We start from the raw sequence: 72,089 nt of genomic DNA, 5'->3' as shown, positions 1-72,089 counted from the left end.
CTATGTGGGACACTGCCTCAGCATGGCTTGATGAGCAGTGCTAGGTCTGTGCCCAAGATCTGAACTGGCAAAACTCTGGGCCATAGAAGTGTAGCATCTGAACTTAACTACTCGGTCATGGGGCTGGCCCTTAAATTTTCTGATAACCATAATCCAATACAATTGTTTACCTTGCAGAAGTTTAGCCCTCAGGTTGAAAAGCATGCTGTGCTTTCAAGACTTCAAATTATGGACACCCCAGTGGTTGGTACCTGCTCAACACAAGGCTGACATAAGGGAAGCCATATTGTAGAAAAGAAACCATCTTGTAACTTTGAGTGACCTCTGATTAACTAACCCAGACATGCTCTGTAGATTCTGTGGCCCCTTTAAGCTGTTATAAGTTGATAACTTTGTTATTAGGAATGTGATGATCCCCAGGCAGAGAGTCTATGCTGATAGCCATCATCAACAACAACTGAAAGATCAGGGTATGGGGTGTTGCTCCAGTCTCTGATGTATATCCAGTAAAACAAAAGACTATTAGGAACTAAGACCAGATATCTATCCCCACCCAGAGATCAGATTGAGGCCCCTGCCCAGAGATCAGTCCCCTATATAAGTGTAGTCTTTATTCTGTAAGATGATTCTTTTAGACATTAGTTAGCCATCCCCTCGCCCCCCCGCCCCTTGCTGGCAAGCTGCAATAAAAATACCCTTTCTCTCCTATCACTTTGCCTCTTGACTATTGGCATGTCTTGCAGTGGGCAGAAAGCTCCCCATGGTCAGTAACAGGGTTAGGGAGTCAAAATGCCTCGTTAGGGAATATTTATCTGAACAGGCTTGTATCTGAGATTCTAGACGTTGAAATGGCAATTACCACAATGTATTTTAATTCTTGCTTTAAATATACTTCTGTAGTTTAAAGCTCATGGATGGGAGTGACTACCTTCTCAATCTCTGTACCTACTAAGATACTTGGAACCAAGTGTGAAATTTGAAACAAAATGGGGTCACTTGTGTCTGCGGGCTTTAAAATGGAGCCAGGAAGCCATTAAGGAAATAAATCTTACACACATCCTCATCAGGCAGAACATAAAATTTTGAACCAAGTCAAGACACAAATACTCTGAGAATGCCGCAAGAAACCTGCAACTTGTCACAGTATCAAACTTTTGCCTCTCTCTAGCAAGCCCCCCGGTACCTAGTTGTGTATTTTTTTTCAGTTGTGGGTCCTTCTAGTTGTGGCATGTGGGATGCTGCCTTAGCATGGCTTGATGAGCAGTGCCATGTCTGCACCCAGGATTCTGTAGGGGAGGAAGACATTTCCTCTTCCCAAATGTGGGTTCGTCTGGCCGGAGAAGAAATTAAATTCACATGAGACAGAATAGCAAGAGAAAATTAAACAAAGCTTGATGAGGAACCATGGCCCGGGGCCTTTCTCCCCGAAGGAAGAAAGGGCACCAAAGAAGTGGGGTCCACATAGTGGTTATATACCCCCAAACAGGGTGTTTCACATATGATTGAAATGTCCCTTTTACAATAGTCATGAGGCTGCTCTATCAGCACAGCTCTTGATGGAAATGGCAGATAGGTCTGCTGTCTCAGTGAATGCCGCGGGGTGGCAGGTGTGTTGCCTCAGGCTGGGGGATCACAGATGAGTGCTGCAATCGGTTCCCAGCCTAAAGAAAGATGCCTAATCTTTAAGGAGATGCCAACGTTGGGAGGGGGAGGGAAGTCAGCTACAGGAGGTTACCAGAAACAGGCACAATAAAATGCAGATTTAAGTCCTTGCCTTTGGCATTGACCAAGAGTTTCTAGAGAGAAGGTCATCTCCTTTCTTCTTCGTGGTACAGAGAGGTAGGCACCTTTTACAGATAGAGATTTACCTTACAAATGTAAGTGTCCTAACAAAGGGCAAGTTCCATTCCTCACAGCTTCCTTCCCTGTCCCAGTTTATCAAAGCAATCAGCCTCAAATAGTCCTGATGCCAGAGACATATCTTGGGGTGGCCAATTTCAGGTCCCTACAATTCGAACTGGCAAAACCCCGGGCTGCCGAAGCAGAGCAAGTGAATTTAACTGCTCAGCCAAGGGGACAGCTCCTGTTCGTTTGCTTTTGAAGAAATGGAGTTAGAGATATCTTAACTTTTACGATTCATACCCCCAAAGAATATGTCCCATCTCTGTTCTCTTTGTAAGGTAGTAGCTCCTAGGATCATGATAGAAATGGAATCCTAGATTCTACACTGAGTTTTAATGCAATTACATTGTTTTCTTCTTTCTGTTCCTTTTACCCAGTATTAGGTAATTATGGGGAGAAGCATGTCGACGAAAATAATCCATATCCAATCTATAAATGAAAATTTGGGTGAGTTTATTCTGAGCTTAAATCTGAGGATTATAACCCGGGAGAGTCTTTCCACAAAGGAACAGAGCACTCCAAAGAAGTCGGGGTATAAGGGTGGTTATATACCCTCAAAGAGGATGTTTCACATAGGATTGAAATGTCCCTTTTACAATAGTCGCGAGACTGCTCTGTCAATAGCAGGTAGGTCTGCTGTCTCGGTGAACACAGCAGGGTGGCAGTCTGTTGTCTCCAGCTGGGTGGTCACAGGTGAGCTGGGAGGTGAGTGCAGCAATCAGTTCCTAGCCTAAGGAAAAATGCTTATCCCTAAGGAAATGCTAATGTGGGGGAAAGTTGCACCTTTATCTCAAGGGCCTTTGTTCTGGCCATAGGAAATGTCTAAGTAGATATGCAATGCGTGCTCAATAGCCACAGTCAGGCCCTTTTGAAAAAAAAAAAGTCAGGCCGAATTAGGTTTATACCAAATGGCTTCCTCATATACTCCAATATATCCTATTGCTTGCCATTTTTATTTGTCAAGCAGATGAATTATAAACAAAATGAAGAAACTATGATTTTCTTTGCAATTTGGCTACAATAAAACAACAATAAATAACTTTCTGGCTGGGATATAAAAGAATGTGTAAGATCTTTGTTCTCATGGTAACACCAAAATATTTAGGTGCTTATCTACGAAACTATTGAAGAGAGGTAGATGCAAAAAAATCCCAGATGGACTGATTTTTCAGAGAGAAGAACTCTTTATACATGACTTTCAAGCAGTGGAAGTTATAAGAGGCAACAGTGGTGAAGAAAGCCTGCCAAGACTGAGATAGATGAGTGGTTGGCAATGGCTGTGACAGGCTGGGGAGATTGGAGTCCAGAAGACTCCAAGATGCAACAGTAATTCACTTGACCTAACAATTCTTCCTGGCTTCTCACCCCTTTTTGCTGAGAAAAGGGCACTGACTGTGGGGCTAGTCTGGAGAATACATGAGACTAGGTTGTATTCTAGAATTAGACTTGGACAGGAGCAATTATGGCACTGGGAGGAAGGCTAACCAGAGATGATGTCAATTAAAAAAAGTGATGCCTAGGCCAAGATCAACTTGAAACTTGGTCAGTTCTGAATAATCACTTTCTCCCTTTAGCAGCCATGCATTGGAAAGAGGTTGCCCACTCTTGGAAATAAAGCAAAAGAGTTGTGCAATTAATGCTCCAATGTTATCTGTATTTAATGTCCAATAAACCTTAAATCATTGTGAGATACGTGAGGAAATAGGAGACATGAAAAATCGACAAATCAAAAGAAGCAGACCCACATGTAACCCAGATATTGAAACTAGAAGAAAAAGAGGTTGAAACTAGTATAAATATGTTTGACTTATGACACTGCCTTGGGCTAGCTTTGTCCATCAAGTAAAGATCACTGCTCTTCTCTAAGTGGCTGACTCTACACGACTCTTTCTCTTTCCAGGTTCCAGTAATGACTCCCTCAACTTGGCCATTAAGGCATAGATGTGGTGACAGCTCTGCTGCTATTAGCCCCAGGTTCCTTCACTTGATGTTGCCCTACACTTTGTAAATAGTCTTTTGATAAATAAAACTTTTTTCCATTTTCAAAAAATATATATTTTTGGAAATTTAAAGAATGGATGAGCATATGGGGAATCTCATAGAATATATGAAAATTTAAAATGTACTAAAGTCATAAAATATGTTCTGAAAAACCAAAACGTACTGGATGACCTCAACAGCAGAATAAACAATACAGAAGAAAAAATCAGTGATCATGAGAAAGGGCAATAGAAATATTCTAAAATAAAATATTGAGAGAAATGACTGAAAGACTAAAATAGCTGAATAGAATGTCTTTGACTTGAGTCATAATAATTGGATTGGGACAGAATCAATATCTTTGGAAATAATAGGTAAATATTCCCTAAAGTGGATGAAAAATATCAACTCACAAATTAAAAAATCGTAGTAAATCTCAAGCAGGATAAATTCAAAAGAAACCACATCAATGCATATCATAGACAAAATGCTGAAAATCCAAGAAAAAGAGAAAAATCCTAAAAGCAGCCAGGAAAAAAGGCATACTACATACAGGGAAACAATGATAAGGATGTCATTTGCCTTCTTATTAGAAACACAAGCTAGAGGGTAATGGAATGACTTCTTCTACACATTGAGAAAAAGCAAACAAAACTTTCAACTTAGAAATCTATATTCAGCAAAAGTATTCTCATAAATTAAGATGAAATAAAGATATTTTCTGAAAAATGAGGTCTGAAAGGATTTGTTTCCTGTAGACCTACTAAGAAATGCTACAGTAAGTTCTTCAGAATAAAGAGAAATTATATTTTTGGCTTGTTTGCTCAGAAAAACCTGATAGTGTGAGACACACCTCTTGTGTCTTGCCACATATCTTCTCAGCCCACTTTTTTCCCCCAGCCATTGCTAAGGCAATTGGTGACAGAACCTAATTTCTGCTGCACTGCTTATCTTTTGCATTTTTGTTCAAGGCCTTTCTCATGATGTGGTTGGGACACCTATGAGAAGCTAGTTATCACTTGTGGATGCTCAAAACTGCAGGAGTTGGGGAATTAACACCTCATGTAGCAATCATTGACCATTACACACATGGATACGTGATCCCTCCAGTGCACAACACTGAGGCACGATCTTCATGATTCATCAGAGGGTTCCATTGGGATCAGATCCTGGTTTTCCATAGTGCTGACCACTCTGACACACCATTGTGTCCCCCTTATGGCTCCACTTTCTAGTCCTTTTAAAGACAACAAATATTCCAATCTCTATCATCTTAAATTAGTTTTGATTGTGTTTTTGAACTTCATGTTACTAGAATCCTATTTTGTGTCTACCTTCTTTCATGCAACATTATTTCTGTGAAGTTTATCCATGGTGAGGCATATGGCAGTAGCTCATTATTTTTCATTGCTGTGTAGTAGTCCATTGTGTGAATATAGCACAATTTATCCCTTCTACTGTGCATCAACTTTTGAACTGTTCCTATTTTGAATAATACTGCTTTGAACATTTTTTTACATGTCTTTGTGAACATAAGCACTCATTTCTCTTGGGAATATACACGGAAATGGAATTGCTGGGTGATAGGCTATATATATTTAACAGATACTGGCAAATTATTTTTCATAGAACTTATACCAGCCTACCTTCCATCTTCTCCACATCCTCGCCTATATTTGATTTTATTAACCTTTCAGTTTTAACATTCTGGTGTGGGTGTAGTGTATCCAATTGTTGTTTTAGTTCATACACCCCTGTTGACTAATGATACTTAATATGTTTCATATGCCTATTAGCCATTTGGATACACTTTTTTTGTGAAGTATCAATTTAAATTTTTATTTATTTGTTTGTGTGTGACGTAAGAGGGGGGTCAGTGTTTTTCTTATTGATTGATAGTTCTTTATAATTTCTGGATACTAGTCCCTTGATGGATATATGTATTGTGAATATTTTCTCCCAGTCTTTGGTTTACTTTTCACTCTCTTAATGTTGTATTTGGATGAAAAGATTTTCTTTTTAATGGGATTCAGTTTATTGACTTTTTCTTTATAACTATTGTCATCTACTCCTGTAAATTATTTACTCCTACTTCAATGTCATGAGATATTCTCCTTAATCTCTGGTTCTCAAACTTGAGTGGGCATTAGAATCATCTGGAAGGCTTTGAAAGCATGGATTTATGAAGCATACCACCAGAGGTAAGAGGCCACACAATTTGCATTTCTTACAAGTTCCAGATGATGATGATTCTGCTGCTCTGGGGATCACACTTCAAAAGCCACTGTACTATTTTATCTTTGAGAAACTTAAGTATTTTACCTTTTACATTTATCTATGATGTTCCTTGATTTGCTTTTGCATGTGGTGTGAAATAAGTGTAAAATTGTATATTTTTCAATGTTAGTCAATTGACTAATAGCACTGAAGTTCTTCAAGTGCATCTTGTTGATGAGGCTCAAGGCCGCCCCAAGGAGAGAAGCCCAAGGTGTCCTGCCCTACATACCAATCTATATCATCCTCTGGGAAGCATAGGACGTCCTGACCAGATCTGACCTGATTCATATCCAAAGTTATATAACCTGGGAACCAGACCCCACCTTCCCCGTTACCATTTTAATGACTTTTTTCCACGGTATATCCTTTGACTTGTAAGGAAATAACTCACATGCCTATGCCTTATAAATTTAACCCTACTTCCTCAACCCATTGCAGCTCTTCCCTGACCATGGGTCCTGTTCCCATGCTATTCCCTGAATAAAGGAGCACTACTACCAGGCCTTGAGAGTTCAAGAAATCTTTCTTTTGACTCCTCAGTTCACTAAGCCCACATCTTAGTGAAGGAAGAAGAAAAATAAAATGTATCTCTTTGGGCTTAATAAATAAAAATCAGGATTATTTATACATTTTAGAAAACAGAGATGTCAATTTAAATATAAATACAACATCAATAATTATTAGTAGGAAAACAATACAAAATTACAGACTTCTTGGAGGTTAAAGGCTGTTTTCATAAGCCACAACAACAGTCCTGAAATGTGCATGTCTATGAGACACCTCTATTAAAACACATTTGAAAGTCAAGAATATTTTGAAAAGTGAAAATATCCAGGGTTATGGGCTCAATTGTTTCTCCTTAAAATTCGTAAGTTGAAGCCCTAACTCCTAATATCCCAGAATGTGACTGTATTTGGAGATAGGGCCTTTAGCAAGGCAATTAAATCAAAATTAAACCTCTAGGGTGTGCCCTAATCCAATCTGAATATTATCCCTTTAAGAAGAGGAAATTTAGACACACAAAGAGACACCAGGCTACAGGTGTACAGAGCAAGGATGATGTGAGGACACAGAAAGAAGATGGCCACTTACAAGCCAAAGAGAGAGGTCTCAGGAGAAACCAAACTGCTGACACCTTGATCTTGGACTTCTGACCTCTAGAACCATGAAAAACAAACTTTTGTTGTTTGAATCACCCAGTCTCTTGTTCTTTGTTATGCCAACCTTAGCAAACTCATATATCCTGTCTTGGCAGTTTTCTTCTAGATGATTAGTCTTTAAGCAATGTAGCAAAGTAAACAAGCATATAACAGGCATTGCAGGATAATAATTAAAAATTTAGGGAACATTTGTAGAACATAGCAAAAATCAAAGTCTTCTTAAAATAGTTTTTGTAGAGGATGTTCTTAAGGTAACTTTGAGTAAACATGTAGCAAAGAGTGTCTTCACCTACTTTCTGTCTGATAATTAGAGCCCTGACAAAATAAAGTGGCAATATTGATTGCAAATAGTCCAAGAGGAGGCACCTACCAGGTGTGTTAATTATTCTCCTTATTATCTAGTGATTGCTAGAACAGGTGAGAACTCCGAAGCAGTATGGCTAAGAGAATGTTTTCTGACTGTCCTAGAATTCTCATCAGCTTCTTACTGAGGAGTTAGGAGGAGTTGATATCTAACACACAAGGTGGTATATGAGGTGCTCATTATCTAGGTTCAGTTTCAATCCTTTTTAATATCTTTGTAAATATCTGCATTAAAAACAACCTGAAATAGTCTCTTGGATATATATTCTCACTGCCTCTTTCCTACCTGATTCTTGTACCAATATTCTGGTGCTCAGAGTAAGCAAGGTCAGGTAAGCATTGCAAATATAGATAAAAGGGATTTATTGAGGCTCATTCAATCCCTATGCTTTCTCTCACAAGCAAATTATGACACTCTACCTTTAAGGTTGGTTTACATGCTTCTTTTTCTAGAATTTGAGCTTCTTTCTACTCTTCCTAAACTTAGTGTTTAGCACAGCCGTTGGTATTTAGTAGTGTAGGGAAAGAAATTTTCGTCTACTTTTCTAGGTTCTTCTGGCTGGTCTAAGAGTTGAATTGACATGAGGTAGAATAAAAGGAGAAAATCAAACAATGTTTAACAACATATATACATAAGAGAAACCCAGGAGAACTGAGTAACTCACCAAAATAGCGAAAGTCACCACCTTAAATACTATCTTCTGATAAAGACAAAAGAGAATGTTGAGGGTAATGGTTTGGGACTTCAAATGGGAGGAAGGCAATTCACATGAAGATGGAAAAGCAAACCTTTGGGAAACTGTGGACAGTGATAACAAAATGGAGTAACATATGTCAAGGCTTCTAAAATGGAGCTGGGAGGCCATCAAGGAAATGGGGTTTATGCATGCATACTACATCTGGACCCTGATGAAATGCAACTTTTGAACTCTTCTTCACTGTTGTCATCTTGACTTCCTTTCAAGAAATATACTTACTCCTATAAATAAGAACATTTTGCTTTAGAGATGGCCTTAGCAAACAATCACATATAGCCAAGAAGTAACAGTTGTTGCCAGTACGAATCACAAATTTTGCAAAACAACCCATGTAGCTTATTTCTGTTTGCCTTTATAAACCCTTGCCTTCTTTGCCTTCCTCAGAACACAATTTTGGGTTTCTGTCTGAATGTGTCTCCCTAATTGCACTTCTAATTCTAACTCTAATTCTAATTCTAATTGTCCAAATAAATATCTGCTGTTTAAGTTGGAGTGATTTCTTCTCAGATGACTAAACAAATGTTTGCCTTGCCATGCAGAGACAATGGGACATGGAAAGGACTCTGAGTTCTAGGGCCTGCTGTCTCTCCCAACCAATTAGCCCATATTTTTTGTAGATATCTCTGCTGATATCTCTCTCTTTTACAGACCACTTATCTACATTCTTTTAGGCAGTTAGTGGGGAGATAACAAGAAAAACTTTCTGAGTCTTTTGTTTACTAAAAGTAATCCCCATGTTAAAAAGAGACAATTTGAGGTAACAAATGTTGTTCCTCTTCATTAGACATTGATGGCATTATTACTTAAGAAATAACTGAAACCTAAGGAAAGAGAAATTTGCTTTAAATTGATCTATATTCTAATTTACTTAAACATTTGAGTTGCTTTCTTCTCTATGAAAAATGAGCATTATTTTTCAAACTTGTTAATTTGCTTTGGAGCTTTTGTTTTTACTGGATCTAGGTATTTACAGTTTTCTTTAATTCTGGAAAATTCTCAGTCACTATCTTTTCAAATGTTTCCTCTTCTCATTATGTGTTTTATCTCCTAGTGAAATTCATATTGTGCTTATATTGTATTTCATTTTAGTCTTAATATCTCTTCTTTTTGTCACCAACAGCTCTTTAGCGCTATATTTCACTATAAGAAATTCTTCAGATGTCTAAATTAAAAAAATATTTTTAAATTGTTTTCTCTATTTTTTTGCCTAATCCATTCAATACTTTTTAATTACTGTGATTAGAGTTTTATTTCTAGAAGCTTCATTTGCAATTAAAAAATCTGCTTGTTATTTTTTAATCATGTCTCTTTTCTGGTATTATTTCCATTTATATCTTTAAGCTTTTGAAATATAATTTCCTCTATGTGTGATTTCTTGAGGGCCTAACCAACTGTTTTTTCTGCCAACTTTCCTTCATAATGAATTATTTCTCTGTGTTCTCTAACTTTGGATTGTGGCCTCATATTAGGAAAGCCTTTAGGTGTGGAGATCCTTTGCAGCTTGTGTTGAGGGCGGTTGTCTTCAGATTATTTAAATTTCACCAAGTGTCACACAGATATTGCAAACTTAGAATCACCTTTGATCTTAATGAATTGGATTGTGTATTCCAGGATCACATAAGTAGAATATTTTTGAACTCCTATTTCGGACTTGTGATTAGTAATTCTTAGAATGAGAAACAAATAATCAAGCGAACCAACAATCAGTGAATACACGGACAGACAAACTTCCTCCCCTGTACAGTTGGGTGGATTTATGCTTGGACTAGATGAGAGAGTAGCAGAAGCCTCAGTTGCAACTTGCTCTTTGCTTGTCTGGTCTCAAGGCCTTATCTCCTGATCCAAGTGACCACAATAGCCAAACACTTATGGAATCTGTGAAATGCCTCCTATGGTCAATGTTAGTTCCTGCTTGCCCCTCTGGGTTCCCATTTCTTCTGTGTTATGTTCCCTAGGGGGTTTCCTTTATTTTATTGTGACTACAGCTCTGCATTTAAAAAGAATTAAATGAGATTTTTTTACCTTGAATTTCTGGGTGTTTGTATTATATGTCTTTTCAAGTTGTATAGTGTGCCATCTTGCCAGAAATAGAATTCATAACTGTGTCATATGTTTACACATGGGAATCCAAGGGTCATGTAATAAAAGAATGCTTGAGATTTGAACTTCAGTCAGGGAGGAGGGACTGAGATGAGATTGAGTGGATAGTGAGTATGAGATAATGGAGAGGAGGCCATGGTGACTGAGATGAAGGCAAAGTGGAGAATGACTGTGAAAACATGGAAGGGTGAGAAAGAAGGAGGGAGAAGCAGAGTGGGGAAAGAGAAGAACACATGAGTGGGAATGAACAGGAGCCCATAGACGTAAGACGCATAGAATGTTAGAGCCAAAAGTGTTAGTAGAAAATCCTCAGTTCTTTCCACCCAGTCATTTTATAGATAAAGAGACTGAGCCCAGAATGCTGATATGATTTCTCTAATTCACTGCATCAAGCAGGTGTCCCATGCAGGATTCATCTTGACTCAGTCCAAAGCTCCTTTTATTGCAGAAGATTTGCTGTGAGAGGCAAGAAGGACACAGACCACATGTAGGAAGAGCTGCTGGAAGCCAGAAAAGAGAGAAAAACTTGAAGCAGAGAAGGAGGGAAAATGAGAAGCTCAGTAAAAGGCACATGGTTATAAGAACAGTGGATTTCTCTAGCCAGGAAGTTGAGGTTTCTGTTGGTGGTGAGGGTGGTGTCAGATAAGTGTGGGAGGGGAGCTCACACCTGGATACCGAGGAGAGCTTTACAATAAGGAGGAAATCGAAAGCTGTGATGGTGTTTTGGGAAGCACCAAATTAGAGCTGTTAGAAAGACCATGAGCAAGCTTGTTGCTTGAGCACCTATGCATCAAAAAGAGGGTTTCCAGCAAAGTCTGGTGACACAGAGAAGAATGCTGGACTTCCCTAGGATAGCTGGGATACCCTGACTGCTCAAGTTCTAATCAAAGTATGTAACACTCATCCCAGTTTTTGCCTCTGGGGTTCCCTATGTCTGGGAAACATGTGATTATCAGTGACTTATATAGCTATCTCCTTATCGCTCAAGTCTTTTTTTTGTTTTATCCTAGTCCTTGTCACCTGCCCTTCCCCCATTTTATCTCTTGATTTTTGCCTCCCTTTCTACTCTTTCTCAGCTATCCCAGTTCTTAGTATTCCTCAGCTTTCCAAGGAGATTGCCAAGAAGCTCCTTTCCCCTCTCCTCTTTCAGATCTTCTCCTTCATCTACCATAACAGAGTGTGTACTCAGGAGCGGAGCTTGCCGAGAAAGCTTCAGACCCACATTGTGTTTGTGACTCAAGTACCAGCTGCATCCTGCATCCCTGATCAGGATTAACTCTGCCCACAGGAACTGAGCTGAAGAAATGTGTGGCTCTGCTCCGCTCCTCTTTGCAGTCCTCTCCCTCCTCCCTCTCAGCCTTCTCTTTTCCTTTCTTCTCTTCTTTCTGGTTTCCCACTTCTCCTCCTTCTGCTTCCCTACCTACCCTCCTGCCTCCCCCCTCTTCCTCTCCTCCTCTTCTTTTCTTCCTCCTCTTTGATTCCTCCTCTTCATCCTGCATCTTTTTGTGTGCCTTTGTGTCTCTGACCATCTCCCAGCCCTTTAGTCCCAGAACTCCATTCCTCATTTAGTTTACTTCTCCTTCTCTTTCCTATCCAAACCCAAACTGTCTTATCACTTTCTCCACTTCACACACAACAGTTTAAGCACTGGTGGCTACATAATTTTCAGGGTCCAATGCAAAATGAAAATGTGGAGCCTTATACTTAAAAAGCTGAAAAAAATACTTTTAAAAGTGAAGCTGAGTACCTGAGGGTTACTATAAATATTCCGTAAGATTACCTTTTGACCTTGTTCCCAACACAAACAAATATGAAAAGAAGTTAATCTTGTCAATTTGCTGTTTCCTTGTTTAATCTGAGAGGTGTGTCAGGGGTCTTAAGGATTTAAGAGCTTGTATAACAGAAGAAAAATAATGCCTTCAAGGAAGTTATGATGACCAGATAAGCAACCCCTGGCTGCCTTTGATGCCCAGAAGCCAGACTGCCTAAGGGCCTATCTGGAGTGAAAGAAACATGGATTACCCCTTCATTTCTCTAAAACTCCTTCTGTCAAGACACTTAGGTCTTTAAAACCCCTTTCTTCTCTTTTTAAGGCAAATTTGGTAAAATTTATCCTCTAGCCTTCTTGTTTCAGCCAATTGGAGTAACTTTATCTCTAAGTACGCATGTCTCAGTGATTGGCTTATTGCACCTTGGGCGCAGGACATTGAGATTAAGATGCTCTGTATCAAAGGTACTAAAACATAAAACTGATATCGACCCTGATATCAGTTTCCCCACACTAAACCCAGCATATCTGGGGTTAAAACCAAAACACTCATTCCCTGCTTACTCTCTGGCTTCCTGGCTCCAGAATCCACTATGCTCCATGGAGACAGACACCGTCAAGGACAAGCACCTGGACTATCTCCTCCCCACAAAGAGATACAGACTGGTGGGAAAGCTTCTGACCAGCAAGGTCATGAGCTCCCTCCTCTCTGCAAGTGTCTCAAGGCCAAAGACAGGCTGGTGGAAAAGTTCCGACCAGCAAGGCCATATGCTCCCCCTCCCCTACCTAAAACCCCAAATAAAAACCCTTCCTTTTAACTTTGTCGGGGAGTTTGGGATTTCAGCGTTAGCTGCCCTCTCTCCTTGCTCAGCGCTGTGCAAAAATAAAGTTCCTACTTTCTTCTACCACCCCTGGTGTCAGAGATCGGCTTGCTGTGCAACGGGTGAGTGAACTCACTTCAGGTTCGGTAACAATTTGGCTACCCAGATGGGACAATGTCCCAGGTGGACGTCTCACCTGTGGCACACCGGCCTCTGGCTAAAGGCCTCTGTTGGAAGCTGTCCTGCAGCTGCCTGAGCCCCTTGTCTCAGGGACAGCCCTAAGCAGCTGGCTACTAGCCAGACGTCGTTGGCCCAGGGCGCTTTTGCTTTGGTGGTGGAAGAAACTAGGTTTAGGACTTAGGAAGACATCTCTTGTAAGTAGCTGGTGGTTTTTGTCTTTGTCTTTGTGTTAACCTTTTCCAACAGGACCGGCCGGAAATAATGGGTACCTTGGCAGCTCTCTGGGCGCCTTTTGTTTTGAAGTCGCCGCGACGCCCCGGCCAAATTTTGGTAAGTCCCCTGGGTGTGCACAACCGAGGTCCCTTGTCCTTGCTCATTTGGAAAGATCTGCATGGCGGATCTTCATTTGTTGGGCGCCCCTGAGTGTAGGACACGGACTAAGCTGGGACTGGAAGCACTTTGGTTTTTGGTTTTGGTCTTGTTTTGGCTTCCGTTTGTGGCTGAGGGTTTTTGGGAATGCGCACTTGTTTGGTATTTGTTGTTGTCTGTTTGTCCTTTTAAAAGTGTTAACATGGAAGATGCTGCATTTATTACACCTAAGAGCCCCTTGGGAAAAACTTTGGCTGATGGTCGACCTATAGCTATAAGCCAATGTCTAAAGAGGGATGATTTTCTTTTGTAACACCACGTGGCTGCAATATTCTTTAGACTCTGGAGAGAAAAAAAATGGCCAAAAGATGGATCCTCAAGTTGGGAAACTTTTTAGGGAGCTCTTACGATCAACAACTGTTTTATTGGTACCTATGAAAAGACCAAATTAAGAGGAAACTATAACGACTATTCTTAAGAACTTGATCAAACTTGGGGTCTCAGCTTCTCGTAGTCTTACAGATGTGAATGGAAATGTTAAGTTAACAAAGAAAAATCAGACAGGGAAGAGTCACAGGACTCATCCCAGTGGGATAAATGGAACAGATATGAATGAAGTTAAAACAAAGGTTTTAATGAAACACTGCCTAAGGTTGGATGGGCTAAAGGGAGCCCCCTCATTGGCTCCCCAACATTAAAGGACATCAGACAAATCTGTTCTATTTACCCCAGTTTGAAAAACATAAGAGGTCAGGAGGCAAAAATCAGAGAAACCTGACCAACAATTGTTTGGGGCAACAATTAGGCTACTAAGATTAATAAGACTATAAAAATTAAAATGTTTAAGCTAATATTATATGAAGAGGTTATGTCAACTTTGCCTGGATGTTTTCTTTGGGAATAAATGTTATGTCTAACTGGGAATGCTTCCCCTGAATAATATTGTAATACTAAAACTTGGTAATAGAATTGTAATGTAAGTTATAATTAAAAATATAAGGGTTAGTAAAACTAAGATAAAGTTTTGTAAAAATTGTTATGCTTAAACAGGCCAATTTCAGTTCACAGAAACTGATGTATGCAATTGGAAAAGCCAGCTGCAACAATGGGGAGCCTGTTTTAATCTTTTGAGGCTTCTAAATAAAATTAGAAATACTTTACTGCCTCTTTAAGAGAAAATAATTAAATAATTAAACATGCCAGCAGCCGAATTCAAATCTGCTGCTTTTGTCTCCTCTCTTGCTGAGCTTCCCAGCAAGCTGAGCTTTGCTTCAACTCCCCCAAAATTCCTGATCTAAAATTGAATGAGTAAAAATAAGCAAACTTTCGAGATAATTTGGAATTGTAACGACCATTATGAAAACCTGTTTCAGAAGAGGATTCAAAATCTCTCATAATGGAATGCAGTCTTTAATGAATATGCAAAAACTCCTAAGAGACGAAGTTATTTAACATGATATAAAATGATCTTTGATGAATCAAAGCCTGTTTAAGTTTGCTGGCTTCATTTAAAATGAACATGTCCTCAGAATTATCAGCATTGGCTATAATTCAGACATACAGCCTGGGTTTACTGGTCAAATGAGCTCACGTCATCTCAACAAAATTTATCAGCAAAACTCATAACTCAGTATAATAGCTAATTTTGTTTAATGTCTCATGGAGTTTTTGTAGATGATCTAAATATAATTGTTAAGAACAGATAAACTAAATAAATGTAAAAAAAATAAAAGTTTTTGGAAAAACTTTTTAACAATAGTTATATGTATAATTATATGTATAATAATTATATTATGATATATGTACTTAAAACTGAGGACAATAGTTAACTGCTGTAATGTCACATGAAGTTTTTAAGAGTAATTGTTAAAACTGGGTAAAAGTTTTAAGTACAATAATTATGTTTTATAGTCTGAATACTTAAAAAACAGCTTCCTGGGGCTGGCCCCGTGGCCGAGTGGTTAAGTTCGCGCTCTCCGCTGCAGGCGGCCCGGTGCTTCGTTAGTTCGAATCCTGGGCGCGGACATGGCACTGCTCATCAGACCACGCTGAGGCAGCGTCCCACATGCCACAACTAGAAGGACCCACAACGAAGAATACACAACTATGTACCGGGGGGCTTTGGGGAGAAAAAGGAAAAAATAAAATCTTTAAAAAAAAACAGCTTCCAAAATCTTTTTGGAAACTTAAATTTTATAACTTTACTAAGTTAAGTTAAATAATAACAGTTTATTGGGTATCTAGGTCATTTCCACATAAGATAAAATATTAAAGGTTAACTACTAAACATTTATTTGTCTGCCTTTGGTTTCTTATATCAAAGAGACTAAAAAGTCTTAGGTTTATTAATAAACATGTTTTATGTATGCTGAGAAATTTTATATGAGGAAACATATATTTCTAAAGGGTCTGTATACAAGGAAAGTAAAATATATGTTTTCAGTAAAAAGATATAAAGAATGGAAATATTTTTGTTTCTTGAGTTGAGAAAGATAAACTTGTCCTAAAGTGCTGGGACAAATTCTGAATGTAAAAAAGTAACCAAAGGTTTGTAAAAGTAAAGCCCTAAAGAAATGTATGTATGGTCAAGTTGTCCAGGATTAAAGTAAATCCAATTAAGTAAATAAACTTATATGTCGAAAGTAAACTGGTACAAAATTAAAACTTGGTTTCCTCTTTCTAAAAAGGATAATTTTCCTACATTTTTAATCTGCTCTTGATAAAAAGGTTATAAAAAGGGTTTTTTTTTTTTGACTATTTTAACTCTGTTTCCCCTTGACTCTTTCTGTTGTCACTTCGAATAGATAGCGGAACATGGTTTTACAAGTGATCTTTGTTTCCTATCTGAACAAATGTTTTAAAGCTTTTAATATTTTTGACAAGCTTCCCCCCCACACAAATATTCAAGTCTTAAATACAAGCTTTCTTTTGACCTGGAAGAGGAGGGAGAGTTTCTCCGGGTATTTTCAGAGGGCCCCTGGGACTTCTTGGAGAAATTTGCTCTCTTCCTGTAAGAAAAGAATGCTAAGCTAATAAGGCTTATTTTTTTTTATGTTAAATTACATAAGAAGCATTGTCAAATAAGTAATGATAAACTTTCTTAAATGGTATTATGTAAATGAGTGTTATTGATATAAGTATTTTAAAAATTATCTGATCTGTTCTGATTGTCAGCTATAATCCTGGTTGTTATCTCAAAATGTTGTATATCACTGACACAGTCAAATGCCTTTGTCAATTCCCATTTTTGAATGTTTTGTTATTTATGAACAGTGGCTATTTTACTTTGATGTTTTTGCAAATATGTTTCATCTTCAGAGAAATTCATGGAAAGGACTCTGACACTCTAGAATACAGGTTTCTAATAAATGTTCAGATTATAAAACTAAACTGGGTAAAAATTACAGAACTCCAACAGAGAAACTGATGACCTCACAAACTGCTGACAGAAGATTAAAATCAAGAACCAATTACACAGGACAGAATAAACTGATAGGGATGATTATAATTTTTATGACTTTTTAATTGAGATATTACGGTTTTTAATGTTTTGCTTTTTTTCAGAGTTAAGAAAACCTTTTTCTCTATTCTCTTAAAGAACTATGACTTGCAGCAATTTATAAACAAAATTGAAACATTTGTCTTTTCCTCCCTATCTGAGCCCCCCAAAACGCAAAAACTTCTGATAAGTAAGTATTCTTATTCTTATGGCAATATAGTTGTTTGCATAAGTACAATAAGAATCTATTCTTCTTTTAACAGGACACAATTGGAAACACTGGTTATATTACCAAGATTTTGACTGGAATATCATATTTAAAAAAAAAAACATACAGACTTGGATATAACATGACAGCTTTTGAAGAATGAAGGTTGACATTCTGGAATAAAGCCACTTGGAAATATTGGCCTGGTACTGTGCTTATGGGTTCTGTAACCTGGTAAGGTTGAGCAAAGAATGTCACTCCCTCTCGCAGGTACCAGGAACCTCAACGTTTTGGGGAACCTCATGAAGAGAGAGATTCACCCAAATCTGCAGGTACTGCAGGCAGAATCTGATAACAGGTCCTTTGCTTGGCTTTCCTTGAGAGGCCTTTAAAGATCAACCTGAGATTCCTTATAACGTTCCAGCAAAGCAGATTTAAGAGCCTATAAGATCAATTACTATTCTTGCTGTACTTATGTAAATGATTATGCCAAATTTATTAAAACTAGACTTATTTTGCAAACCAGTTAGTCTTAATTTGGCTATGTCTAGTGAAATTGAGGGTGATTTTAGAGAGGAAGATTATGTTTCAATAGAAACTATAATACATGTTTATAAATATTGAATTTTAGTTTTTTCAATTCTCTTTGAAATGTTTGTTTTACTTCTGTTAACTGGACTGGATCTTGAATTCTTCGTCTCCTGAAATATCTGGCTAAAAACATCCAAACTAACATTTTCAGGGTTTTTTTTTTCCAATTATTTTCATTTAAAGTCATTGAAAACTAAATCTGCCCTTTTTCCTAAAGCCTTACAAACTGAAGCTGGAAGACCCAATATAAACTTAAGAGAGATTCATGTCTACTGCTGTGTAAGCCACTCAAAAAGCTACCTGAGTGTCCGATGACACCATGAGAGACATTTCAAACTGCAAAAGATTCTTCGACCCTGACTTCTAGAAATCTTGATTGGCTGCCCCCGCGCTCAGAAACTGGTTTATAATTTGCTCCAATCATTGACCTTGTTTTTCTCTTTTTGTTTCTCTAGAAAAACTTCTTATTAAATACCTGGTTACTTACTTACATGATACAGGCCCACCTTCAGGAGCCCACCAGCATCACTGCCTTATTAAAAGACTGGTTCAATGAGATGAAACAACCTATGCCCCATTTCAGCAGGAAGTAGATAGATTGGTCACCACCCCAAATCCCTCAAGATTGAGGGACAGACATAAAATAGGGGGGAGTTGATATCGACCCTGATATCAGTTTCCCCACACTAAACCCAGCATATATGGGGTTAAAACCAAAACACTCATTCCCTGCTTACTCTCTGGCTTCCTGGCTCCAGAATCCACTATGCTCCATGGAGACAGACACCGTCAAGGACAAGCACCTGGACTGTCTCCTCCCCACAAAGAGATACAGACTGGTGGGAAAGCTTCTGACCAGCAAGGTCATGAGCTCCCTCCTCTCTGCAAGTGTCTCAAGGCCAAAGACAGGCTGGTGGAAAAGTTCCGACCAGCAAGGCCATATGCTCCCCCTCCCCTACCTAAAACCCCAAATAAAAACCCTTCCTTTTAACTTTGTCGGGGAGTTTGGGATTTCAGCGTTAGCTGCCCTCTCTCCTTGCTCAGCGCTGTGCAAAAATAAAGTTCCTACTTTCTTCCACCACCCCTGGTGTCAGAGATCGGCTTGCTGCGCAATGGGTGAGCGAACTCGCTTCAGGTTCGGTAACAAAACTTTTTCTGTTCTTTTGATGTCTCTCTCTCTCTCTGGTTCAGGCTATCACGCTGTTTTGTTGTTATTATTTTGTTGTTGTTGTTGTCTCTTTGTTTTAATTTGTAAATGCTGCTCTCTCTCTGGCACAGTGACTCACAGGGAAAGTGAGGATCCTCTTAGGTGCCAGGGGAGCTCCTCTCCCCTTGCTTTTTGTGTGGGTTTAATAATTTTTGGTCAAAATGCAGACATTTTGTCTAGAATAATAGACACTGAGTTAAATAGTATTTTTTGGAAGGGGATCTGAAAATGTGTGTGCTATTTCTTTTGCTAAGTTTTGAGTGTGGGAGTTTGAATCAATCTAGTCAAGAGTTAACAGGGTTTGTGTTTTGTTGTTGTTTCAACAGCCTTCCAAGTCCTGTTTAATTACTTTGTTTGCAGGGTCGGGCTGTTTGTCACAGAGTTTTCTTAATGTCTGCTTCCCTCTCAGGTTTTGGTGCGTCCTTTGTGCTGTGCCTCAAGAAGAATTGTCTCCATCCTCTTGCTTCTCTTGCCGCAATGACATATCTTGTGATTTGATGCTTGCTAACCTACTTGGGAGAGAGTGTAGGGGCATTACTTTTGTTCTTCTTCAGTCTCACTCTCAGGCAGGTGTTTTGTTTTTTAGGTTGGGATTGGGCCTTTAAGAGTTCCTGCTTTTCTCTCAGCAGTATGGAAACTCTTGCAGCCTAGATAGGATGTTTTACTGTCCTTTCCCCAATTTTCCCCTTCCCCCAGCTGCCTTGCATCTTCACCTGTGCCCTGAAGGCAACAGGTCTTTCTGCCCCTCCCCCACCACATTAAGGCTTTTTTTTCTTGTGGGAGATAGGGGAGAAAGATCTGGTAGGGTCTTCCTGCCTTTTTCCTGCTTTAGATGCTCTCATATCTCAGGCTTGCACCATGAGAAAGGATTTCTCTGGTCTTTATCCTTGACTCCAACCTTTCAGGATGCCCTGGTGAGGTCTATGGGAAAAGCCTATTAATATAAGTGGATTTTCTGTGTCTGTGACTCTCAAGGTTTCTATACACTCCTGCTAGTTTAGCGTAACTTGTTAACAATTTTAGCTGAATTATTCTTACTGGCTTGTATAGCATCTGGCATCTATCTGTCAGCAAGGGTTTGGATCCCGTATTTCCTTGGAGAGTGTATCTTTTCTTAGATTCAGGATTAATTGGTTGCCCTTGTATTTCAGCTTTCTGATGGATTAAAAAAAAGCTGTGGTTTTGATTATCCAGCTTTCTAAAATTGTGAGTATGGGAGAGAAGCTTTCCAGTTTTCTATGTTCTAATCTTAACTTTCCAAAAAAAAATATTTTTCTCTTAACTTAGCCTGATGCTTATTTCTATTTATTTGTTAACCAAGAAATAAAAAAATAAACAGCCAAAACACATTTATCCAGAGGATACAAAGCAAAGACAAATATTTAAGAGCCTTTAAATAGTTATAAACATCATGAAAGAGGGTCAGCACATCTAGCAGAGACCAGCTTATAAGACAAGCATGGAACATCCAAACAGGACCAATAAGAAGGGAATCTTAGAAAATGACTCCAGAATAATTTATTAACTCCACTTCCCACAAATTCTCACTGATTTCTTATTATAAGTAATAGGAGATTTATAGCAGGACCCTCTGTATAAACTTTATGCTTATTAGCATGTGCTTTGATCCTAAATAAAACTGTAAAAGATTCTCATTTCACCAAGTAGGGTTACAAGTAATACTTTCTGATGTCTTAAAAAATGTTTACGGGGCCGGCCCTATGGCCAAGTGGTTAAGTTCACGTGCTCTGCTTTGGCAGCCCAGGGTTTTGCCAGTTCAGATCCTGGTCATGGACCTAGCACTGCTCATCAAGACATGCTGAGGTAGCGTCCCATATGCCACTACTAGAAGGACCCATAACTCAAACATACAACTATGTACTGGAGGGCTTTCGGGAGAGGAAGGAAAAATTTAAAAAAATAACAAATCTAAAAAAAGCATGTTTATGTTGAACATCTTCATAACTTTTAAAAATAATTGGATGTCTGAACAAAATTCATTTGATCATTCAAAAATATTCATTGAGCACCTATCACTTGCCGAGCACTCTGTTAGATGTTGAGGATCCAGCACAATAGGGATATTGATACAACACCACAAACCAAGCACTAAAGTCAAGATTCTGAGTGGGCAAACATCAGTTAAGGGTCACCACTTTAGAAAATATTGTTTCAAGCATGCTTGTCTTTGTCTAGAGGTCTATACAGTATAAGAAAACTCAGCCCACCAAGATTTATAGTTCTTGGTTTAACTGTTTTTCTTCCCAAGTAGACTAAAGCCTCCTTGAATAAAGTGATCGCATTGTCAACCACAGTAGTCATGAGTGTAGCAAGATGCTTGGATCCAGCAGATGCTAAGCAACTGATGAGTGAATATATATCAATGAGAGTCAAACAGAGGGGTTTTTTCTTTATGTGTTTCACTGTTCTTGTGGTCTCTTGATCACTATTTGTTTTTCCCTAAGAATAGTGGAGTGGAGGGTTGCTGGTAATTTATATTGTTACACAGGGCAATCATAGGGATTCTGATAAAGCAAATAAAGCAACGAATGAGAAGTCAGAGATGTGAATGAGGTGTGGTGGGGTCGAGGCAGGGGAAGAGAATATTTGGGGAATATTCAAAAGGGCAAGAGAGGGACAGAGTGATAGTAAAGAGCAGGAGCTTGAGAAGATAAGCTAGGGTGCTGGAAGCCATTTAGTTTCATGCTTTTATTGTATGAATGAGAAAGAAAAAAGCCCATAGAGTTAAAACGACTGTGCGATGCCACACAAGGCTTGGTCCATAGTAATCAAATCAGGGGGAGGTGAGCAGGATGGAAGTTAGTGAGAAGGAGAGAAACTGGAAGCCAGAGAGGAGAGTCAGAACTGCAGGAGCAATGAGTCTGAGTAGGCAGTCCAGAGAACTGGAGGGGAAGTGAGGTTCTGAGTAGGCGGTCCACAAAACTAAAGGGGAAATGAGAGTCCGAAAAGGTAGTTTAGGTTTTAAGGAAGGAATAGATCTTTTTGGCGGACAACGATTAATGGAAAGGTTTTTCTGCTCGTAGGAGAAGGAAGTCAGAATAGAGGTATTGTGGAGAACGTTTGTTTAGAGAAGAAATCAAAGACCAGCTTTTCTGAGAGAAAGAAAACATCAGCAAATGAAATGCTGTTCCTGCAACTTGCATTGCTAGTGGTTCTCCTCCCAGATGGTGACAGTAAAGATGGTAAGAACTCTGGCTGCTGTCCAGTTGGATGCAAGAGGCAGTGTGTGTGTGTGTGTGTGTGTGTGTGTGAAAGTGTGTGTGTTTTTATGTGTGTTTGTGTGTCTATATGTGGTGGATTTTCCCCAGCATATACCTGGAGAGTGAAAATGTCAGCCTTGTTTCATTCTGAGTGTCCCTGACCAGGTCTCTGTGCTCTTCTGAAAGTTGAATACAAAGCATGGGACTGTGGGGCAGGTAAATGTCTCCTGAGATAACTATGGCTCTCCTTTCCTGCATATTCTGACTTTCCCCTCTCTGGCATCTTTCTTTCTCCATTCTCTCTCCTTCCCAATGCCTTTTTTTCTCCTCATTTTATCTGTTCTTTTGACACAGACTTCCAGGAGCCAACCTCCTTCCGAGTTATCTACAGCTCATCCTTTTACAACCCTTCCCGGGTGCAAGCTCTGGGCTCAGCTTGGTTGGGTGAGTTGCAGACTCATGGGTGGGAGAACCACACTGGCAGTTTTATTTTCCTGAGGCCCTGGTCCAAGGGCAACTTCAGCAGTGAGGAGATGACTGAAATCGAAAAGTTATTCCATATGTTCGCCATTGAATTTAATCAGGCATTTCACAACCATGCCAGTCAATGGCAGCTTGAATGTGAGTACAATTTCCTCCATGGGGAGTGGAGATATGGTTGGGAGGTGTGTATATTTCTCAATGAGTTTCTTATTCCTTTAGGAAACAGCCTCCACTAACTTCTGAACCTTACTTCCTTTCAACATAAAACTGAAATTACACACTTGTCAGCAGGGAGTATAATCTGGATCCTGATTCTTCAATGTTTCAAGTCTTCTGTTACTTACAAACTCCTCTCTCATTGACTGCAAGCTTGTGCCTTATTCTCTTCCACCAGTGGTTTCTGTGACCACCCCTTTCCCTGGCATCCAACCAGATACCTGCAGCTTCCCCATTCTTTGACTGACTTCTTAAAGTGTGATTTTTCTCCCCCATTCTATCTCTCCAGCAGTCTCTGTCAATATATTCATTGTTACCTGTTGCATTCCATTCACACTAGATTATTATAATGTCACCTCTCTCACACTGAGTCCTACCTTCTTCTTTGCTCAGACCATTCATGTTGGCTTCTTTGAACATTATGCCCCATACCTCTTGTTATTCATCTCTTCCTCCATCTTCAACTACCACCAATTCCTCTTTTACTGAATTTCTGATTAAAACAAACTTTGCCCCATTCCCTTAAATCTCCTAAACTTCTCCCTTCTGTTTCTACTGTCTTTTGCTTCCATTCATTTCATTTTATCCTTTTTACTTCCTCTTTCATCTAATTCACAACCTCTCTTCCCCAGATCCCTTTCAGGTACAGCTAGCAATGGGCTGTGAGCTTCACATTGGTGAAGCCTCAGTAGGGTTCGCACGGATTGCTTATCAAGGATCAGATTTAATAAGCATCCAGAATAATTCATGGTTACCATCTCCAAAGGGTGGAAGTAGGGCTCAGCAAGTCTCCAGACGATTCAATTTGAATAAAGTCTCGCTGGAAACATGGCACAGGCTCCTCACTGACACCTGCCCACGTTTCCTCTTGGGTCTTCTTGACGCAGGGAAAGCAGATCTCCAGCGACAAGGTCAGTTTTCCACCCTTTTTCCAAGACTTCTCCACTCTGAAATCACACCTTCTCATTATCTCCTTCCCATCTTCCTAAGAATTAGCCACGAGGGAGAGGGAATAATGGGTGACAGATTCTTAGGTACAGGAAAGATATGTCTCTCTAAACTGATGTGAAGATCTGAACCTCTAAGTCTGTGTTAGAGTCCTCATCTGAATATCTTTCCTGTCCTCTGCAGCAAGGCCAGAAGCCTGGCTGTCCACTGGCCCTAGTCCTGCTCCAGGCCATCTGATGCTGGTTTGTCATGTCTCTAGCTTCTACCCAAAGCCTATTTGGGTGATGTGGATGCGGGGTAAGAAAGAGCAACAGGGCACTCAGCAAAGTGACATCTTGCCCAATGCTGATGGGACATGGTATCTTAGGAAGTCCTTGGATGTGGAAGCCATTGAGGCAGATGGCCTCTCTTGCCGGGTGAGACACAGCAGTCTAGAAGACCAGGACATCATCCTTTATTGGGGTAAGAAAGAACTGTGACCCAAGCTGGGGATGGGAGTAGGTGGTCCTCAAGCAAAGCAGGACAGTCAGACGAAAAATTTGGGATTCTAGGGGCTTCAGATCCAAAAGGAATAAAAATAAGTAATTCAAGTAATAGGAGAGTTGAAAAGGAGGGACCCTGCAGATGTAGGAGGACACTGAGTGTTAGATGATGGATTCATCTTGAAGAGGGATGAGAGAAGAAATAGGAAAAAAGGAGATTGGTGAAGCAGCCATTCAAATGAACAAAGGAAGTCCAGGGAAATGCAGTAAAATGGGGTGGATTTGAAATGACCCCTTTGTGTGCACCCAAATCCACAGAACATCGCAGCTCCACGGGCTGGATCTTCTTGGCAGTGATAGTGCCCCTGGTGCTTCTGACAGTGCTTGCGTTTTGGCTTAGGAAGCGCTGGTGAGTTCTTTATATCCATTTTCCTGCTCTTTTCCCCACTCCTCATTTCTCTTGCCATCTTTTTTATTTTCTCTTTCCTCAGTTCTCCTCCTCCCAGTCCCCTTCCTTCTTACTCCTCACTTCTCACCTCTGCCTCATGTAAAGTGACTTCCATATCTGTTCTTTTCAGGACACGTTGTGAACCTCCAAGCAATCTTATCTCTTTGGAATGAGATGCCAGAAGCCCAGGATGTATCTAGACCCAATACCATGATGCTGTTCCTTCAACTCTTCTTATATGACCTTTTTCGTTGTTGTTTATTTCTGCTTAATAGTCAGTTGTTAATATAAGCTAAATGTAGTTTTGTAAGATTTTTTTGTTCTGACTCTGGTTCTGTGAATTTAAAACTCCAATTATAACTCTAACTGGATGATGTCTTAGCAAACTCCACATATTTAAATATTAGTGGGTCATTGGGCCCATTTCAGTTGTCACCGTTTCTAAATGGCCTTCCCTGATTCACACGTTGAAGCTGTCTTTGCCTTGTCTGAACTCCCAGTGCACTTGAACTGTACTTTGCCAAATCTATCCCTCACCTCCTGCCCTTTGATGCAGCTATTTAGATCCCTTTTCCCCTTATAATTTTTAAGCTTCTCAATAGCAAAGTCCTCATCTTTTGAATATTTGTATCCTTGGCAAAGTGTCTTTGCATGTAATATGTTCTTAATAAAAACTTGTGTTGAATTTATGTTAAATTTCTACTCTTTTCCTGTTCGTTTCCTTCTGGACATGTAGTAGTTGAGACATTTGATGCTTTTCTTGTTAAAAGTCTTCTCACTTGGCCAAGAGACTCATACTTTCCTAGTTCCTTAGTGACTTCTCTGAGCCCCTGAGGAGAAACACAGTGTTGCCTCTGACTATTCTTATTATTGAATTATAGAGACATATTGGAGTGAAACTATTGCTCCAAGTATTCTAAACAAAATGAGTAAGGCAGGATGTAGGCCCTTGCTATTCACTGTGATTCAAGGACACTCAGCAGAGGTCTCACCTTGGAGATTGTTGGAAATACAGAATCTTGGATCTCAGACTTACTGCATCATAATTTGCATTTATCAAAATCAGCAGAGGATTCATAGGTGCATTAAAATTTGGAAACCACCCATATAGGTGATACCTGAGAAGTAGTAGTGCAAGTGTGTCACTGAGGAGAAAGGAAGATGGCCAAGAAAAGAGAACAAGAGTGTTGATCCTCAGGACTGAAGTGAGGTCAAGGCAAGGACAGAACATACAGTACATTGTTGCTATTCATGGCTGTTGTGTTAGTCACTGAGAACATTGAGTTAGTGAATATTGAGCCATTGCTCCCAGGAGAAATACAAGGTTAGGTTCCTGTGAGCCTTTGATCACATTTGTGTCAACTGATGAATATATAGCTTTTTTTTAATGCATATTTCTGTTTAAAACCACTTTATTTAATATACATACATTTCCAGATAATTTATGTATCATATGCAGTATTCTTTTATAATAAAATACCAACCAATAAGTGTTTGACATTTCCCCAGCCTTGGTAACATGATGGTAAATTTCTTGGGTTTCTTCCACACAGTTTTGCTGTCCACTACATTTTAAAAATAAACACGCAAACAAACAAAACTGTCACCATCTCATCAATCCATAAATATAGCTCCTTTCCCATTTTTACCATAGCATTATAGGTATTACCTTAGTGTTCTCTGGAGTGGCTCCACATAGAGATCAGCAAATTTCCTCTCCCTTATTCTGGAGTTACTGCATTGTTGATTCATGAACACTGAAGGCATGACCCACAGCCCTATAACTCATGCATATACAGAGTTGATCTGCACGTGCAGCTTCTCTGTGAGGCATCTCACTGCTTTCTTGTGTCTAGGAACACTAAAGAGAACTTCAGCAGTATGCTTCAAAGCCATTTTTAGTAGCAATACCATAAGCCAAGAGCACAAAAATGTTGAAAATATGGCATTAAGTAGACCATGAAAAAGACACTTGTTTACAGTGTGAGAATTGAAACAAGAAGGCAGAGTGCCACCTTATTCGACCCCAGTTGTAAATGTGTCAGGTTGGTAACAAACTTTGCACTACTCTGCACATGTATATGAATGAACAGTTAGGCTAATTAGCAAATACAGAATTCTTGAATAATGAAAGTCGACTCTTTAGGACTAATGATCCCTAATTGCAATTTGAGTTGAGATATCCATGGCTAGACCGCGATTACTCTAGGATTCATTAATTAATTCAACAAATACTTCTTAAGCACTTACTATGCAGCACGGACTTATGGAGTATAAAGTAGTCAGTGAGAGAAAGACATCACCATCTTCTGAGCTTAAAAATTTGGCTTTCCTAATTTGGCTCTACAGCGTACTGTTTTCATTGTTGGTTCTTTCTTTGTTTCTTAGTATAGCAACTTATTTGGAAAGACACTTAGAGGAAAGACACTTGAGGAAAGACACTTAACTCTAAATTTTTTAGGGAGCTGAGAAAGAGGGCCCAGGGCAAGGAGAACATCCCAAGGGACCAAGGGCAGGTAGCAGCAGCTGCACATGTGGAAATTTTTGTAAAATGAAAAAAAAAGGATAATGGAGATGGGGAGAAAGGTGAAAACTATGAGATGAGGGAGAGCAAACAGTGGGACTGCTGCAAACTTCCTATCTGGATTAGACTGGTTGATTGTTTCTCTAGACTACAATCTACTTTGTCACCCTTGCGTAGCAGCCATGTGATTTTGGTAGCTTGATTCTATCCTCATCTGTAGTCTTGGACTCTGATCAGCCTAAGGCAATCATGAGAAAGCATCCTTGAAGATGTGATAGGCTAAAGGATGGACAGGTAACCTATAATTGAAGCCAAATCATCATATAGATCCCCCTTATCCTTGCTCAGAGTGATGGCTCTGGGTTAGGCATCTCCTCTAAGGTGGCACAGTTGATATGAAGCCTGATTCTTGTGTTTGATCATAGGAGAGAGATGCTTTCTCTTGTCCTGGATGTTATGGTGCTGAGTATAAACCATGAAATGCCATGGCAGTGACAGTTAAATAATCCAAACGCAAGACATTTTCTGTGAATTTCCGCTGGATATATAAGTTTGTTCATTCATTCATTCATTCATTGATCACACATTCAGTGTTTCTTATTTGTATGGTAAACACATTCATTGAGATTGGCTGCACAGTGTATGAGAAGCAGCTTTGTCCCCAGGTATTTAGAATATAATGAATAATCTCTTCCTCCAAGCTGGTTTCTTTTTTATTGTGAGGAAGATGAGCCGTGAAATTACATCTCCCTCCAATCCTCCTCTTTTTGCTGAGGAAGAGTGGTCCTGACCTAACATCTGTGACCATCTTCCTCTATTTTACATGTGAGATGCCTGCCACAGCATGGCTTGATAAAGCAGTGTGTAAGTCTGCACCTGAGATCTGAACCAGTGAAACCCCGGGGCTCAAGCAGAGCGTGCAAACTTAACTGTTATGCCGTGAGGGAGGCCCCAAGCTCATTCGTTTTTTTTGATGTCTGTATTTAATCACCTGGAGTCAAACTTCAGCGATCTTTGCAGACTTTCTTTCCCAGCTTTTCTGTTTCCTTTCTTATTCTCTATAAAATCTGTGAATTTTTTTCTTCCTTTTTCCTAATAGTAGGTTTTACAATCTCATCACAGGATAAATACAGAGCTTTCCTCTCTCTTAATATGCATTCTTATTAGTTTCCTAAACAAACACTCTGCCTCAGCCATAGTCGGGTCCTGTTTAGGGAACAGAAGTTTCTCCTACTGAGAATCTCCTTAAGAAAGGATTGAGACCCTAGTATAAAATGTGAGGCAGATTTGTAATTGGACTGGGAAGAAAACAGAAGTTGAAACATAAGCTTCGTGGGATTTCACAGTTGGAAGGCGTTGCCTCTATTGTCAGAATTAGTAGGCAGACTGGGGAAGTGGTAAGTGGATTGATGACAAAGCCACTCCACTTGTGAGAACATGTAAGGCGCTGGGTATTGTGCCCACCCACCTGCGTCCTATCTCCTGATTATTTGATATAAAAGAAACCTGATCAAGTTGAAAGATGATAATTTTTAAAATACGAAATTATGTTGAATGATAAAAGGATGTAACTATGTAGTTGATGTTTTTCTAATTTATTAATTAGATTTTAATTTTGTTCTAAACTTTTTAATGGCATCTAAGAGATTTTTTTTAAAGGAAATCCAGACATATGATCAGATGACTATAGTCAGCTTTGTAAACGAGAAAGAATTTAACACATCATTCATCACCACATTTATAAATATTTATATTTACTATTTATAATAATTTAATTCTGAATTCTTTAATTATTATTTTAAATAGTTGTGATGATCTTTGAAAAGATCCTTTTCTTATTTGCATACGAGAAGACGTTTAACCGATGAAGTCTACATCAAGCTGGGAGTACAGGAAATTTCTCAGTTCTAGCAAGAAGGATTAAAAGAGAACTTATGAGTGCAGGGATGCACAATTCCAGCAAAAACCAAGGGAAGGGAAATTTCTTCTTAAAAGAGATCTGGCTACGCCTACACACAAACCTATGTTCATCACAGGCAGGAGTAAGAGTTTAGGAGGAATTGTAGCAAGAATAAAGGGAAAAACAATTTATAGCACATAACAAGAATATTAATATTAGCTATTTTGGCTTTGAAATTCATTTTCTGTATGATGTTAGTTTTGGGGCTAGAAACATTCATTGGGGAATTTGATGATTGATGTGGTCTGTAAGTTTCAGAAATGATTTATTTACACCTTGTTCAATTTTCTGTGGTGAATTGCAAATTCAGTACCTCAGTATTTAAAATGGCAAGCAGACATGGACTGTGTATCTGCACTGACATTTGTGCTTTCTGCTTTTGTTTAATTTTAATTATCCTGATTTTTTTAAACAATGGTCACTAAGGATTAGTTTTTACAATCTTCTTACTATGCATTGTTTTTACATAGGTGAGCTTGTCTTCTCTTCTTCTGGTTCATAAATGATTCTAAAGTGACGTGTAGAGGGAAGTTTACAGCATTTATTTGTAGAGAAGACAGACACAAAACACATAAGATTTTAATTGAGGAAGCTAAAAAAGAACAACAAAATCAATGAAAATTTAGAAGGTAGAAAATTAATTTAAGAGCAGTAAAAGTCAAAATAAAAAGCAAAACAAAAAATTGATAAAGGTGACCGACAACACTAAAGGCTGGAATTTTTTTTAACCTCAAATTTTTTATTATTGTTTATTTTTGTGTGTGTGTGTGAGGAAGATTGGCCCTGAGCTAAGATATGCGCCAACCTTCCTCTATTTTGTATCTGGGATGCCACCACAGCATGGCTTGATGAGTGGTGTGTAGGTCTGTGCCCAGGATCCAAATCCTCGAAACCCAGGCCACCAACGCAGAGTGCATGAACTTAACCACTATGCCACCAGGCCAGGCCATAGAGGCTGACTTTGAGAAAACTAATAAAAATATAAAAACCTCTCTCAGAACGGATCAAAAGTGTATATTATTAGAAAAGTAGACATATTACTGATAAGCAATGTACAGATGAAAATAAGAAAATGTTATATATAATTAACATAAACAGATTTGTTAAAAATAAAATTTTATTTAAAAAATCCTAGGAGAAGGAGAAAATGTGAATATATAAGTAATTGTTAAGGAAAATGAACAATTACTCAGTTTCTGGTTGCATAATTTCCTAGGTACAGACTACACTGAGGAGCAGATAATTATATTTCACATACATTGTTCCAGGTAGAGAAACAGAAGGAAAATAATGTCAACTATCTTTATGAGGCAAAATTTTGATGACACCAGAGCCAGTAGAAAATCCTCCAGAAAAAAAACAAAGATTAAAATAGCAATTATCAACTAATCTCATTCATGCATATTTACTCAGAAATTATGTGTATAGACTCAAATAAAACATTTACAAAAAAAAACCCGGCACCCAATTAAATGGGATTTGTCCATAAAAGCAAAATCCATAAGAGGATTGTTTGCCATTAAAATCTCTTAATAAAATCACTTACTTCAACAGATTAGTGCAATAAAATCATATAATCATCTCCAGAGTTACAGAAAAATCATTTATATATTTAAATGTTTATTCTTATAAAATACTATCAACTCAGGAAAGAAAGAAACTCCCTCTGTATGATCAAATGTAGCAGCAAACAACCTCCATGAGATGGGTTTAATTTTGAAGCTTTAAAGCATTCCAGTGAAAATCCAGAACCAGATGTCTGCCTGTTACAGTCAGCACTATTCATTAGCACACTAAAGTCTTAGTTGAGCTAGTAAAGCTAGAAAAATAAGGAGGTATGAAAATAGATATTAAAGAAAAAATATCATTATTTGCAGCTTATATGATTCTATATGAGGAAATTAGAAATTAGCAAAATATTGGAAGTAACAGAAGAGCTCATAAGTTATCTAGTTATAAATTTTTTTTTTTTTAAAGATTTTATTTTTTCCTTTTTCTCCCCAAAGCCCCCCGGTACATAGTTGTATATTCTTCGTTGTGGGTCCTTCTAGTTGTGGCATGTGGGACGCTGCCTCAGCGTGGTTTGATGAGCAGTGCCATGTCCGCGCCCAGGATTCGAACCAACGAAACACTGGGCCGCCTGCAGCGATGCGCGTGAACTTAACCACTCGGCCACGGGGCCAGCCCCCCTATCTAGTTATAAATTTAACATAGAAATAAAACTGAAAAGATTTCAAAGGAATAGGTTTTTTTTTCAAATGATATAATTTCTACATAGAAAACTAATAGAATAAAAAGTGAACCATCAAACTACCATGAAAATTCACCAAGTTATCTAGCCACAAACTAAATATGAAAATAATCAATGCTTTTTTATATAAGCAACAAAGAAATAAAAGAAAATAAGATACCATTTATAATGGCAACAGAATCTATAAAATAGCTAAATACAGCTGAAGAAAGGATATACAAGAACTGTACAGAGAAGTTCTAAATACTATTAAAGATCAAGAAAGTATTTCTGATGAACTGGAATTGTGTGGAAAGAGTTGTTACAAAAAAATAAAAAAATATTCTATAATTTCCACAAATTCTTAATTGAAATTCCAGCTGGATTTCGGAGGTACCTCGTAAACTAACTTTTTACATTATGTGGAAGAATAAATGACTACAAATATCTGAATAATTTTTGAAAGACACAAGCAAAGGTTTATTCACAATAGAATAAGTCTTAAACGCAAAAAATAATACAAAGTTTGCAGCATATGATACTTCAGAATATCTTTATGACCTATTAGTGGGGAATTATTTCTTAAACTAAATTCTCAAATTTGAAACTCTATAGCCTTGGGGAGAAATGGCCTATGGTTAGACTTTACCCCCAGCTTCCATGCTCCCATACACAGTTCCAGTTACATGTGGGCCCCTGAGTGTTCTGGTGCCCCTTGCTTCTGGCCTTGACCCCTAAGGACTTGGCCCTTCCTAGGTGCTTGTAACTAAGTCTGTTCCTGCAGGGACCGGAGTCCTGGGTTCTCTATTCCTTAGAGGACAAGAGTGGGTATGTTCAAGTAGGTGGGCAGCATAGACTGTTCCACTGTCTTGCATATCATTTCTTCTGAACCACAAACTGTATAAAATTGAAAAAAAGAATAATAAAATTAAATTAAACTAAGAGTAAAATTTGTTGAATTGTGCTTTATAAAATTAAGGCTTTCTCTTCAATAAAGTATGCACTGAACAAAATTAATGGGTGAAAAATTGAGAGAAGTACTTGAAATTCTAAAAATAAAATATATATGTATTGTGTACATACACACCAAGTAATATGGAAGGCCTTTAAAAGTGTGCTGAATGAAATGCATTAATAAATGAAGCATACACATAATGTATTTTGTTGAAATTAAAGTTGTATCTAACTCATGGTAATTAGAGAAATGAAAATTAAGAGATCTCATTTTAAATCACCAACTTGGCAACATCAGAAAGCTGCAGAAGCCCAGTGTTTGCAGGGAAGTGGGATAGGTGGCAATCTCCATGCGTTGTTGGTGATGAAGTAATTCTGGAGTTTGCGGCAGTATCTTGTTTACCTTGCAATCTGACTTCCGAATATTCATAATAGGAAATGTTTACCCAGTTCCAGAGGGAACATATATAAAAGTGGTTATGACAGTGTTTTCATGGTAGTGAGGTGTGGGAAGCATGCTAGATGTCCATCCCTACGGCAAGCTATAAGTAAACACAATAGATGCCCACTATGGGATTCTGTGCGGCAGGTAGAAATAACAGACTAGACACAGAGCAATGTGGAAGGTCTTAAAAGAGTGCTGAATTAAATACTTTAATATATAAAGCATATAGTATAATAATACCTTTTATGGAAATTAAAGTTGTACACATCAAACAACATCACATTGTATAAGAACACATACAAACAGAAGAATAACACAGTAATGTTTTAGAATGTGGTGAAGAGAAAGAAATAGGGATAAATAAATAAATCCAACAGTTTACAGATGAGGTCTGCTCAGACCAAATGATATCCATGAGATTTTAAATGGAGAATGAGTAGTCGGCAACCTGCATTTATGATTCCAAAGGCAAAACACAAAACAACAAAGCAAGATCGAAAAGTGTATAATGATACTCTATGGAATAGAGATTGTATTGGGATAATGGGTTGCACCAAGGTTGTACCTTCTCTGGGAAAAACTATAAAACTATTTAATATTATATAAAATACTTATACCTCTAAGCACAGAATCAAAATATCTACAACACGAAAACTTTCTAGTTGAAGTCTCAGGACTTTTGTAATTATCAGAAGGTACAGATTGAGATAAATATCTACATTTTGTTGCTGGGTGGCAGTAGAGATTAAAACAAAGTTTCAGCATTCTAGTTATTATTAAAAGTTTAGAAGTTCCTCAGATCATCAAGGGGCTTACAAAGCCACGCTTATATTCGCAATAACTTATTACCTCTAAAAATAACTGAAAATTACTTACAAAAATATGTACATAAAATTTAAAATATATCTGGGCTGGCCCCATGGTCTAGTGGTTGAGTCCAGCACACTCTGCCTCAGCGCCCTGAGTTTGCAGGCACGGATCCTGGGCGTGGACCTACACCACTCATCAAGTCACGCTGTGGCCATGACCCACATAAGAAATAGAGGAAGATTGGTACAGATGTTAGCTCAGAGCTAATCTTCCTCCAGCAAGAAAAGAGGTAGGGGTGGTGAAGTTCGTGCTCTCTCCCTTGGCTGCCTGGGTGTTACAGACTCTTAACATCAGCCCTGATATCAGTTCCCCCACATTGAACCCAGTGTATATGGGGTTAAAATTAAAACCCACCACCCCCTTTCCTGCTTCTCTAGCACCACTCATACGTAAATACCTGTTTTTTTAAACTTAAACTCCTTGAGCTTTACAACTAAATGGGAGTTACAAATTGTAAAAAGCCCAGGTGGCCTGGAGTTGGAGGCACACTAAAGTTTAGCTAATTATGTGTCCTTGAGTTTGCCAGGAAAGCCGCTGTCTCAAGAATATCAAGGAACGGAGGCTTCCCAGACCTCAACTCCTCACTCCTGGGGCTCGAACCCACCTCAAACAGGAAGACGAGACAAGAGACAATGGCGAAGGACGCCCACCTGCCATCCTCCTATCTCACCCTCTCCCTGCCTTGCTGCAAGCAGCCTCTCAAGGCCAAACGCAGGCTGGTGGGAAAACACCAGCCTGCACAGCTACATGCACCCCCTCCCCTACCCAAAATCCCCAAATAAAAATCCCTACCCATTCCTCATCGGGGAGCTAGCAATTTTTGAGGCATGAGCCCTTGCTTTGCTCCCTGTGCCTGGCATAGTAAAAACCTTTCCTCTTCCACTTAAGACTCTGTTCTCGTTATTTGGATTGGCATAGGGTTCAGAGACCGAACTTTCGGTTACATGGGTTTTGTGGGTTCGGATGCCAGGTGCGGACTTGGCACCACTCATCAAGCCATACTATGGCAGCATTCCACACAAAATATAGGAAGATTAGCACAGATGTTAGCTCAGGGGTGATCTTCCTTACCAAAAAAAATTAAATAAATAAAAATATCAATAATAATATAGGAATAGAACCAAAGAGAGTATATGGCTGGAAAATTTGATGAAGCCAAGAATGAAGTAAATTTTAAAAAGTGTCAAAATATCCTATACATTGGTTATATATGGGTTGCAAATTATTAGAGGACTCTGAGATGATTAAGACAAGATGCATTACATATTCACAGTGTCTAGAAGACATAGACAAATAAAATGTTCAGGAAAGGTATATCCACTCCTGGTCCTGAGGCCACAAAGAAAATTGGCCCATCATTTCTCATAAAGAGGAAACTATTTGGTTCAGTGAACAATAGTGTCAGGAAAGTTCATTCAATAAGTTTTATGATTTGCATAGGCCTTTTTTTAATTAATTATTTTTAATTTTTTAAAAAATATTTATTGAGGTCTTATTGGCTTATAACATTGTGTAAATTTCAGATGTACGTTATTATGTTTGAGTTTCTGTATAGACCACTATGTTCACCAATAATCTTGTTTTATCTGTCACCATACATATGTGCTCCTTTGCCCCTTCACTCTTTCCCCAGGTTTGTTTACATCTCTTAAGGTGATTATATCTGCCTAACACAAAAAATGAGGAAAATAACTCTTCACAATGCAACATGATCTCATTAGTGTGCAGCTCTCTGATGTTCTGGAAAACTCAAGGGGAGATTTTACATTATCTATAGGAATGAACAGACTCTGTTTCCCATAAATATTGTATATGTTGATCTAAAATAATTATTTTTGAGCAGCAGCAACTTTCAGCTTATGTATTCTAACATACTCCTTATGTGCAACAATTTTATATTATCTGGTAAATGCAGAGCAGTAACTTTAGTCATCTGTTGAGCTGTGGTTGGAACTGGCAATTGGAAATTTCATGTGGCTTTTGGAGATCTACTCAAGAACTCTTGCCTGAATCTCAGATGTGCTCCCGGGAGGATAACACCCATAGAGAGTACCAAGATTCTTCTCAAGATACCATTTTGGTTCTGTTCTTTGACAGTCATTTGTTAGCCTAACTACAACTCTTTCCATCCCCAGTGCATAACCAATTCTACCTCAGAGAGAATGTCAGATGTGACTTTAGACATGAAAACATTCTAAAACAAGTATGAGCCTTAATTCGTGTGTAGAGTCCTGAGAAAAGCACATATGGTTTTTGAGCTTTGAATAATTTTATTTCTATGTTACCTATTCAAATGAAACTGGCCCCCAACTACACATTGACATACCTAAATGGATAGATGAATTGCCAAATGTGATTTACATCTGGTTGTCTCCCAGAATCTACTTTCTACTTCCTCTAGAAAAAATCAACGCCCTGATTATTAGTTGGGTAGAATAAAAGCTGTATCTCTTAGTTACTCTTTTAGCTGGTTGTGGCTAAGTGACTGCAGTTGACCAACGGAGTGTTCAAGTTCTGCAAAGTAGATCTGAAGCAGTGGGAGGTGGGTGTGTTCAGCTTCCTCCTTTCTCCTCATCACTGGATAAAAGGTGGGTTTGATGAAAAGATCTCTGGCAGCCATCTCAGAGTATGGGATGACCTTTGGAATGAGGACCAAGCATGGTGAAGACCACAACGAAACAAATAAAGTAAAACAAAAAAATCCAGAAAAAAATCCACACAAAAGACGAAACTGGGAACCAAGTCCCTGAGCAATAGAATGCCAGAACAACCCTGAATTGCCTACTTCCAGTCTCTTCACAAGACAGAGACTATATATATAACCACAGAGAATATAACCACATCTTGTTAAAGATATTGTTTGTTTGAATTTTCTGACACCTGCAGCTAAATTTGGTCCTAACGAATCCAGGATGTTGGCTTACTATCAACTAAAGGTTGACAGCTTTGGTTCAGGAAATGTTTCCTGGTAGCTCTTTATTATTCTCATTGTAATGACCTATATGGATTATTTATTGTTTGCTAAGGCTAAATCAAGTTTTTGACAATGACATCTATGTTATTTTTCTAAGTTCATTTTTGTCTTGTCATTGTGTTATCATTATAATTTGTTTGTAGACGTATAGTTTTTAAGGCAAGGGAGAAAAATGCAGCCAGTTTTTCCAAAATTTATGTGAAACATTAGAAATCAGAGTGAACTTCTGGACAAATGGTACGGTGAAATATTTTATAACTCATGTCACGGAGATAAATCCGAAGGAGAAAATGTAACTTCATCTATATTGAATTGAGGGAAAAGTTGTAACTTAAAACAAAAACCAAGGAAGTTATAACCAAAGTTGGTGTAAATTTTTGCATACATTTTAACTAATTTTGATAAGATGAAAGATTGATGTCTGTAGTTTAGGAGAATTTAATTCAGGAGACAATTAACAAAGGGACTACTGAGGCCTTTGTTAGAAGACAACTATGGAGAAAAAACTATTGTGGAAATAGAAGATAAATTAATGCGTGAGAATGTTTTGGTAGGGCCAAAGCAAACAGCCTTTAGTAATGAGCTTTAGAAATTAGGACATGATCACATGAGTTTTGACCTTGTTGTTGTGTATTGCCCTATATGGTTCAACATAACTAGCTTTCATATGATGCGCAGCGGCCTCTTTACCTTTGTGCCCTGGGCAGGTAGTTGCAGGATTTTGCACCTAGCATCCATTTGAGGTTTTTACTGTGGCAGATTGCTGCTGCTTAGGATGGCTTTGTCTAAGTCAAGTGGCTGTTTTTATATAGATGAGTGTCTTGGGTCCGTTTCTGAGGAAACAGACTCAGATAAACATCTGCATATAGAACATTTATTAGGAAATGCTCTCAAAAGCAACACCTATAAAGGAGAGAGGAAAGCAGGACTGAGCAGAAGGAGAGGTTGAGCTGTGATGCAGTTGCCCAGAGAATTTAATCAAGCTCCTAGAGAATTCTGGAGCTAAGATGACCCATCAGAGATTTCCTAGAACAGGTAACGGGGCTGTACCTTTTTATTCCCACATTTGATGTGTGCTCTCTCCAGAGAAGGGACATTCCCTTGGACAAAGCAACTCTCTTCAACAGAAGGCAATTCCTGGAGGGGGACCTATCTGTGAGCAGTCAGCAGCCAATACTTCCCTATGCTGAGCGGATGAGCATATTTGTCCTGAAGAGAGTATATTGGTGACTGGCCACAGTATCTGCCAGAGCAAGAATGTGTTGCTATGGAAGTAGAGATTTACTTGCTGGGTCTTAAATAAATGCATAGGCCTCACAAGCAAAGTCAGTAATGAAACTCAGGCCACAAGGCCCAAGCAAATCTTAGGCAATGTGCTTGAGATTCTACAAGCACTAACCTTCAACTAACTAGTCTGCCTCAGCAGGAATGGCTGAGGCAAAGATTCTATTAAAGGAATCAGAGAGCTCTTAGATATGGGTTATTTTAAAACATTAGGCACAAAAACAGTTAGTGTCAGTTTTTGCCTTGGCTTTCAGCCTAGCTAGGTATGTAGTTTGGATGAGATGCCCCAAATTTGGTTTCTCTCCTATATTGTTTTGAACTGGCTTCATGGTCAAGAAGGAGACCTGTGAAGAAACTAACCTTGAATTCACACAGCTTGTACACAGGCTCAAGGATCATCTCCCACTATATAGTCTCCAGTTGTCTATACCAACTCTTCTATTGCCTAGATACCTGAGACACAAATTGTGACTTCACTAATGGAATGATAGTGAGTTTTATTAATAAACAATTTAAAAAGAAACAGGAGAGCTTCTGCTTCTAGAAATGGTAGATTACCTAATTTGGAGCAACTCTCTTGACAAGGACAACTAGGAAAAGCAAGAAAAATATAAAATAAAATCTGCCTCAAGGCACTGAAGAATCTTCAAAGAAGAGATAAATTACCAGGTCATTTTCTAGGAGAAGACAGAAACTCACAGAGATGAGCCCAGTATTTGGGGCTATTATTCTCACAGGAGTATCTGCTAATTCCTTGAGAGGCACCTAAAGTGACTAAGAAGCTAAGCAAAGCTTTCAGCAGACTCGTAAATCTTCCAGGATATCATTGGAGCCTGAATTTTGGGTTGTGACCTTATTTTTGCCTGCATTGTAGGAGTAAGTGTGAAGCAGAAGGAGAGCAATCTTTGCAGAGACTGTAACTAAGTTCCAAATTATCTTAATCTCTGAAATTAATGTGATATTTTTGTATTGCTAATGCCCCTAAATGATTCTGGAGGAATAACATTGATCGACACTCAAAAACAAAAACAAAGATAAAGACAAAACAAAACATAACACCACTCAAAGACATTAAGAGACAAGGTAAAGTGAAAAAAGAAAAATTAAAAAAGGACAACAGAGAGCAGACACAGGCTTACCAGTGTCCTAGATAATGGAGTTATCAGATACAGACTTTAAAATAAGTAGACTTAACATGCTCAAGGAGAGAAAAACAAGATTGAGAATTTTAGCAGAGAAGTGGAAGATATAAAGAAAAAAAAGGAAACTAATGGAGAAATAAAATGATAGCAGCTAAAAAAATTGGATGGATGTGGTAGCAGATAAAACCCCACTGAATACAGAACATGTGAGCTGGAAGCTACATTAGAAGAATATATCCAGAATAAATTTTGGAGGGACAAAAATTTGGGAAATATAGAAATGACAAAGCATGTAATTGAGGGAATACCATGAAAAGATCAAATATATGTGTAGCTTGAGTCACAAAATGACAGATGAGAGAATGGAGCAGATAATGGTTGAGATGAAATTATGGTTGAGACTTTCCAAAAGAAAAAGTGCAGTTCAACTATTCAATTGTACTACGGCAAAATGAGCAAAAAGTAATTCAGACCAAGTACATCATAGTAAAACTACTGAAAACCAAAAACAATGAGAATATCTTAAAAATAGTCAGAGATGAGAAACTAATTTCATAGAGAGGAGCAATATTTACGTGAACATCTGACTTCCAGAAAAACACAATGGGAGGCAGAAATTAACATAATGTTGTTTTCAGCATGCTAAGACAGTAAAAGTGAAGATGCAGAATTCTTTACTCAAGGAAAATATCCATCACAACTGAAGATAAATATTTCTTTTTACACAAGAAAAAACTGGAATAATTTGTCACCATACAAGGAAATGCTGAAAGGTATTCATTAGGGAGAAGGTAAACTATGACAAACGGATAGAAAAACTAATTAAGATGTTAGGAATCAAGATAGAGATTATGCTACGGAATGAGAGATGGAGTAATTTTGGGTGTGGCACAGGGAGACTTCTGGGGCGCTAGCGGTATTCCACTTCTTGATGTGAATTACATAACACAGGTGTATTGTCTTTGTGATAATTCAACAAACTTTATAATTATGATTGTGTACATTTTTGAATACCTATTATACTTCAGTGGAAAGTTTAAGTAAAGATGGGAGGTTTTGAAACATTTATTTTACACAAATTGTTTAAATTGGTGAAAAACTAACTTGATTCTGGTTGCTTTTTAAAAAAAACTCATATGTATTATTATTTAATTTTAGGAATGAAAAAAATCATCTGATGAATGAAAATGAGTAAAAGATCAGCAGAGTTATCACGTTACCAGAAAAGGAAAACTCCTTACCAATACTTGTATACATAATAAGTAGTCAATTATGAAATATGATTAATTTACATAATGAATGCTGTGGGACTATGACTATACAAAAATATTGACATGCTGTGAATGAACATATAGTATGGTTGACTCAGTTTTTCGCAAGACAAAGTCAAGCATTCAGAGCACCATCCAAAAAAAATGTATTACTATTCTCTTAATTTGGTAAGTATTATAGCAAATTATGGAAGAACATATATCCAGAAAACTAACATTAATAACAAATAATATACCATATTATTCAGGGAATAAAATACAAAAGCAAGCAATTAATATTATGGTAGATGCACGAATCAAATAATTTTAAATAAGGTAAGATATGCTAAATACTTTTCTCTAAGATTTGATAATAAAACTTCAGATATAAGTCAGGTAAAAAAAAACATGTTGAAGAATTTTCCCAGTACGTGAAATGACTGGAAAAGAATTATACAAATCATTCATAGGCAATTTACAAAAGCTGAATACAGACAAAAATTATTTGAAGAGACAGATACGTGACAGTGCCAGCATACATGGAAAATATAATCTACAACATTTGAAAATCCTTGAAAAAACTACATGGCATTTTATATTCTTTGATCTGTGCCCATTCTTTTTAAAATTTTGGTAGTAAAAGTCTATCTTTAAAGAGTTGTAAAAAGTCAAACAGCAATAATAGTGTTACTTTTCAGTCCACCAAAACTTTGGAGTGTATTGCAAATATAAGTAAATATAAAATGAAAATTATTGCTGTGGTTTTTAAAAATTTTTTTATCGAGGTAACATTGATTTATAACATTGTATACATTTCAGGTGTACTTCATTCTATTTCAATTTCTGTGTACACTACATAGTGTTCACCACCCAAAATCTAATTGCTATCTGTCACCATGTATATGCCATTTTACCCCTTTTGTCCTCCCTGCTTCCCCTCTGGAACCACCATTCTATTCTTGCATCTTTTTGTTTGTCTGTTATTATTGTTTTTTAAGTCTTCTCCATGAGTGAAGTTATATGGTATTTGGCTTTCTCCGTCTGACTTATTTCACTTACCATAATGCCCTCAAGATCGATCCATGTTGTTGCAAATGGCAAGATTTCATCTTTTTTTTTTTTATGGGTGAGTAGCATTCCATTTATGTATATATATACACCACATCTTCTCTATCCGTTCATCTGTTGATGGGCACTTAGATTGTTTCCAAGTCTGGATATTGTGAATAATGCTACAATGAACATAACGGTGTATATATCTTTTTGAATGACTGATTTTATGTTCTTCGGATAAATACCCGGTAGGGGAATAGTTGCATCATATGATATTTCTAGTTTTAACTTTTTGAGACATCGTTGTACCAGTTTGCATTCCAATCAACAGTGTATGAGGGTTTCCTTTTCTCCACTTCCTCTCCAACGCTTGTAATTTCTTGTCTTGTTAATTACAGCCATTCTGATGGGTGTGAGGTGATATCTCATTGTGATTTTGATTTACGTTTCCCTAATAATGAGAGAGACTGAATATCTTTTCATGTCCTTGTTGGCCACCTGTATTTCTTCTTTGGAAAAATGTCTATTCAGATCCTCTGTCAATTTTCTAATCTTGTTGTTTGTTTTTTTGTTGTTGAGTTCTTCATATATTTTGGATATTAACCTTTTATCGGATGTGTGATTTGCAAATATCTTCTCCCAATTGGTGGGTTGTCTTTTCACTTTGTTGATTATTTCCTTCATTGTGTAGAAGCTTTTAAGTTTGATGTATAGTTCTATTTGTTTATCTTTGCTTTTGTTTCCCTTGCTTGAGAACACATATTGAAAAAGATGCTGCTAAGACCAATGTCAAAGAGTGTACTACCTATGTTTTCTTCTGGGAATTTTATGGTTTCAGGTCTTACATTCACGTCTTTAATCTATTTCGAGCTAATTTTTGTGTATGGTGTAAGACAGTGGTCTAGTTTCATTTTCTCGCACGTGGCTGTCCAGTTTTCCCATTTATTGAAGAAATTTTCTTTTCTCCATGCATGGTAACAGATAAAAACTGGACTGTTGGTGGTGAACATGATGCAGGCTATATAAGAACTGAAATATAATCATATAAACCTGAAATTTATACAACGTTACAAGCCAATTTGACCTCAATAAAATAATTTTTTAAAAAAACAAATTATCAGTATTAAGCATAAAAGATGTTACCAGAGATCCTATTATTAAAGGGGTAAAGTGGAAGTAGTAAGAAAAACTTTACGCTAATACATTCAAAATTGTAGATTAGAAAAGAAAAGTTTCTTAAGAAACCCAGTTTACTTACTTGAGATAAGAAGCAAGACATCTGAATAGTTCTGTTAATAAAAATTAATACAATATTAATTAATCTATTAATATAATAAATGTTAAATATTAAAAACAAAATATCGTATGATAAAATAAATAATAATAAATGTTAAATTAATTTGTTATTAAACCCTCCCACAAAGAAAACTCCTGGCACGGAAGGCTAGTTGAATTCAATCAGCATTTAAAGAAGAACTACCAATCTTACATAAAATCTGTCAGAAAACAGAGAAGGCAAAACTTCCCAATTTACTTTATAAGGTCCATGTATTCCTAACACTGAAAACTTACAAAGAAATTACAAGACAAGAAAATTATACACCAATATTTCTTATAAACTTAGACACAAAAATCCTTAACAAAATGGAATAAAATCTAGCAGTATGTAAAAATATTACTATATCATGACCATGTGAGGTTTATCTCAGATAAGGAAGATTGGCCTAATATTTGAAAATCAAACATAATACACCACATTAACAGAACATAGGAGAATAATCACATTATTATCTCCATAGATACAAATAAAACATTTGAAACATTCAAGACTTCAAGACAAAAAGTCCCAGTTAACTAGGAATAAAAGGGAACGTTCTAAATTTGATAAAGGGCATCAACAAAAACTTAACAGTTAACATCATACTAAACGTTGACATTTATCCTTTTCTTCTAAGATTAGGAGCAAGGCAACGATGCCTGTGCTCACCGTTTATATTCAGCATTGTACTAGAGGTCCCAATGTAATTTATTAAGAATTAATAAGGCAAAAAAGAAAGAAATTAACACCACAAATACTGTAAAACAAGAAGCCTAACTATCTTTATTTGTAGGAGACATGATAGTCCAGAGAACGACCACAGACTCCAACAGAGGACATTTACTCTTGCTCTAGCCTTGTTTCTCAGTCCAGAGCCTGCATAATCAGCATGTAGTTTGCAAAGTCTGTGGAAAAAACAAATTAGCAGCAATATAATAAACTAGTCTGGGAAAAAGGAAAAGTCATAGAACATCTCATTAAAACTGCCTCAATGAGCTAAACTCTTTTGCTTTATCTAAATTTTAAAATAAATATGAATAGCAGCAAAACCAACAGGAAATAAAATTTATAGTGCATAAAACTGCATCCAGTACAATTCATTCTGGGTAAATTGCATTTTGGTAGAAAATGGCTACAAAAGAAAATTCACAAACACCAAACTTTTACAGGTAAGATTCAACATTTGATTTTCCAGTTAGTTTTTGCCATGTATAATTTTTTCATAAGAAAAATAATTGCTCCTAAGGAATGTACTTTCAATAAGATATAAATAAAACTTGCAAAAATAGAAATTATTTAATGTATATTTAGAATAATGGAATTAAATCGGCTTAATGGTATTTAATTAGTATACTTTCTCATAGATCCCTTAACTTGGAGATTTAAGTAGAGTGATTCCAAAAATTTGGAGAAGTTAGAATTTTTAGATTATAAATGCAATATGGAGATCTCATTTAAGGTTGACTGCAAGTATGGAAAAACAGAGGGGAAGTAGCTCAGAGTCAGGTAAAATCGTCCCCTTACAGCAAAGTCTTACTACAAAGCTCCCCGCATCAATAGAGTTTACTTACAAGCTACCAAATTGAGTTTGCCTGCTCTTCCCAAAATGGTGCGTTAAGATAAGGGTCCCAACAGATGAACGCTTGTTACTGAAGGTGACTGTTTACATCAGGCACTGGATTTCTCATCCATAATGGAGTGAAGTTGAGCAACAGAAGTTTCAAAGGAAGAGCTGTAACCTCATGCTTGTGAATGTCTATGTATCACCACTAGGTGTCACTGGGACTTTGTTACCGAACAAATTGTGGGACATGGAAGTTTTCCTATGAAAAAAATAAATGATTGATTTAGTTGTATATATTATAGTTTTTGTTTGATTGCTCATAAAAATGTGATGGTATCACACACCTCTGTGTCCTTCCATACATCTTCTCAGCCACTTTTTCCACCCAGCCATTGCTAAGGCAACTGGTGACAGAACCTGACTTCTGCTGCACTGCTTATCATTTGCATTTTTGCACAAAGGCTTCCCTCATGATGTGGTTGAGACACCTGTGAGAAGCTGCTTATCACTTGTGGATGCTCAAAACTGCAAGAGTGGGGGAATTAACACCCAACGTGGCGATTATTGACTATGAGGGGCTGGGGATCATGGATATCTGCTCCCTCAGTGGACAATACTGAGGCAGGATCTGCATGATTCATCAGAGGGTTCCACTGGGATCAGATCCTGCTTTTGCATAGTGCTGACCACTCTGACAATGCACCACTGTGTTGGCTTTCTCTCCTTTCCTGTTTTGCGCTTCCTAGAGTCCCACTCCTAATGCCTGGTGTCATGTCCCCAAATGAAGTCTTACCTATAAATAGTTTACTCTGAATTTCTCTTCTTTCCTGTTTTAGAGTCTGCTTTCTAGAAGAAATTTAAGCATAATCTACTATCCTGAGAAAGAATATTTTTTTGCATCCAGAAGTCTGCCTCCTGTCCACTTCCCAGTCAACAAACTTTTAAACACAACAATTACTTGCTTCCTCTCATCATAGATTAGTTTTGATTCTGATTTTGAACATGAGTTGCTAGAATTATACAGTAAGTCTTATTTTTCATTCATTCAACATTATTCCTGTGAGATTTATCCATGTTGAAGCACGTAGCAGCAGTCCATTATTTTTAATTTCTCTGTAATATTCCAGTGTGTGAATATAGCACGATTTTTCCTTTCTACTGTGGATGGACCTTGAATTGTTCCCGGTTTTTAGCTATTTTGAATAATGCTCTTTTGGTCATTTTTTTCATCTTTTTGTGAATATAAACACTCATTTCTCTTGGGAATATGGAATATGGAAATGGAATAGCTGGGTCACTATTATATACATTTTTACATTTAATAGATACTGGAAAATTAGTTTTCATTGTAGTTATACTAATCTACCTTCCATCTTCTCCACATCATTGCCCATATTTGATATTATTAACACTTTTCATTTTTAGCCATTCTGGTGGGGGTGCAGTGTACCCCTCTGTTGTTTTAGTTATTTCCCTGTTGACTAATGGTACTTAACATATTTTCATATTCTTATTAGCCATTGAGATGCATTCTTTTATGAATTGCCAGTTTAAGTTTTTATCTATTTGTGTGTGTGTGGTATGGGAGCAGGTCAATCTTTTTCTTATTCCTTTGAAGTTTTTATAATTTCTGGATACTATTCCTTTGTTGGATATATGCATTGTGAATGTTTTCTACCAGTCTTTGTTTTACTTTCTTAAACACTTTCTTAAAGTTGTATTTTAATGAAAAGATTTTTTTTTCCTTTTTCTCCCCAAAGCCCCCCGGTACCTAATTGTATATTTTTAGTTGCGAGTCCTTCTAGTTGTGACATGTGGGATGCCGCCTCAACATGGCCTGATGAGTGGTGCCATGTTCGTGCCCAGGATTTGAACCAGTGAAACCCTGGGCCGCTGAATCTGGAGTGCACGAACTTAACCACTCGGCCATGGGGCCAGCCCCTGAAAAGATTTTTTTAATAGAGTACAGTTTATTGATATTTTTCTTCATGGCTACTGTGATCTACTCCTGTAAATTCTTTACTCCTACTCCAAGGTCATGAGATACTCTCCTTAATCTGTGATTCTCAAACTTGAGTGGGCATCAGAATCATCCGGAAGGATTTTAAAGCACAGATTGTTGGGACATGTCTGCAGAGTGTCTGATTCTTTGGATCAGGGAAGAGGTCCAAGAGTTTGTGTTTCTTACAACTTCCAGATGATGCTGACTCTGCTGGTCTGGGGATCCCACTCTGAAAACCACTGTAATATTTTATTTTGAGAAGCTTAACTTTTGACATTTAGAGCTACAATATACCTGGACCTTATTGTTGTGTGTGATGTGAAATAGGGCTAAAATTTAGTTTTTTGAAATGTTAGTCAATTCACTAATAACACTGAAGAAATTCTTCAAATGCATCTTGTGAAAGAAGGAGAAAAATAAAAATGTTTCTCTTTGGGCTTAATAAAGGAAAATCAAGATTATTTAGACATTTAGAAAACAGAGATGTCAATTTAAACATAAATATTACAGCAATAATTATTAATAGGAAAACAATGCAGAATTACAGAATTTTTGAAAGTTAAAGGTTTACTTTCATAGGCCATAGCAACAGTCTCCAAAGTTAAGACGTCTATGAGACACTTCCGTTAAAAAAAAAAAAAAAACACATTAGAAAGTCAAAAAGATTTTGAAAAGTGAAAGAAGTGAAATTAAGACTTTTGAAAATTGAAAATATCCAGGGTTATGAGCTGAATTATTTCTCCCTAAAATTCATATGTTGAGCTCTAACCCCCATATCTCAAAATGTGACTATATTTGGAGATAGGGCCTTTAAAGTGGCAATTAAATTAAAATGATGCCTTTAGGTTGGGCCCGGACCCAATCTGAATGGTATCCTTATAAGAAGAGGAAAATTGGACACACAAAGAGACACCAGGGCTGCATGTGCACAGAGGAAAGATGATGTGAGGATACGGCGAGATGATGGACATCTACAAGCCAAAGAGAGAGGCCTCAGGAGAAACTACACCTGCTGACACCTTGATCTTCGACTTCTGGCCTCTAGAACCATGAGAAATAAATTTTTGTTATTTGATTCACCCAGTCTGTGGTTCTTTGTTATGGCAACGCTAGAAAACTAATGCACCCGATGTTGGCAATGTCTTCTAGGTGATTAGTTATTAAGCAAGGTAGCAAAGTAGACAAGCATATAACAGGCATTGCAGGATAATAATTAAACATTTAGGGAGCATTTTCAGACCATAGGGAAAGTCAAAGTTTTCTTAAAATAATTTTTATAGGAGCTGGCCTGCTGACACAGCAGTTAAGTGCCCACGATCCACTTTGGCAGCCCGGGGTTCTGCGGTTTGGATCCTGGGTGCAGACATGGCACTGCTGGGCACACCATGCTGTGGGAGGCATCCCACATATAAAGTAGAGGAAGATGGGCATGGATGTTAGCTCAGGGCCAGTCTTCCTCAGTGAGAAGTGGAGGATTGGCAGCAGTTAGCTCAGGGCTAATCTTCCTCAAAAAAAAAAAAAAACAAAAAATTTTGTAGACGATGCTCTTAAAGGAACTTTGAGTAACCACATAGAAAAGAGTGTCTTTATCTACTTTCTAACTGATATAAGGGCCCTGACAAAATAAACCAGAAAAAAAGCAATATTTAATGAAATTTTTCTAAGAGGCACCTACCAGTTGTGTTAATTATTGCCCTTACTTTCTAGTGATCGCTATAACAGGTGAGAACTATTAAGCAGTATGGCCAAGAGAATGTTCTCTGACTGTCCAAGAATTCTCATCAGCTTCTTATTGAGCAGTTAGAAGTTGATATCTAACACACAAGGTGGTATGTATGGTGCTTATTATATATTCAGTTTCGATCCTTTTTGATATCTTCATAAATTTCTGAATTAAAAACCACTTGGGTGTCCAGCCCAGTGGCATAGTGGTTGGGGTTGTGCACTCCACTTCAGCAGCCTGGATCTCACAGGTTCAGACCCTGAGCAAGGACCTGCATGCCGCTTGTAAGGCCATGCTTCGGTGGCATCCCGTATACAAAGTTTAGGAAGATTGGCACAGATGTTAGCTCAGGGACCATCTTCCTCAAGCAAAAAATAGGAAGATTGATAACAGATGTTAGCTCAGGGCCAATCTTTACCACCAAAAAAAAAAAAAACCCACTTGAAATATTCTCATGGATATATAGTCTCACGGCTTTGGTCTTACCTGATTATTGCAGAAAATACTCTCATGCTTAGAATGAGTAAGGCCATAAGAAGTACAAACACAGATAGAACAGATTTAATGAGGCTGATTCAATCTCTGTGCTTTCTCTCTCAAAAGAATTATCGCACTCTACATTTATGGTTGGTTATGTTTCATTCTCTAGAGTTTGAACTTCTATCATTCTACTCTTTGTAATCTTAGGGTTCAGCAAGCCCTTGGAATTTAGTAGACATTAATGGAATTGTTCACTTAAGAAATAACTGAAAGCTAAGAAAAAGGAGCTTTGCTTTAATTTACATTAATTAATTGATTTGCTTTGATTTATATTTTGTTACCTACATCTTTGAATTGCTTTCTTCACTATGAAAAATAAAAATTGTATTTCAAACTCATTAATTTGCTTTGAAGCTTTTCTCTTTTTTGAATCTAAAGATTTATGCCTTTCATTCATTTCGGAAAATTCTCAGCCTCATTTCTTTAAATATTTCCTCTTGTCATTCTGTGTTTTGTCTCCTAATGAAATTTATATTGGGCTTATACTGGATTTAATTTTAATCTTCATATCTCTTGACTTATTTTTTCATTTTCAGCAGCTCTTTAGCTCTGTATTGCATTATCAGAAATTCTTCAGATCTCCCAATTTAGAAATATTTTTAAATTACTTTATTTGTTGCTTAATCCACTTGTTGAGTTTTTAATTGCAATGATTAGATTTTTTTTTAAATTTCTTAATTCTGAATTTTCTATTGAAAAAACCTTCCTGGGATTTTTTCATTGTGTCTCTTTTATTCTGGTGTTATTTCTTTTTATATCTTTAAACTTTAAAATATAACTTCCTCTACGTGTGATTTCTTGAGGGTTTAACCTATTATTTGTTTGCCATCTCTCCTTCATGATGAATTATTTCTCTTTCTGTTCTCTAACTTTGGATTGTGGCCTCATATTCAGAGAGACTTTATGTGTGGGAATCCTTTGCAGTTTGTCTTGAGGGTGCTTCTCTTGAGATTAACTTTCTTTAAATTTCACCAAGTTTCACAGAGGTATTACAGACTTAGAGTCACCTTCTATTCTAATTTATTAGATTGCGTATTCCACAATCACACAAGTAGAATATTTTCAAAATACAATTTCATACTTGTGATTAATAATTCTCAGAATGAAAAACAAACCGAAACCAAACAAGCGTTCATTAAATACATAGACAGTCAAGCCTCTTCCCCTGTACAATTGGGTGGATATTTCGTTGGACTAGATGAGAGTCTAGCAGAAGCCTGAATTGAATCTTTTCCCTTGTTTGCCTGGTCTCCAGGCCTTATTTCCTGATCCAAGTGACCAGAAAGCTAAACAGCAGGGAACCCAGACAATAGCTCCTATGCTCACATGTCAGTTCCTGCTTGCTTCTCTGGGTTTCCAGTTCTTCTATGTTTTGTTCCCTACCGGTTTCCCTAACTTTGTCATGAATGCAGCTCTGCATTCAAAAAGAATTAAAAAATATTTCTTTATCTTGCATTTCTGGTTGCTTGGATTATATGTCTTTTCAAGTTGTGTAGTGTGCCATCTTCCCAGAAATAGAATCCATAACTGTGCTTTATATTGTTAAAAAATATAAACCACAGGCCCCAAATGGTGTCACTCATGCTAAAAGCCAAACCTAGATTTAATACTTCACCTAATTGCAGTTTCGCTCTCTCCTAGATTTTAATCAGCCAGTCTGAAATTTTCTGGTCATCGGTCAGGAAGACCTTCATCCTACGCCTGCATAACAATAAACTCAAAATGGATTAAAGACTTGAATGTAAGACCTCAGATCATAAAACTGCTAGAAGGAAACATAGGCAGTAAGTCCTTCAACATCAGATCTTAGAAATGTTTTTTTTTTCATCTATTTCCTCAGGCAACAGCAACAAAAGCAAAAATAAACAAATGGGACTACATCAGACTAAAAGGGTTTGGCACAACAAAGGAACTATCAGCAAAATGAAAAGGTGATCTACTTAATGGGAGAAAATATTTCTAAATAATATATCTGATATGGGGTTAATATCCAAAAATTCATAAAGAACTCATCCAGCTCCATATCAGAAAAAAATCTGATTAAAAAATAGGCAAAGGACCTAAAAAGACATTTTTCCAGAGAATACCTACAAATAGCCAACAGGCACATGAAAAGATGCTTAACATCACTAATCATCAGAGAAATGCAAATCAAACCACAATGATATCATCTCACATCTGTTAGAAAGGCTGGTTTCAGAAAGAGAAGAAATAACAAGTGTTGGCAAGGGTGTGAAGAAATGGGAACACGTGCACTGTTAGTGGGCCTGTAAATTGGTGCAGCCAATATAGAAAACAATATAGAGGTTCCTCAAAAAATTAAAAATAGTACTACCATATAACCCAGTAATTCCATTTTGAGTATATATCCAAAGAACATCAAAACACTATTTGAAAAGTTACACCACACCCAAGTTCATTGCAGCACTATTTCCAAAGCCAAGATATGGAAACAACTTAAATGTCCATTGATGGATGTGTGGATAAAGACAGGGTATATATACACAATAGAATACTACTCAGACGTACAAAAGAATTAAATCTTGCTATTTGTGACAATATGGATGGACGTTGGAGGTATTATGCTAAGTGAAATGTCAGATGAAGAAAGTCAAATACCACACAATTTTACTCATATATGGAATCTAAGAAAACAAAACAAACAAACAAACAAACAAAAAAATCATAGATACAGTGGACAAATCTGTGGTTACCAGAGGGGAAGGGGGTTAAAGTGCCAGTAAAATGTGTGAAGGGGATCAATTGTATGGTAATGGATAGTAACTAGTCTTGCGTTGGTGAGCCTTTTGCAGTGTATACAGATGTTGAATTATAAAGCTGTACATCTGAAACTTACACAGTAAAAAAAAAATCAATTGCTCCCAGCAATTATATTTAGACTACCCACAAAAATTTCATGAGACATTAGACAAAGTCAGTCATTATCCTAAACTATTTTCCTTGCTGAAAAAATGTGTAAGAGATAAACTCCTTTGACCTTTGATAAGCCTAAATAGAAAAAAAAAGTACTACATTTAATGCTGATAACTCTAAAGAAAAGTTTGTTTTAACTGGACCAAGAAAATTAAACTAGCCTTAAGACCAAATATTTTCCCAGATCATATGAACCTAAAATTCATTTGGATTATTTTCTACTGTATTTCCGATATTAAAGTTATATAAGCACTTAATTTTCTTTAAGCTTATTAGAGTTATTTTACAAATTATTTTTGTCAATACAATCCAGATGTGGAAAAATGCCACACATCTATAACACACATGAACACACAGATACTAACAGAGACCTTATAGTTTTCATTTTAAAATTTTAGCCGTGAGACTGGTAGGATAATGCAAAACCCATTAGCTTATAAAAGAATAGTTGCAATAAATTGTTTACTTGCTTAGATGGGGAAAACTTTTTCTAGTAATATTTATGGAGATGGCACTTAAGATTTGTATTTGCCCTTCAACTAGATGTTGGGCAAGAATGCTTCTACGGAAGTTGTATTTTTTAAAAATCTCTTTTCTCTTTTTTTTCCTTCAATCTTAGGGATTGGGGCTGGTCTAGCTAAGATTTCCTAGAGGAGACCATGTAGAACATTGATATCTCAAAGGCACAGGAAAAGAATGCAAGTTTTAAGATATATAGGAGAAGTTTGGGGATTGGTAAAAGGAATATGAACTTTGAACTGGCTCTAGGGCTTCATTTCTAGTTTTCCAATGATTTTTAAGATAAAAACAATTGTTCTAAGTTCCTCAAAAAATTAAGTTGCAGCCAAATGACATCATAGGTTTATCCACCCATAAATTCTTTTTCAAGGTCCTGAGAAGGTTTTTCTTTCCCTCTGAGTACATAGTTTTATTTGGGTTATAGGAGAAGGCCTAAAACAAAATTTGTACCAGGCAGTGAATATAGATTCATTTACGAAAACTTTTCAGGACCCTCCCTGGGTTTAGGATTTTTTTTTTTTGTAGCAATGTTGGTTTATAAGATTATATAAATTTCAGGTGTAAATCATTATATTTTGTTTCTGTGTAGATTACATCATGTTCACCACCCAAAGACTAATTACAATCAATCACCATACACGTGTGCCTAATCACCTCTTTCTCCCTCCTGCTTCCCCCCTTCCCCTCTGGTAGCCAGTAATACAATCTCTGTTTCTCTGTGTTTGTTTGTCCTTGGTTTTATCTTCTACTTATGAGTGAGATCATATATTATTTGACTTTCTCCCTCTGACTTATTTCAATGTCCCTCCATGTTGTCACAAATGGCCAGATTTCATCATTTCTTATGGGTGAGTAGTATTCCATTGTGTACATATACCACATCTTTTTTATCTATTCGTCCCCTAATGGGTACTCAGGTTGCTTCCAAGTCTTGGGTATTGCGAATAATGCTGCGATGAACATAGGGGTACATGTATCTTTAAGCATTCTTGTTTTCATATTCTTTGGATAAATATCCAGCAGTGGAATAGCTGAATCATATGGCAGATCTATTCTTAATTTTTTTGAGGAATCTCCATACTGTGTTCCATAGTGGTTGCACCAATTTGCACTCCCACCAGCAGTGTATGAGCATTCTCCTCTCTCCACATCCTCTCCAACACTTATTTCCTCTCTTCTTAATTATAGCCATTCTGACAAGAGTGAGGTGATATCTCACTGTAGTTTTGATTTGAATTTCCCTGATAGTCAATGATGATGAACCTCTTTTCCTGTGCCTGTGGGCCATCTGTATATCTTCTTGGGAGAAATTTCTGTTCAGAACTTTTGCTCAATTTTTAATTAGGTTGCTAGTTTTTTTTGTTGTTGACATGTAAGTGTTCTTTGTATATTTTGGATATTAATCCCTTATCTGATATATGGTTTGCAAATATCTTCTCCCAATTATCAGGCCGTCTTTTCATTTTGTTGATGGTTTCCTTTGCTGTGCAGAAGCTTTTTAGTTTGATGTAGTCCCATTTATTTATTTATTCTATTTTTTCCCTTGGCTGGTCAGACATGGTACTTGAAAATATGCTGATAAGACTGATTGAAGAGTGTACTGCCTAGATTTTCCTCTAGAAATATAATGGTTCCAGGTCTTACACGCAAGTGTTTAATCCATTTTGAGTTACTTTTTGTGGTGTAAGATTATGGTCTACTTTCCTTCTTTTGCATGTGGCTGTCCAGTTTTCCCAACACCATTTATTGAAGAGACTTTCCTTTCTCCATTGTATGTTCTTGGCTCTTTTCTTGAAACTTAACATCCATGGATGTGTGGCTTTATTCTGGGCTCTCAATTCTGTTCCATTGATCTGTGTGTCTGTTTTTGTGCCAGTACAATGCTGTTTTTGTTACTATAGCTTTGTAGTATATTTTGAAATCAGGGAGTCTAACACCTCCATGTTTGCTCTTTTTTCTCAGGATTCCTTTGGCTATTCAGGGTCTTTTGCTGTTCCATATAAATTTTAGGACCCTTTGTTCTTTTTCTGTGAAAAATGTTGTTGGGACTTTGATAGGGATTGCATTGAATCTGTAGATTGGTTTAGGAAATATGCTTTCAACTATGTTAATTCTTCCAATCCAAGAGCATGGAATGTCTTTCCATTTCTTTGCATCTTCAATTTCTTTCAAGAATTTTTTATAGTTTTCAATGTACAGGCCTTTAACCTCTTAGGTTAAATTTATTCCTAGGAATTTATTACTTTTGTTGCAATTGTAAATGGTATACTATTCTTAATTTCTCTTTCTGCTACTTTGTCATTAGTGTATAGAAACACAACTGATTTTTGCAGGTTAATTTTATATCCTTCAAATTTAACATATTAATTTATCATTTTAAAAACTTTTTTGGTGTATTCTCTAGAGTTTTCTATATACAAAATCATGTTATCTTTAAATGACAGTTTCATGTCTTCCTTACCAGTTTGGATCCTTTTTATTTCTTTTTCTTGCCTGATTGCTCTGGCTAGGGCTTCCCTACTGTGTTAAATACGAGTGGTGAAAGTGGGCATCCTTATCTAGTTCCTGTTCTTAGAGGGATAGCTTTCAGTTTTCCCCATTGGGAATGATACTAGCTGTGAGTTTGTCCTATATGGCCATTATGATGTTGAGGTACTTTCCTTCTATACCCATTTTATTCAGAGTTTTTATCATAAGTGGATGCTGTATCTTGTCAGATGCTTTCTCTATGTCTGTTGAGATGATCATGTGATTTTCATTTTTATTTTTGTTAAGGTGGTGTATCACATTGATTTCTTTGCAAATGTTATACCATCCTTGAATCTCTGGAACAAATCCCACTTGATTCCAACGGATGATCTTTTAACATTATTTTTGTATTTGATTTACTAGCATTTTGTCTAGGATTTTTGCATCAATTTTCATCAGTGATATTGGCCTGTAATTTTCTTTCTTTGTGTTGGCTTTGTCTGGTTTTGGGAGGGTTTTGTTGGCTTTGTAGAATGAGTTAGGAAGCTTCCCCTCCTCTTCAGTTTTTTGGAGGAGTTTGAGAAGGATAGCTATTAAGTCTTCTTTGAATGTCTGGTAGAATTCACCAGGGAACCTGTCTGGTCTTGGGCTTTTATTTATTTATTTATTTTTTTAAAGATTTTATTTTTTTCCTTTTTCTCCCCAAAGCCCCCCAGTACATAGTTGTATATTCTTCGTTGCGGGTCCTTCTAGTTGTGGCATGTGGGACGCTGCCTCAGCGTGGTTTGATGAGCAGTGCCATGTCCGTGCCCAGGATTCGAACCAACGAAACACTGGGCCGCCTGCAGCGGAGCGCGCGAACTTAACCACTCGGCCACGGGGCCAGCCCCTTGGGCTTTTATTTTTGAGGAAGTTTTTGATTATTGGTTTGATCTCCTTACTGGTGATTGGTCTATTGAAATTCTCTATTTCTTTTCGATTCAGTTTTGGAAGGTTGTATGATTCTAAGAATTTATCCATTTCTTCTATATTTTCCAATTTGTTGGTGTGGAGCTTTTCATTAGTATTCTCATAATCTTGTGTATTTCTGAAGTGTCTCTTGCAATTTCTCCTCTTTCATTTCTAATTTTGTTTATTTGAGCCTTCTTTCTTTTTTTCCTTCTGAGTCTAGCTAAAGCTTTGTCAATTTTATTTATCATTTCAACGATCCATATCTTTATTTCAATGATTTTTTCAATTGTTTTCTCAGTCTCTATTTCATTTATTTCTGCTCTCATTTTTATTATTTCCTTCCTTCTACTGATTTTGAACTTTGTTCATTCTTTTTCCTGTTCCCTTGGGTGCACTGTTAGATTGTTTATTTGAAATTTTTCTTGTTTGTTGAGGAAAGCCTGTATTGCTGTAAACCTCTCTCTTAGACCTGATTTTGCTGTATCCCATAAATTTTGGAGATTGTATTTTCATTTTCATTTTCCTTCAGGTATTTTTTGATTTTGATTTTCATTTCTTCCTTGATACCATCATTGTTCACCAGCATTTTGTTTAATCTCCACATATCTGTGACTGTCTGATTTTTTTCCTGTAGTTTATTTGTAGTTTCATATTGTTGTGGTCAGAAAAGATGCTTAGTGTTATTTCAATCTTCTTAAATTTATTGAGACTTTTTTGCAGTCTAATATGTAATGTATCCTGGAGAATTTTCCAGGTGCATTTGAAAAGAATGTGTATTCTACGGTTTTTAGTTGGAATGTTTTGTATATATCCACTATATCCAATTAGTCTAAGTTGTCATTTAAGGCCAGCTTTTCCCTGTTGATCTTCTGTTGGGATGATCTATCCATTGGTGTAAGTTGAGTGTTAAATTCCCCTATTGTTATTGCATTACTGTCTATTTCTCCTTTTATGTCTGTTAATAGTTACTTTATATATTTAGGTGTTCCTGTGGTGGGTACATAGATATTTACAAGTGTTCTTTCATCTTGTTCAATTGTCCCCTTTATCATTATGTAGTACTCTTTTTTGTCTCTTGTTACAATTTTTATTTTAGTCTATTTTGTCTTATGTAAGTAGTGCTACCCCAGCCTTCTTTTCTTTGCCATTTGCATGGAGTTTCTTTTTCCATCCCTTTACTTTTAGTTTGTGAACGTCTTTAGGTCTGAAGTGTGTCTTTTGTATGCAGCATATATATGGGTGTGTTTTTTATCCAACTGGCCACACTATGCCTTTTGATTGGAGCATTTAGTCCATTGACCTTTAAAGTAGGTATTGATAAGAATGTACTTATTGCCATTTTGTTGTTTTTCCTGGGTGTTTTAGTAGTTCTTCTCTGTTCCTTTCTTCTTCTCCTCCTCTCTTCCTTAGTAGTTTGGTGGCTTTCTTTAGTATTATGAATGGATTCCTTTCTCTTAATTTATTTGTGTATTTATCATAGTTTTCTGGTTTGTGATTACAATGAGGTTCATATATAACAACCCACTATATAGCAATCTATATTAAGTTGATAGTCTCTTTAGTTTTACCTCTTGCTCAAAGATCTACTCTTTTACTCCTCTCCTCCCATATTTTATGTTTTTGATATCATATCTAACCTCTTTTTTGTGTATCTGTTACTCTCTTATCATGGAAAAAGATAATTTTAGTCCTTTTGTCTTTTTACCTTCATATTGGCTTCATAAGTGGTTGACCTGCTACATTTACAGTATATTTGCCTTTACCAGGCACTTCATCATTTTTCTTTTTTTGATAATTTTCTTGTTCTTATATTTGGTCTTTTCTTTTCCATTTAAATAGTCCCCTATAGCATTCATTATAGGGCTGGTTTTTGGTAATAAACTGCTTTAGTTTTTGCTTGCCTGGGAAACTCATTCTCTCTCTTTCCATTCTGAAGCATAACCTTGCCAGGTAGAGTATTCTTGGGTGTGTTTTTTTTTTTCTTTTTTTTCCTATTAGCACTTTAAGTATGTTGTGCCACTCCCTGCTAGCCTGTAAACTTTCTACTGAGATGTCAACTAATAGACTTATGGGATTTCCTTTGTATGTAACTTGTTGTCTTTCTCTTGCACCTTTTAGGATTCTCTCTTTATCTTTAATTCTTGACATTTTAATTATAGTGAGTCTTGGTGTGGGACTTTTTGGGTTTACCTATTTGATGCTCTCTGTGCCTCCTGTACCTGGATATCTCTTTCCTTCCTTAGGTTAGGAAAGTTTTCAGCTATTATTTCTTCAAATAGATTCTCTGACCTTTTGTCTCTCTCTTCTCTTTCTGAGACACCTAAAATATGGATGTTAGTGTGCTTGATGTTGTCCCAGAAGCCTTTTAGACTATCCTCATTTTAATTGTTTTCTTTCATCTGTTCACTTTGGGTGATTTCCTCTAGTCTTTCATCCAGCTTGCTCATCCATTCTTCTGTATCATTTACTCTGCTATTGAGTCCTTCTAGTGTATTTTTCATTTCCAGTATTGTAGTCTTCATTTCTTATTGGTTCTTTTTCATATTTTCCAATTCTTTGTTGAAGTTCTCACTGAGTTCATTCATCACTCTCTGAAGACCAGTGAGCATCCTTATGACTATTAGTTTGTACTCTTTGTCAAGTAGATTGTTTATCTCTGTTTCATTTATTTCTTTTTTCCAAGGTTTTGTCCTGTTCCTTTACTTGGATTGTATTCATTTGTCTCCTCATTTTGCCTCTTTCTCTGTGTTTATAGCTATGTATTAGGTAAGTCAACTACATCTCCCAATCTTGGAGAGATGACCTTATCGATGTCTTATGAGGTACAGCAGTGTGCTTCTCTCTTGTTACAGTTCCAGATATTACAGCAATGTCCCCGGTGTGGGCTACATGAGTCCTTCTGTTGTGGCATGGTTGCTCTTGCTGCAGGTGCCCAGAGAGGCTAGACTGTACCCCTGGCTGGCTGGTTGTAATGCTGAACTCTATGTGGCTGCTCTGGACCCTTCAGCCACTTTATCATGTATGAGAAACCCTAGCACAGTTGGCTTCAAGGTCTAATAGCTCATTCCTGCTTCAGTTTTTCTGTTAAGTAAGTAGGGACCCAGTGTAGCTGATTCCTCTGTTCAGGGGCTTACAATTGCTGTAGGCCTCTGGCTTGCAAGGCTGTTGTCTGGTTTCTTAGGATTGCAGCTGAGTGGGGCTGACCCCAGACACAGGAGCACCCAATTATGTCAGATTTTGAAAGGTAGGGCCAGTCCCCTATGTGGCTGTTTGAGAACTAAAAGTTTGCTGCAGCTGACAAGCACCACTGCCCAAAGGTCCACACATCCTGTCAACACAGTCTTGCCCTGTGCACACACCCTGACCCACTGAAGCAAACCCATTCACCCCACTGCAGAGGTCCCACAAACTCCACCAATGCAGCCCCACCCCTTGCACCTGCCATGCCCTACAGATGTGACCCACTTGCCTGGCTGCAGAATTTCCAGGCATGCTGCCTATGTGGGCCAACAAGTTGCTTGAGGGCTTGCTGTTGGGTGGGACCTGTCCTTAGGGTGGGCTGCCTGCCCTGGTTGAGCTGGATTATATCATTGGTCTAGTGAGTGGAGCAGACTCTAACCTAATAGGCCAGGGAAAGAATTCCAATGACATCTGCCAGCATCTGTCTCAGCACGCCTGTACTAGTACACATAATGGTGCCACCTACGTCTCAGTCCACCGGGAGGTGGTCCCAGCCTAAGGAGATGTCACCTCTCACTGAGAGGCACCCTGAGACTGGCAAGTGAGTCTCTTTTCACCAAAGGACTGCATGCCTTTCTTTCTGGTGATTTTAGGTCACTTTCTGAAATGGGTAAATTTGTGCATGAGCCCTTTAGGAGCAGGCCTTTTTTTCCTTCATGTCTAATAGCTTTTCTAGGGGTATTCTCCATTGTTGTTGATAGCCAACAAAGCCAGATATTATGGCACTTGTTTTGGTCGTGCTGAGTCAAAAGCTGCTTATTGTGGTAACACTCTCCCACTCAGATCCCCCACTCCTCCATGGAAAGCTTCATACCTTAAGATTGCTCCTGGCTGGCTGTGAAGTGCCACAGCTAGAAGACAGCTTTTCTCTCTCCATAAATAAATTTCTGTCTCTTCCATCTCAGTCAGCACTGTCTCTTTTTGTAGGGGTTCTTTTTATCCAATTTCAATTCTCTCTCAGGGGTAATTGTTCCAAGAGCTGTAGTAAATTTGTTGTGTCCATAGGAAGAGGTGAGTTCAGATTCTACCTACGCTGCCATTTTGATACTGTCCTCAGGAAATTCTTTAACTAAGGCCCTTAATTGGCTTTGACAAATAAGTAAAACTTACCTGAATTGGATTGTGTGTAGCCTTGAGTAGTCGTGTTTTAAAAGGTAACTGTTTAATACTCTCTTTAGAGTAGAAAAGCAATTCAGGTAAAGGATTACTAGATTGAGTGCTGGAATAAAGGAGGATAGAAGGGAGCAGTAGTATTTGTATATGTCTTCTAGTCTTTGCGTTAGGTACCTCTTGTGTCTTTAATTTTCATTAGACTTTTACAGCAAATCTTTCAACGAAAATATTTTGGAATTTTGAAGCCTTTTGGAAGCTTCCATATGATTACAATAGGTACCCCAAGCTTTTAAGTGCACTTTATAAATGATGTTATTTGACTGGAATATTCCTCATAATGGCCACTTTAATTTCCCTGAGGGCTGGCAGCAGTTTGGTAGGATTCTTAGCCACAAAGTTCAACTCACATTTCTGTTCAGCCTTATCTAGCTGCAAATGGGGTACAACCACTATTTCTATTTGGCCATGTTTTAGGGCCCAACCCGAAGGTTACCAAGCCAAGTTCTCAGGACACAAAATTCTAGGTTGTCTTTAGTAAAATTTTGACCATTTTTATAGATGTTTATAGCTTCCTGCTCCATAGTTCTTAAGCAGCTGTGCCAGAGGTGGTATGCTTAACTCTTTGGATTTTAAGGATCCAATTTTTATTATTATTTATTTTTTTAGTTATCTCCAAGGGTGTTTACATTTTAAAGACGTGTAAGATCTACATCTTCAAGGGACAGAGAAAGAATGCAAGTATTCTAGGAGTTTTGGGGTATATTCATCTATTATAAGAATCTTAGGGTAATTACAATTTTTTTCCTTCTTTTTCTGAAGTGTGGGACAATTGTACTTCCAATGTCCTGATTTTTTTTTTTTTTACAATATCTGCAAAGTTCTGAAGGCAATAGGAAAATATCTGAGTGAATTTTGAGTTGCTTTCAGAGTTATATTTTTATTTCTCTAAAGATTCGTGTTGTCAATTGAGAATTGTTTATTTTAATTCTTTTTTCTTTTTGTATTGCTGCAAGCTATCATCAAAGAATTGGGTAGCAATTTTCAGTATGAGACAATGACTAGTCCACTCAAGCCCATTAATTGAATTTCCCTTGTCATAGTGAGGAAAATATTTTCTCTTAAGGCAGAAATTGAAAGATTTTTATATTCTGGAATTTCAAGGTTTAGTGCAGCATGCTTTTGAAAAGTCTGTGTAAAGCAATGACTAAAGGCCTTTGAATGCTCTCCTTCTTTCTAGGTACACAATAGAACCTTAGACCAATTCATCTTATGTGGGGACACCACTACTATTGCGTCTACTAGCCCCTGAACACTGGCCTCCAGCTGATCCATTTCCTGATTATTTGTAGGAGAGCCTGGGAGTTTGCTGAGGAGACAGGGCCCTTTTTAAGAAGGGGATTAATGTTGGATGTGGACTTTAATTTTTGTTCTAAATCTAATTTCTATTATTTTATCTTGTTAAAGGAGTCCCTAAGGCTAGGTGTTGTACTCCTTTGTATCCACTTTTAATTTCCTATTTTTTTTAGCTGTCAATAAGACAATTGTTTAGGATGAGAGGTTTCTAAATTTTTTTCAACCTAGTAGTTTTTGTAATTCAAAGGATTCATCATTGTCTGGCCATTGATGAGTAGGATCTATGAATGTTAATAGTGACTCAAGCCAATGTCTTTTTATGGCTTAACCATGGGTGCAAGAGGTATCAGAAAGGAGACTGCAAAAGATGCAACCCTCACAAATTCCAGCCTAAGAAACCAAGGACCTTTGTTATCATAATGAGAAAATAAAGGTTGAGACAGTGAAGGCCCCTGATAGACTGGGACCCATTATGACAAGAGTCCCCTGAGATCTGGAACAGTCAGATGAAGAGGCCTCACACTAGACCCAGTCCAACCCAATTTAAAACCAGTCTGGTTTCAGCTTGGATTCATGGCCTGCTTGGCTGTCTGCCAGATGCACGCCAGTACACACATCCTGTGGTTGGCAGTAGCCAAAGAGAGTATTTTCACTGGTCAAAATGCCAAGCCCTCAAGACGCAGAGCAAGAGGCAAAGGAAAGCAGAGGAAAAGGACCAATAGAAAACAATAGTACCTATACCACATCTTTACCAGAGTCCCTGTACCCAAGAAAGAAGTTACACAAATATTTTCTTCTGGTAATCTATATTTAGAAAAAGAAAAAAGGACTTTCACCATTCTTGCTTCCACTAGACCCTGCAGGTAGAGATTTAGGAGACTGATGTGGTGAGAATTCTCACCTTCTGTCAGACCTTGTCAGAGGCTCCAGGAGCTCTCAGCTGCAGCAGCCCCAGAATGAGCAGTGTCCTGACAGTGAAGGTCCTATCTGGGTTGCCAAAACTGTAGGGGCAGAAAAATTTTCCTTTATACCCTTCTAGTTTCTTTGGCTGGTCTAATAATTAAATTGACATAAGACAGATAGACAGGAGAAAAACAAATTTAAATTTGTAAGTATGGGAATTCCATAAAAAATATGAGACCCAGGGCAAGTCAGGCAGTTGATGCTTATATACAATCCTGAGGTAAGGAATGAAATAGGGCCCTGGGGCCTCAAAGGAGAGGAGAGTAACTCACAGGACAATAAGAAGAGCAGATTTATGGTAATCAGATTTTGCCCTGACGTAAAGATAGTTCATTCAGATAAAGTTATTACTGGTAATAGCTCTGTCTCTGAGCCAGGCCCCCTGTCTAAATTCTTTTAGGTAGTTAAAGGAGAGGTAAATATTTTCTTGAGTCTTCTTCATCTCCATTGCCTTCAACTCAAAATAATGTCAAAGTGGCATATTTTGGGGTAAGGTATTCTGTCCTCTTCCCTCTATGATGGATTCAAGAAAAGTTGTGATTTTGATTATCCAGTTTTTTGAAATTGTAAGTATGAGAGTGACGCTGTTTCCAGCTTTGTATTCTAATCTTAACTTTCCAAAAAATTTTCTTCCTTAAATTAGCCTGAGATAATTTCTCTTTACTTGTATACCAAGAAATAACAAAATAAACACCCCAAACACATTTATCAAGATGATACACAGAACAAACAATTATATAAGAGCCTTTAAACAGTTATAAACACAACAAAACAGGGAGGTCAGCTTGTCCGGCAGGGACCAGCTTATATCAGACAGGTATGGGACATTTAATCAGGACCAATAAGAAGGATATTTTGGATAAATGGTTCCAGAATACTCTATTAACTTCTCATAAGTTCTCACTGGTTTCCTATTATAAGTAATAGGAAATCTACAGCAGGACCCTCTGTATAAACTTCATGCTTATTAGCATGTACTTTCTTCCTAAATAAAACTGTGTCAGATTTTCATTTCACCAAAGAGGGTTACAAGTAATGCTTTCTGATATCTTAAAAATGTTTTATATTCAAGTTATCCACAATTTTAAATAATAATTGGATGCCTGAGGTAAATTATTCAATCATTTAAAAATATTTATTGAGGCCACCTGGCGGTGCAGTGGTTAAGTGTGCACATTCAGCTTCAGTGGCCCTGGGTTCGCCAGTTCAGATCCCGGTGCGGAAATGGCACCACTTGGTAAGCCATGCTGTGGTTGGCATCCCACATATAAAATAGAGGAAGATGGGCATGGATGTTGGCTCAGGGCCAGTCTTCCTTAGCAAAAAGTGGAGAATTTGCAGCAGATGTTAGCTCAGGGTTCATCTTCCTCAAAAAACAAACAAACGAACAAACAAATATATTCATTGAGCACCTACCTCTTGTCAGGCACTCTGTTAGATCTTGGAGATCCAATACCTTAGGAGTATTGATCTAACCCCCAAGCCAAGAACTGAAGTCAAAATTCTGAGTGGACAAACATCAGTTAAGGATCACAACTTTAGAAAATGTTTTAAGCATGCGCGTTTTTGTTTTGAGAGTCTATACATTATAAGAAAACTCAGCACACCAAGACTTATAATTCTTGGTTTAACTGTTTTTCTCCCAAAGTAGACTCAAAGTCCCTTGAATAAAGTGATCTCATTTTCAACCACTGTATAGTCATGAGTGTAGTAAGATGCTTGGATGTAGCAGGTGCTAAGTGATTGTTTGGTGAGTTAATATTTACCAATGAGACTCAAACAGAGGAGGTTTTCCTTTATGTGTTTCAATGTCCCTGTGGTCTCTGTGATGGCTACTGGTTCTTCCCTAAGAATAATGGAGAATTGGTGATAATTTATACTGCTTCACAGGACAATCAAAGGGATTCTGAAAAAAACAAATAAAGCAACCAATGAGAAGTCAGAGAACTGAATGCTGTTGAGTGGGGGTGAGACAGGGGAAGAGAATATTTGGGGAACATTAAAAAAGGTAAGAGAAGGGCAAAGTGACAGAAAAGAGCAGGGGCATGGGAAGATTATCTAGGGTTCTGGGAAGCCACTAAGTTTCATGTTTCAATTGTATGAGTGAGAAAAAAATGCCCTAGAGGTAAAGTGACTTTTCAATGCCACACAAGACTTGTTCTACAGGAATTGAATGGGGGGAAGGTGAAAATGATGGAAGCCCAAGAGGAGAGTCAGAACTGCACGGGCAATGAGTCTGAGTAGGCCATCCAGAGAACTGAAGGGAAATGAGGTTCTGAGTAGGCGGTTCACAGAACTAAAGGGGAAATGAGAGTTGAATAGGTGATTCAGGGTTTAGGGAAAGAGCATATTTTTGTTTTTGCAGACAGTGATTAAAGGAAAGGTTTTTCTGACAGAAGTAGTCAAAAGAAATCATAATAGAAGTATTGTGGGGTAGGTTTGTTTAGAACAGAAATTAAAGACCAAATTTTCTGAGAGAAGGAAAGAACACCTGCAAATGAAATGCTGTTCCTGCAACTTCCGTTGCTAGCAGTTCTCCTCCCAGGTGTTGACAATAAAGATGGTAAGAACTCTGGCAACTGCCTGGTTGGGTGCAAGAGGGTCTTTGTGTGTGTGTGTCTGTGTGTGTGTAGCATATACCTGGAGAGTGAGAGTGTCAGCCTTGCTCCATTCTGAGTGTCCCTGACCAGGTCCCTGTGCTCTTCTGAAGGGTGAATAAAAAGCATGGTGCTGTGTGGCAGGAAATGACTCCTGATATAACTACGGATCCCCTTTGCTTGAGATTTTGAGTTTCCCCTCTCTGGCACCTTTACTCCTCCATTCTTTCTCCTTCTCAATGTCTGTTTTTGTCCTCATTTTATCTGTTCTTTCACTACAGATTTCCATGAGCCAGTATCCTTCCGAATCATCCAGATCTCATCCTTTTACAACCATTCTTGGATACAAAATCTGGGCTCAGGCTGGTTGGGCGAGTTGCAGACTCATGGGTGGGAGAGCAACTCTGGCAATATCATTTTCCTGTGGCCCTGGTCCAAGGGTAACTTCAGCAATAAGGATTTGATGGAACTGGGAAAGTTATTTCATATGTTCTCCATTGGATTTCTTCAGGCATTTTGCAACCATGCCAGTCAATGGCGTTTTGAATGTGAGTTCCCGTTCCTTCTACACACTGTGGGGTTATGGGTGGGTGGTGTGTGTGTATTTCAATGAGTTTCTTTTTCCTGGAGGAAACCGTCTTCATTCACTTCTGTACCTTACTTTCCCTCACCATAAATCTGCAAATACGCACTTTAGGACAGAGTGTAAAGTTGAAATCCTGACTTTACAAAAGCTTCAAGTCTTCTTTTACTTACAAACGCCTCTCTCATTGACTTCAGGCTTGTGCCATATTATCTTCCATTAGTGGTTTCCTGTGACCACCTCTTTCCTTGGCTTCTCAGCAGATACTCTCAGCTTCCTCACTCTTTGATTGACTCCTTAAAATGTGATTTTCTCCCCAATTTCATCTCTTCAGGAATCTGTTGACACATTCATTGTAACCTACCACATTCCATTCATTCTACATTATTATAATGGCAACTCTCTCACACTCAGTCCTACTTATTTTCTTGCCCACAGCATTCAAGTTGCCTTCTTTGAACAATTTGGCCCCTTCCTCTTGTCATTCATCTCTTCCTCTATCTCCACCTAACACTAATTCCTCTTTTTCTGAACCTCTGTTGAAATCAAACTTTGCCCCATTCCCTCAAATTTCCTAAATGTTCCTTTCTATTTCTATTGTCTTTTGCTTCCACTCATTTCATTTTATCTATTTCACTCCCTCATTCCTCTAATTCACAACCCCTCTTCCCCAGATCCCTTTGAATTACAGGTGGTAGGAGGTTGTGATCTGCACTTTGGGAAAGGTTCAGTAGGCTACATGCGGGTTGCTTATCAAGGATCAGATTTCCTGAGCTTCCAGAGCAATTCATGGTTGCCATCTCCGAATGGTGGAAGTAAGGCTCAGCATGTCTGCCGACTATTCAATTCAGACCAAATAACCCTGGAAATAATACACAGGATCCTCAGTGACACCTGTCAACGTTTCCTCTTGGGACTTCTTGATGCAGGGAAGTCATATCTCCAGCGACAAGGTCAGTCCTGCACCCTTACTCTAAGAATTTTCTATTTTAAAATCATACCTTCCCATCATCCCCTTCCAACCTTCCTAAGAAGGAGCCAAGAGGAAAAGAAAATCATAGGTGACAGATTCCTAGAGGCTGGAAAGATGTGTCTCTCTAAACTGATGTGAAAATCTGAACTTCTAAGTCTGTGTTAGAGTTCTCATCTGAATATCTTTCCTGTCCTATGCAGTAAAGCCAGAGGCCTGGCTGTCCACTGGCCGCAGTCCTGGTCCTGGGCATCTGATGCTGATTTGTCACACTTCTGGCTTCCACCCAAAGTCTATTTGGGTGATGTGGATGAGGGGTGAGCAGGAGCATCCGGGCACTCAGCGAAGTGACATCTTGCCCAATGCTGATGGGACATGGTATCTTCGGGCGTCCTTAGATGTGCAAGCCACTGAGACATCTGACCTGTCTTGCCGGGTGAGACACAGCAGTCTAGAAGGCCAGGACATCATCCTCTACTGGGGTAAGAAAGAACTGGGGTGCAAGCTGGGAATAGGAGTAGGTGGTCCTCAAGCAGACCAGGAGAGTCAGATGAAAAATTTGGGATTCTAGTGACAGCAGACTCAAAAGAAATAAAAGTAAGTTATGAAAGAAATAGAAAATTGGAACATGAAGGACATGCAGATGTAGGAAGATGCTGAGGGTTAGATGAAGGATTCATCTCTAAAGAGGGATGAGTGAAGAAATAGGAAGAAAGGAAATTGATGAGGCAGACACTCAATCGAACAAAAGATGTCCAGGGAAATGCAGTAAAACAGAGAGTGGATTTGAATTGACACCCTCATTTCCTCCCAAATCCACAGAACATCACAGCTCCATGGGCTTTATCTTCTTGTTCTTCTTGATATTGCCCCTGGTGCTTCTGACAGGTCTGGCCTTTTGGCTTAGGAAACGTGGGTGAGTTCTTTGTATCCATCCCTCCCAATCTTTCCCCACTCCCCTCTTCTCTTCTCATGTTTTTAATTTTCTCTCTCCTCATTTCTCCTCCCAGTCCCCTTCCTTCTTACTCCTCACTTCCCACCTCCACGTCATGCAGACTGATTTCCATCTTTGTTCTTGACAGGACGCACTGTGAATTTCCAAGGACATGTCTCCCTTTGGAATGAGATCCCAGCATTGCAGGGGCTCAGTAAGTATCTAAACACAGCACTGTGTTGACATTCTTTCAATTCTCCTTGTACAGCTTTTTGTTGTTGTTGCTGTCGTTTGCTTGTCTGTTGCCAATATAGGCTAAATGTAATTTTGGAGGATTTGTTGTTCTACCCTCGGCTCTGGGACTTAAAACTCAAATTATAACTCTGAATGGATGAGGTCCTAGCTACCTCCACATATTCAAATATTAATGGGTCTTCCGGCCCATTTCAGATGTCCCTTGTGCCAGAGGGCCTTCCCTGATTCACAAGTGAAGCAATCTCTGCCTTGTCTGAACTCCCAGCACACTTGAATTGTTCTTTGCCAAATGTAATCCTCACTTCCTGCCTTGGTTTGCAGGTATTTTGATCCTTTTTTCCCTTATAATTTTTAAGCTTTTTGAGAGCAAAGTCAATGTCTTTTTTTTTTTTTTGAGGAAGATTAGCCCTGAACTAATATCCACAGCCAATCCTCCTCTTTTTTGCTGAGGAAGACTGGCCCTGAGCTAACATTCGTGCCCATCTTCCTCTACTTTATATATGGGATGCCTGCCACAGCATGGCCTGACAAGTCATATGGAGGTCTGCACCCGGGATCTGAACCGGCGAACCCTGGGCCACCAAAGCAGAACGTGCCGACTTAACCACTGTAGCACTGGGCCAGTCCCTCCATGTCTTTTTTTTTTTTTTCTTGTTTTTTTGCAGAAGATTAGCCCTGAGCTAACATCTGCTACCAATCCTCCTCTTTTTGCTGAGGATGACTGATCCTGAGCTAACATCCATGCCCATCTTCCTCTACTTTGTATGTGGGACGCCTACCACAGCATGGCTTGCCAAGCGGTGCCATGTCCGCACCCAGGATCCGAACTGGTGAACCCCAGGCCGCCGAATCGGAACGTGTGCTACCCCACCAGGCCGGCCCCTCCTCCCTGTCTTTTTAATATTTGTATCCTTGGCAAAGTCTTACCTGCATGTAGTATGTTCTCAATAAAAACCTGTGTTGAATTTATGCCAAATTTATAGTCTTTTCTTATTATTTTTCTTCCTGAAATCTTTGTAAAAATTGACACATTTGATGATTTCCTTGTTAAAAGTCCTCTCACTTGGCCAAGGGACTCACACTTTCCTAGTTCCTTTGTGACTTCTCTGAGCCCCTGAAGAGAAACGAAACCTTTCATCTGACCATTCTTATTATTTAACTATAGAGACCTATTGGAGTGAACCTATTGCTCCCAGTATTCTAAACAAAAAGAAGAAAGCAGGATGTAGGCCCTTGCTATTCGGTGTGGTTCAGGGACACGCAGCAGAGTTATCACCTTGGAGCTTGTTAGAAATACAGAATCTTGGCCCTCACCTCAGAGCTTTTGAATCATCATTTGTAGTTATAAAAATCAGCAGGGGATTCATAGGTACATTAAAATTTGAGAAGCACTGGGACTAGCCTCATGGCCGAGTGGTTAAGTTCACGCATTCCACTTTGGTGGCCCAGGGTTTCGCTGGTTCGGATCCTGGATGCGGACATGGCAACGCTCATCAGGCCATGCTGAGGTGTCGTCCCACATGCCACAACTAGATGGACCCACAACTAAAATATGCAATTAAGTACTGAGGGGATTTGGGAGAAACTGCAGAAAAGAAAATTGAGAAGCACTGATATACGGGATGCCTGAGAGGTAGTAACATAAGTGTGTTAGTGAAGTGAATAGCATATGGTGAAGAAAAGAGAACAAGAGTGTTGATGCTCAGGATTGAAGTGAGATCAAGGCAAGGAGACAACATACAGTACATCCCCACTGTTCATGACTGTTGTGTTAAAGTCACTGAGTTAGTGAATATTGAGCCATCGCTTCTGTGGGAAATACAAGGTTATATTCCTGTGAACCTCTGGTCAGAACATTTGTGTCACCCAATGAATACATAGCCTTGTTTTATGTGTGTTTCTGTTTAAAGACGCCTTATTTAGTATATATTTACTTCCAAATGATTTATTTATTATATGTAGTATTCTTTTATAATAAAACACCACCCAAGAAGTGTTTCATGTATTCCCAACCTGGGTAATGGGATGGTAAATTTCTTGGACTTTTGTCCACACAGCTGTGCTGTCCCTTATGTTATTAAAAACAAAGAAATAAACAAGCAAACAAACAAAAAGCAATCATCATCTCATGAATCCACAGATTTAGCTCCTTTTCCATCTTTCCATAACTTCATCATAGTATTATACATATTACTTTAGCACTCTCTTGAGTGAATCCACATACAGATCAGTGAATTTCCTCTTCCTTTTTCTGGAAGTACTGGATACTTGATTCATTAACACTGAACTCTTGGCCCACAACCCTATAACTCTTGCCTGAACAAAGCTTATCTACATGTGCCTCTTCTCCATAAGGCATGTCACAGCCTTCTTGTGCTTAGGAACACTGACAGCACTTCAGCACTATGCTTCAGGGCTGTTTTAACAGCAAAACTACCAACCAAGGGCATAAAAATGCAGAAAGTAGACTCAATCGACTGTGAAAAGGACACATTTACAGAATGAGAACCAAAACAAGAAGGCAAAGTGGCATCTTATTCAACCTCAGCTAGAAACACACGAGATGGGGACTCAAATTTTGTGCTACTCTGCAGATGTTGATGAATGACTGTGAAATTGTTGTAATTAATTGAGGATTACAAACTTTAGCAGGTGGGCGAATTAGCCAATACAAGATTCATGAATAATGAAGAGCGACTCTTTCTGACTAATGATCCTGAATGGCAGTGTGAATCAAGATATCCATGGCTAGACTTAAATTACTTTAAGATTCATTAGTTAATTCAACAAATACTTCTTACGCACTTACTATGCAGCAGGAACTTATTGAGTATAAAGTAATTGGGAAGAGAAATTTCATCAGCATCTTCTGAGCATGAAAATTTTGCCTTCCTCATTTGATTCTACAGTTAACTGCTTTTCTTTTTTGTCGTTTCGTTCTTAGTTCCTCAGTACAGCAACTTATTTGGGTTAAACTAGGGGAAAGGGACTTCACTCTAATTTGTTTAAAGGGCTGAGAGAGGAGGCTCAGGACAAGGAGAACATCCAGAGGGACCAAGTGCAGGTGGTAACAGCTACACATGTGGAAATTTTTGGAAAATAAAATTGAGATTGAAGAGGGGGGCAAGGTGAAAACTATGAGATGGGGGAGGGCAAACAGTGGGACCACTGCGATCTTCTTACTTGTATTATACTGGTTGCTTCTCTAGGCTCCAATCTACCTTGTCACCTTTGCGTGGCAGCCATGTGATTTTGGTTGACTGATTCCATTCTCATTTGTAGTCCCAGACTCTGAGCAGACTAAGGCAATCATGAGAAAATATCCTTGATGATATGATAGGTTAAAGCATGCACAAGTAACCTATAACTTAAGCTGAATCAAGATATAGATACCCCTTATCCTTGCTCAGAGTGATGGCTCAGGGCTAGGCACCTGCTTTAAGGTGGCACAGTTTATATGAAGCTTGATTCTTGTGTTTGATGGTAGGGGAAAGAGATGCTGTCTCGCCCTGGATATTGTGGTCTGGGGATAAGGCTTGAAATGACTAAAGCCATTTTTTCAGTATCAGAAAAGCAAGCTGAAGATAAAATCACAGATGCATGAAGACAGAGAAGTTTTGTACTTGAAACTTGCTAGGAGGATAGCCTTAAAGGTTCTTATCACAAAAAAGAAGAAAAACGAAAGACAATGGTGACCCTGTGAGATGTGTGTTAATCAGCTTGTCTGTAGTGATTACTTTACAACACATATGTATATCAAAGCATCAAATGCAACTTTTATTTGTCAGTTATAACTCAGTAATCCTGAAAATAACAACAGAATGTTAAAAAAGAGAAGGCAGACAACAGATCTGTAGAAAAGTCCAGGTTAAACTGCAGCTAAAGCCTGAATGACTCTCAATTCTCAGTTATGTCGGTCAATAAATTCCCTTGATTGTTTCAGCTAACGAGTTGGATTTTCTCTCATTTGTGACTGAAAGCATCCTCTGTGGTGTATGTGAACCTCAGAGAACTCTTGGCTAATTTTTACTCTTGCAACATTTCTCTTACTTCCCTCTTCCTTTTCCTCTAGGCTTTAAAATTGGTTTCTTGACCTTCTGCTTTTTTCTTATATGTGTCCTCATCTTACACTGTAGACTCTTACACTGTCTTGCTTTTTAGCTATTATTTCATCTCAGGCTGGAGTGAGATTTAGAGAAGTTGTAACAAAAATAAAGGAGAAAACAATCTATAACATGTATCATGAAAATTAGTATTAGCAATTTTTGCTTTGAAATTCAACTTCTCTGTGATGTTAGTTTGAAGGCTAGAAACACTCGTTAATAAATTTGACAACATGTTCAAGGTTTATTAAATGCTTGGAATACATGGTCTTTTCATCTCTATGAAAATCC

General features: G+C 38.0%; 2 protein-coding genes across 4 annotated transcripts; both read left to right on the top strand.

The window, feature by feature from the left end:
* The first annotated feature begins 20,341 nt into the window (after positions 1-20,341).
* LOC124250520 (T-cell surface glycoprotein CD1a-like) lies at positions 20,342-25,670 on the top strand. 2 transcript variants are annotated; one of them, XM_046682475.1, is made up of 7 exons: positions 20,342-20,389; positions 22,228-22,386; positions 22,759-23,025; positions 23,736-24,014; positions 24,235-24,513; positions 24,852-24,942; positions 25,112-25,670. In XM_046682475.1, exons 2-7 carry the CDS (start codon positions 22,326-22,328, stop codon positions 25,152-25,154), a joined length of 1,020 nt encoding a protein of 339 aa, XP_046538431.1. In that variant the 5' UTR covers positions 20,342-20,389; positions 22,228-22,325; the 3' UTR covers positions 25,155-25,670. The 2 variants fall into 2 exon arrangements, with proteins under 2 accessions (XP_046538431.1, XP_046538430.1); XM_046682474.1 differs by lacking the exon at positions 20,342-20,389 and having other exon boundaries at positions 22,179-22,386.
* Positions 25,671-64,770: 39,100 nt separating this feature from the next.
* Positions 64,771-67,654, top strand: LOC124250948 (T-cell surface glycoprotein CD1a-like). Of its 2 annotated transcripts, XM_046683285.1 has the most exons (6): positions 64,771-64,919; positions 65,235-65,501; positions 66,211-66,489; positions 66,710-66,988; positions 67,329-67,422; positions 67,589-67,654. In XM_046683285.1, the coding sequence occupies exons 1-6, from the start codon at positions 64,859-64,861 to the stop codon at positions 67,629-67,631; spliced, it is 1,023 nt and encodes a 340-aa protein (XP_046539241.1). In that variant the 5' UTR covers positions 64,771-64,858; the 3' UTR covers positions 67,632-67,654. The 2 variants fall into 2 exon arrangements, with proteins under 2 accessions (XP_046539241.1, XP_046539242.1); XM_046683286.1 differs by lacking the exon at positions 65,235-65,501.
* The last annotated feature ends 4,435 nt before the right edge of the window (positions 67,655-72,089 follow it).

The sequence above is a fragment of the Equus quagga genome, chromosome 13 (genome assembly GCF_021613505.1).
Source record: "Equus quagga isolate Etosha38 chromosome 13, UCLA_HA_Equagga_1.0, whole genome shotgun sequence".
In the NCBI taxonomy this organism is placed as follows: domain Eukaryota; kingdom Metazoa; phylum Chordata; class Mammalia; order Perissodactyla; family Equidae; genus Equus; species Equus quagga.
Note: the sequence above shows the minus strand (reverse complement) of the source record. Positions and strands in the feature narration are given on the sequence as shown.

Coding starts and splice junctions, on each gene's coding strand:
- LOC124250520 (XM_046682475.1), top strand. CDS start 22,326: ATGCTGTTCCTGCAACTTGCATTGCTAGTGGTTCTCCTCCCAGATGGT. Junction 23,026..23,735: donor CAGTCAATGGCAGCTTGAAT/GTGAGTACAATT, acceptor TCTCTTCCCCAG/ATCCCTTTCAGGTACAGCTA. Junction 24,943..25,111: donor TTTTGGCTTAGGAAGCGCTG/GTGAGTTCTTTA, acceptor TGTTCTTTTCAG/GACACGTTGTGAACCTCCAA.
- LOC124250948 (XM_046683285.1), top strand. CDS start 64,859: ATGCTGTTCCTGCAACTTCCGTTGCTAGCAGTTCTCCTCCCAGGTGTT. Junction 66,490..66,709: donor GTCATATCTCCAGCGACAAG/GTCAGTCCTGCA, acceptor TGTCCTATGCAG/TAAAGCCAGAGGCCTGGCTG. Junction 66,989..67,328: donor GGACATCATCCTCTACTGGG/GTAAGAAAGAAC, acceptor CCAAATCCACAG/AACATCACAGCTCCATGGGC.